Source organism: Acomys russatus, chromosome 7, assembly GCF_903995435.1.
Source record: "Acomys russatus chromosome 7, mAcoRus1.1, whole genome shotgun sequence".
NCBI classification, from domain to species: domain Eukaryota; kingdom Metazoa; phylum Chordata; class Mammalia; order Rodentia; family Muridae; genus Acomys; species Acomys russatus.
In genome coordinates, this window is record NC_067143.1 from 7942168 (window position 1) to 8013092 (window position 70925).

Below are 70925 nucleotides of genomic sequence, written 5' to 3' on the forward strand. Positions count from 1 at the left end.
TCCTCTTTGAGCCCCTCCCCAGGCTTAATCCTACCCTATCCAAATTAGCTGCCTTTACTCTGACTCTGAAGGAAGTCACCTGTCCTTCCTCATATTTGTCATTCAGTTGGTTCTGTATAGTATCATAAGAGTTGATGACACATTCGTACATCCACTCAGCTGCTCACTGTAATTATGGCAGGAATGTTCTAGGTCTCTAGTTCTGGGCGCTGGGAGTTCCAACACACACACAATGTTTCCCATCCTCAGTGGGTGTAGGCTCTGTGGGTGACCTGTGGCGTGCCCAACAGGACTACTGACGATATTAACAATACACTTACAATTTTATGGTCTAAAAGTAATTCTTTGCTCACGGGTAAACCCAGCACTTCATTTCCAGACACTTATTTCATGGTTCATAGGATGTAGAGCCATAATATTTTTAATTCTATTCTGAATTAGCGTCTAAGGATCTAACCCAGTTAGGCTTAGTAATAGGCACATCAAGGAATTATCACAAAGAACTGTGCCTGGGGAAACCCCATTGTTTTCTGGGTGCTGAGGTGGGAGAGAGCTCCCACTGGGTAGAACCAAGAGTGTCCTTGTGTCACAGCGCGTCAATCTGTGCAAGACTTACATGCCAGCTCCTCCATGCAGTCCACCAAAAGGGGCGGGGTGAGCCTTGCCCGGTTTATCTCTACCTCCCCTGTGGAACTCATCTATTTTTTTTAACTTATTTTGTTGCATTTATTAATTTACATTTATTAATTTACTTGTGGAGTGTGTGGTGAGTGAGCTTTTGTGCAGTGTGTGTGTGTGTGTGTGTGTGTGTGTGTGTGTGTGTGTGTGTGTGTGTGTGTGTTCAGTGGAAAACGCTGAGACTTTCCCTTCCCGCCATAATCCTGGGGAACAAACTCAGGTCGTGAGACTTGGTGGCAACCGCCTTTAGCCATTGAGCCATCTCAACTGCTCAGACCTCCCGCTTTCTATGAGGAAGCAGGCCGTGAGGGTAGAAGGGCCTTGTTCAAGAGTACACGACTAAAGAGCAGCAAACATTTCACAGCAGTTAACATCTGTAAAGTTGTCTATGAAACAGTATGCTCTACATCTGCCCAATCACTGCTGAGGAACTAAGCATACTTTTCCTCAATTAACCACCCCAATATTTACATGAAGTTATTCTTGACTGAGGTGAGGGAGAGGTTGCCACAAAGACAGCTAGCTTTGGACGTTGGAATAACAGCCAGAACATGAATCTGCAGAGCCTCCCAGAAGGGGAACCTCAGAAGGTGCCAAGACCTCAGGGTGGGGCTGAGAGAAAAAGCACAGCGAAGGAAAGGCAAGAAGGCGGGGCACGGTCGTCTCTAGAGGCGAGAAAGTCCCGCCCCCATGTGAGAGAGAGTGGGGATTGGCTCCACGTGGCGGATTGGCAGCGCTGGAACGCGCGCAGCTACGGGGGCGGGGCTCGAGCCGGAAGTGGGCGAGAGGCGGCTGAGGCGTGCTAGCCGGCGAGCGGCGGCCGCCACTCTGCGCTGGAGCCGCGGCCGGGCGGGCGCTGGGAGTGATGGAGGGTCCAGGGCTGGGCTCGCAGGTGAGCGCGGTGGGGCAGGGACGGCGGTGGGGACTAGAGCCGCGGCCAGGTGAGGCGGCTCCGCGAGGACGGCGGGGCCTGGGCCTTGGCCACCCTGAGAAAGATGCTGCTTGTCCTCTGCGGCGGCCGCAATGCAAGGGCGGGCGCTCCTGCAGCCTCCATCCGGCGGTAGGGCGTCACGCACGGCGCCAAAGTCGCTGGGGACCTGGAGGGTGTCAGGTGACACACCTGAGGTAGCCAAGCCAACCTTCGACCTTGGCCTGGAGACTAGGAGATGCTGTTGAGTAATTCAGCCCTGGCGCCTAGTCTGCCTGCTTCTCTCCACCCTGTGCTGTCTTAGCTCTTGTTCTCACCCACATCTCTCCTACTCCTTGAAAGCGTGGAGCGTGAGGAGGCAGGAAGAGGGAGCTCCTTGGTACCATCTGCAAAATCCCAAAGGATTCTACTCTTGAGGAGGGCCTGATTAGTCCCAGGGGACAGAGAAGGCTGTAGGGGAAGGTGTACAAGCCAAGAGAACTAAGAATTCGTCCCTTTTGCTTGTGACCTCTGAAGACCAAGAACTGGCATTTAATAGACGCTCTCAATATTTCCAGGCGTCTTCAGTCCTAGCAAATGTTTAGCCTTGGCCACATGCTTTTATGTGCATCTTTCTGTCCCAGCATCAAAGTCCTTAAGCAAAAGAAACCCCCGTTTACAGATGAGAAAACTGAAGCGCTGTGATTCGAGTTGAGCTAGAAGTGAATATTCACACAATTTGAGATAATCACATTGCTTGGCCTCCCAAGAGTGTTCTACACATCTCTGTTTTTCCTCTTCAACTAGTTTACTGTCGGTTTAAGTGGAAAATAACGTACTGAGGTGTTTTTATTGGGGGGTTCTTGCATTTTAAAGGAAATAAAAATTATGTGTAGGGAGACTGGGTTCTTACACAAGGGTGTGGGTTCTTTACATGAAACTATGTCTCATTATTTTTCTCAGGCTCAAAAGTTGGTAAGAGTGGCCATCATTTCTTAATTACTGTCACTCATTAATAAAAGCCTGTAAGAGCTTATGTTTACTCCTCCGTGCTGAAGGGAAAATAACCCTGCTCGGGTTCCATGACATCAGGAGGGAGAGGATGATTTTAGAGGTTGAAGTTGGCAGGGCAAGATAGGTTATTGTTCATAGTAATTGGCTGTTGTTACTTTCTTTGGTTATAATGTGAAGCGCTTTCACCTCTTAGAAATCCCCTCTCTTGTTCCTCACTACTCACTGTGAGCTAGGTAAGAGTAATTATTTCTGATTTTAAAAGTGAGGACTGAGACTCAAGAAAGTGCAGTCACATGCTACCAGAGCAGCTAGGTGGCAAGCCAAGATTCCACTCATTAATCTGGAAGATGTGTTTTCAGCGTCTCCTGGAAGTAAACGCTCCATTCTTCATGAACAAAACAGACAAAAGCATCCCCTTTGTTGAAGTTCATTTTGAGTGCGGATAGCTTTTTGCCAGAATTTTCCTACACAGTATGGTTCTCAGTTACATTTAAGGCTTCATCTTTTACAGTTTGGTTTGCTCAGGGAACTCCCAGCTACACTGGGTTCCAGGTCTTTATACTTACTTGCTCTGTCTGGAATCCTGTGTATTGATTTGGCTTCTTCCTCTGTTTCTATAACGCCCACAGATTACTCTCACCTTGATGTAGCACTTTCAGTCCCCTTATACTTAAGGCTGCAGGCCTTTCCCGTTGTCACTGACAACAGCACTCCTTCGCCCCGTGCCCCGTTTCACATTTCTCCCCAGCATTTAATAGCATGTAATATACCCTTGATCCTGATGCCTCTCTCTTTCCTCTCTGCTGGATATAAGTGCTATGAAAGCGGTGGTTTGTATTGGATGCATTCATAGCTTTGTGTAAAGCATCAAAAATGAGAGTCTGACATTGGTGTTCAACCAACGGTAAACTTAGAAACTTAACTCTGATACTTCTGTTCGTATTGCAATACAGTTTAATGGTTTCTGCCATACCTCCCTACCCGCATTGTATTTGCTAGTCAGGGATATGACTTTCACCAGAGTTTTCCAGATCCAGACTCTTAGAGTCGGCTGTAACTTGCAGAGTACTTACTGTTTTAAGAATAATTTGATTGCGTAGTACTTCTCCTATAGCTTAAAGATGTTCTAGTTATCTGTTGTACTGTAACAGACTACTCAAAAACATAATGAAAAAACAGTCATGGATCTGTGCATGGGAAATCTGAATGTCCTGGTTCAGGTCTGTTTGTCTCCCTCTTCCCTTGCGTCTCCAGCTGGAAAGGCTGGGGCTGCTATTATCTAGGAGTGTCCTTACTTGCAGATCTGGCGGTTAACGCTGCCTCTCAACAGATCCCTCTGTGTGGCATGTGACCTGGTCTTCTACATAGCGTAGTAGCTGGATTCTAAAGTGTGTCTCAAAGACAGGAAGAGGAGGCTGCAAATTTCTACGGCCTGGGTTTGCCAGCGGGCCTAGCATCATTTCTGCAGTGTGTCATTACTGAAGCAGTTCGCGGAGCTTAGAGTCAAGGGGAAGCCGCATAGACCCTCACCTCTTCATCTTGATCTTGAAAATAAGAAAAGTTGGGAACCTATATTATAAAATTCGCCAGCAGTGTACCTTTATGCCTCTTACATCCTGTTCAGTTCCGGCACTTTTCTTCCCTGTGGAGAAGTATTCAGCTAGCTATGTCTTTTTGTTATTCCTTTCTTTCTATTTCTCCCCAACAATTCATGTGTCTTATAAAAACAAATAAACGAACATATTATCCTGGTACCCTGAGTCACTTGTGAACTAGAATCCTAGGTAGACCAGAGAAAATCAAATGGTATCAGAATCATAGACTATTTAGAGCCAGCTTTCTTACAGTTGAATAGATTATAGTCACTGTCATATAGGAAGAATCCTAAAGGGTTCTTACTTTTCTTTTAACTAACTACATGGTTTTGACTGCAAATGGCTCTGTGTTTGATTATTTAACAGACAGATCTGAACAAACCTATCCAAAAGAGCATTGCAGTTCTAGTTCTGGGTGGGATGATGGGATTAAAGCACACCCCTCTCTCCCACTGAATGTGGATGTGAAATCTGGCAGACTACATAACATCTCCTGAAGGACTCTGGAAAAGTAAATGATGAATCAACTGAGGACGACCAGAAATCAAACTCTATGAACCCAGCCAGATAATTTACCATCTTCAGCCCTGGTTTGTCCCTGTTGTAGTGTTGGGCCCTTGAAGAGGGTATCCCTGTTGACGGAGCTCCATGAGCAATCCAGTTCACTCAGGGAACGAGAAAGGGATCTTCTGGCAGCATGGGTATTAGAACTTTCTTCTGTGGCCAGAATAATTGTAATTTCCAGAGTGGTTCCTGGAATTAAGCACAGATCAAAAAAAAAAAAAAAAAAAAAAAAAAAATCCATCGGTGAAATAGCAAGTTGATAAACTGGACATCAAAATTTAAAACACTCTTATGAATGATTCGTCTAAGGAAAGGGAAGCTACAGTGCAGGAGGAAATATCTGCAAGTCACATATCTCCAGTACTAATCTAGATTGTTTAACATTAAGAACTCTTAAAACTTAACAGTAAGAAAACAAAATAGCACAGATATCCCAGCTGTCAGGAAGCAGACACAGGAGCCTCTCCGCAGGCTGGAGGCAGAACTGTAGGTAGTGAGACGCTGTATCGAAAAAAGAGAGAGAGGGAGGCAAAGACTTAAGCAGAAACTTCATAGCACATAGATTATGCAGGAGACAGATGAGCACGTGAAATAATGCTCAGCCTCATTAGCCATTAGCAGTATGCAAATTAAGACCTATGTGAAATATGCTATACATCTGTTGTGCTAACAGTTGGCCAAGTGGTACTGTTTGAAAAGTCTCTTTCTGGTTCCCAGGTTCGCTTGCTTGTTTGCCTGCTTGTTTTTCTCAACCGTGTTATTTTGTGTTCGCTCTTACTACAGTTGGTGAAAGAAGTATTGTAATCTCTATACTTGTGAACTGATTTCTTTTTTCAGTTCTATCAGTTTTTACTTCATGAATCTAAACATTTGAATTCTATCTACATTCAGTATTGTTATATCTTCTTATGTAATCAGCTCTATAATATTACAAAGTCTCTTGTACTCTTCAAAATATTGTAGACATATAAGCACTGCATTCCTTAGGCTTAGTGCTGTGTACCTTGGTGTATATTTTTATGTTTAAATTGGGATTTCCATTGACAGCCTTTTTCTAGCCGTGTACAATTCACTCTGTATATGCATTGTAGAGTACATTGGTTTTTTTTAATTTAGAATATGCAAATAATGTTTGCTTTTAGGAAGCATTGAGAAACTTTAAGTATCTCATATCTTAAGCTTCAGCATTGCCCACACCTCTTCCACCCCCTGCCCCCCCCCACTCCCCACCCCCCCACCCCCACACTCCCCCCCTCCTCCCCACCCCCACACACAATTCACACTTTCTTCCTTGCTGAGCTTACCTCTCTTGAAATCTACTCTCACCTTAAGCCACCTCAGCCTTTCTGGCTTCTCATTTGTAGAGCCCTGAGGCTCTAGCAGGCCTTTTAACATTGCAACCCAGTGTTGCTACAAAGTTGCCTAAAATAATCACCCACAATCTCAATATATTAAGTTTACTGTGTCATTTTGGTCTGCATTCAGCCACATTCATAGGTGTCTTCAGGTGCATGAGGCTAGTGAGCCACAAGTTGGAGGTATCGTAAGTATTTTTCTCAAAGTACCCATAATTCTGAAAGCTTTGGATCCATGATAAGATTCACCCACCTTTTTTACTTCCTTTTTTTAAATTGAATAAAGGTTTCTTGTTTTGTTTTGTTTTTTGTTTTTGTTTTACATAGTATGTTCTGATCATGGTTTTTCTTGCCTCAACTCCTCTCAAATCTTCCCCACCTCCCTACCTGCCCAACTCCATGCCCTTTCATTCTCCTTCTTTTTACCAAAAAACAAAACAAACAAAACAAACAAACAAAAAAAAACCTTTTTTTTTTTTTTTTAAATTCTGATTTAAATAGTTAAATTTAACTGTTGTTCAGAGTTAAAAGTTTATTTCAGGTATTTTGTCCAGTTTTCTAGGCCTTCTTTAAAAGAGCAGGACTGCCAGGGATAATGTCTGATCCTGGCTATTGCATTGTGCACAAAAGTACAAGACCCTACTTTATTCAATAGATGGCTAAGGAGAGATCTTGTACTCAGATGCGTATGTGCTGCTATCTAAACCAAGACAGAAGTTCCATAAAGCAGCTCTGTGGGCAGTTTCAGGACGAAAATGCTAAAACATTTCATTGTAATAACTAATAATCTTCCAAAGAAGCTATTTTGAAGGTGTAAGTACTGCTGGGTCTTAAATCATCTTTAAATTGTAGATAAATACATCTTAGTTTGCTTAAGAGTAATTCGTGGAATTACCCTCTACTTCAGTGTTGCCTTAATCTCTGAGGTTTGAACCTAGGGCCTCATACATGCTCGGTAGGCATTCCATCACTGACATGCAGCCTCCGGGCCACTCTCGGTGCCGTGTCTTAGCAAAATCAAGAATACACTTACTGACATGGAACACTTTATTTCTGCTTGGGGATTTGAACAGTTTAAAGGATTGATTTAATTGGTTATCATACTAAAGAACGGCATAAGGTCTTACCACCGTTGGAGCTGAACTTTAGAGTCTGTTTTTATTTTTTTAAATTTTAGAATATATGCAAACAATACTTTTATGTGTTTAGGAAGTGTGATGTATCCAAAATCTTCAGCTGTTAGGAGTCCCTCTCCCAAAATTAGATCTTTGCTTTGGGGGGCATGAAAGTGACTCAGTGAGCTTCATTTGAACTGAGGATTTTAATCCTTTGAAACCCATTTCCTGATGCTTTGTCCACTTGATAATTTAATGAAGTTGTTAACAGTTGTCACTGTTGCTGACCTCTTGGTACCTGAAATTACTAGGCCTGAGCCCAGACCTGGCTGATGGGATTCCCTCCCTGAACTCTGCTCATTTCGGGGCTGGCTTTCTGTTGCTACATGACAAATGACCACACATATAGTGGCTTAGAGCACCTGTTTATTAGCTCAGTATTTCTGCTTGTCCGAGGTCCAGACACAGCTTCGCTGGATCCTTTGCTCGGGGTCTCTCGAGCTGATGTCATGCCTGAGCTGTGTTCCCTTATAGAGCTTCGAGTTCTTTCTCAAGCTCATGTGGTTAGTAATGCAGTTCAGCTATTTGTGGATGCTTGATAAATGTTCTCATTTTCGTGGTGTCTGTCACCCAGGAGCACTTTCACTTCTTGAAGCCACCCTCGTCCCTTGCCGCCTGGGCTTCTTGCAGTCTCTTTTGTTTCATAGCAGCCTGTTTTTGCAGGAGCCTCTGCTAAGACAGCCTTATTAACCTTGTCATAGAAGTCATTATCCCGCCACCTTTGTCATATTCCTTGTCACTGGCTGTTTCCATCTCCCAGGGGAAAGGAAGATGCAAGAGCTTGATCGTTAGGAAGTGAGAATATTCTGTTAGGGTGTGCCCACCACAGCTCTGAAAACAAGGTCCTGCTAATGTCCCTACAGTGTCAGTAGCCCCCACCCTCTCCTGCTACAACTACCACGGCACATTTGGGCCTTTTCAGATGACCTGTTTTATGACTCTCTGTCTGTCTGTCTGTCTGTCTGTGTGTCTGTGTGTATATATGTATGTGTGTAGATATATAGATAGATTATATAGATATATTGGTTTTTCTGATATCAAGCATCTTTTAAGATATTATCTTCTCTAAGATACTTCTGTAAGAGGTTAAAGCAGTTTAATTTGTTAGCATTTACTATGTTTATTCTTCACATGCTTTGTCAATTGCTCTTACTCTTCAGTGCAGGAATCACAGCCATGGCTCCCACCTTCCAGGGTTTGGTCGACACGGCACCTGTGCACACGAAAACAAAGAACTTGCGAAAGCAAAAGAAGTTCTTCCTCTTGTAGAGGACTCCAGTAACTGTGACATTGTCAGAGCTACACAGTGAGTCTTCTAGATGTTCTGTTTTGTCCTTAGAGCCTGTTCAGTTACGATAATGTGTGCAGCTGCTGGTACTTATGGGCACTTCCTTACTGTATCCTAAGAGCTCTTTATCAGCACCAAGTCTCATTTGCCGTTCCACACCAGAGTAGTACTCAGTGCAGTATACCTTGACTGTTTGTGTATCGTGACAGCTTTTTAGCAAAAACTTATCTCCTTCATCTTTGTAGCCCCAGGCCTTACTAGGTGCCTGGTAAAATGCTACTGAACAAATGAATGATTTGGGACACGATTAAAACCAAAACTCTAATTTGAATTTAAAGTGTACTGCAACCTAATACAGGAGGAGACTGGGAAATACCAGCTCACATTTGTGGATATTAATCGTTAATTATTATGTACTTCCTACAATTTTGTTTGCTGCCACTGGAAGACAGGTAGAAGAATATTCTCTGACGGCCTGTATAGGTGCATTTTTTTTTTTTTTAAGCTATTTCCTTTGGGTTCTTCTATCTACGACCCTTTTCCACCTCAATCCCTTCCAACCGCCCAACACTAGGAAGGCGAGAAAGAAGGTTAGAGGGGAAAGGAGACATAGACCTCTGTAAACTTCTACCTGCCTATCAGGGTCATTGGATTCCTACCGGCAAGTCCAGTCTTCTTTGTCAGAATATCTGGCAAACCAGCAATTAATCTAGCAACAGCAAACACAACAGCAGGGACCAGCAGCATCAGGGGCAGCATCATGGGGAGTAGCAGCTGCCACAGGCCCTTTCAGGGCTCTCCCATTTATACCATCTCAAGAGTTCCCAGAATTAAACTATCTGCACCTGCAGCTGGCACAAATCACGCCCCTGCCAGAGCACGAGACACATAGTGAGCTGCTGTGGACAATCTGAAGCAGCCCCATATCCCACACCTGGGATTAAAACAAAAATAAATTCACATAACATAACTGGGTTTTTAAAGAAACCAAAATTCTCACTATATACCTGACACATTAGTGGGGCTGTTCCTTGTGCTGAATATAGAAATGAATTTTAGAAATGTCTGCCTACAGTGACCATTACGTGGATGCCTATACTCTCAGTTATTGCCAGCATCTCCATCTTCATGGAGCCTGCTCATATCAGGGGCCAGCCCACCTCTGAGTTTTGAACATACTTTTGAAACATGTTGTTTATCAGACAGAAATACGTAGGAATTTATATTTTAGTGATCCAGTGTAAACATTATAATGTCTATTTAATATAAACCACACTCATCTATTCACCATAAAAAATCTAGTATTATTAGACTATCTTGGTGTCATTTCTGTTAAAACCCCATTTGCCCTTAACAGTAGCTAATGTGTATGTTCATTATTCGTATGTTGACAATCGCCTGAGTGTTCTGATTACCAATTTAAATAAAGTAAGCTTAAAGGCCCCAGGTCTACTATTTTGGATGAATATTATTTGATAGTTTGTATTGCTATGAAGATGAGAGTATTCTTAATGGGACCATTGGCTTTGATCAGCATAGGAACATTGAAATGTCTATGTGACCAGGAAAGCTCTGTTGTGCCCAGTGCTGGACATCAGGTGCATTCATAAGGAAGCTGAGTAAGAACTCATCGTCGAAGTTCCCTTAGGCCTTGGACCTTCTCAAGTGAATGTGGAGCTATCTTTAGAGCAGTGGGTCTCAACCTTCCTAATGCTACAACCCTTTAGCACAGGTCCTCATGTTGTGACCCCCACCCATAAAACTACTTTTGCTCCTTCATAACTGTTAATTTTGGTACTGTTATGAAGATATTTTAGAATAGATACTTGATATTTTGATGTAATGTAAATATCTGATTTTATGACTGTAAAAAGAATCATTTGACACTCTCCCAAAGGGGTCACAACCCACAGGTTGAGAACTGCTGCTTTAGGTAAATATTTGGGAAGGAGAAAGCAACAGAGAGACAAATGTTCAACACAGCCGATAATGTGCTCTCTGCTGTCTCTCAAATAGAAGGAACATGCTTATCCACTAAAGCATGTCCAAGGTGACTGTTAAAAGATGGACTATGCGACTGTGGCACTGTGCCGTCATCAGAAGCTTCCACATACTGTTTTCACTTAGGAGTGTCATGCATGTGCCTCTGCTCTTTCAAATACGACAAAGGCACATGCACATTTTTATCAAGCAGAAACATTTTCATACAACAATATAGAAATGTGAGAACATTCTGCCAGTTGATTTGAATTTTGACCTCTGAGTTGAAGTTTTCGGGTTCTTCTAAACAGAAATGAGTTTCAGAGAAAGTGTTAAAAATATATGTTGTGATTTTGGTTAAAAAGAAACGTTGCTAATGAGTGATTTTTAAAATCATGAAAGCATTGCAAAAAAAAATACCTCCACGGATTCAATATCTCCTAGACTCACCCTCTCCCGTTTCTCTTGTCTCCCTCCCATTTTAGGGTCTTATCTCTATTCACTGCTACCACCCCTGTGTTGGTCTCTGACGTCCATCTCACGCTGGCATAAGCTACTCCCGTTTGCCCTTAGTGTAATCGTTTTTAAAACTCAAATTCCCAGCACTTTTCCTTTTCAAGGCACTTTCTTGGTTCCCCGCTCAACTGTAGATGAAGTCAGTCTCCTCTACCTGGTGTGCTCTTGCCTCCTGCCCTCCCTCTTTACTGCATTGTGCCCGCCACTGCTAAGTTGCTGCTGTTTCTCTGAATGTCTATGTAATATTTCACATCTCACTTTTTGTCCATGCTGTTCCTCCCGTCCAGAATGCCCTCCCTTCTTACAGCACGTGTGTCATGTTTTAGTTTCTCCAGGAAGGACTCATCATCCCTCCCTGCCTGCGTCTACCTCCTGGCCATTTCTTGTTGAGTGTATCCCATTCTGAGTTTGCTTTCTGTGTCTCGCCTGCGTTGTGAGGTGGCTGCTTTAGGTGGGGTTCGCTTCAGAGATAAGATTGTAGTTAGGAGCCACACCATATGTTCTTGGACAAACAAAATTATTGAAGGAGGGCAGGTGTGAATGTTAAGGACGTCTACTTCAGCGCCACCTGGACTAATCCACCCATTAGTACACTGAGCTTACGCTTGGTCCCTTGGTTCACAAATTAGAGATAGGCCTTGCTAAGAACTCTCCAGTGTGGAGCTCAGCAACCACAGTTTCAACAAAACCTTGGATTCAAAATGCTTTCAAGAAACAGTGCACCTGTACTTGTACTGTACGTTCATGGAATCTGAAAGCTTTGTCATGATTGCCTATACAATATGGTGTGACACTTGTTTACATGGCATCTATACTGTACAAGTAACCTATAATTGATTTAAAGTATGTGGGAATATCTGTATAATTACTATATACGACACTTTATTATGTAAGGGATTTGAACAGATACAGGTGTTGGCACCTACAGGGATACTGCAACCAACCCTCCAAGGACATCAAAGGACAGCTGCTTTGTATTTCCCTATTGACTAAAAAGCTGTTTGTATTAAAGCAAATTTTATTTTTAAAAGGTCACGGTAAAAGGAAGAAACTTTGACGTACAAAGTTATTGTAATGGTATTAACTGTGTTTTTCTTTTCCTTATTTAAGATACGGAATTTTTGAACGATGTAAAGAGCTGGTAGAAGCAGGATATGACGTCAGACAGCCAGATAGAGAAAACGTGTCTCTTCTTCACTGGGCTGCCATTAACAACAGGCTGGAGCTCGTAAAGTAAGGCAGAGTGTGTGTGTGTGTGTGTGTGTGTGTGTGTGTGTGTGTGTGTGTGTGTGTGAGTGCGAACTGGTCTTTATGGTTCTAGAACTCTCTTTCATTTTGTCTTCGTGAGAGTTGGGCCACCTACAGTCTTATATTGTAAATGAATACCTGGAATTTGCCAGACATCAGTTAGCATAGAGTTGAAGGGACCAGTCACAAAGGGAAACCGTCATAAAGCTAGAAGCTAGCAAGTGGAAGAAAGTGTGTTTTGAAAAGAATAACATTGCACACTTTCTCAGCATAGACGTTGCATTTAATTCTAGAAGAAGCATTGAAGTACTTTGAGTTATAACATCAGGAGGAATAGATAGGCAGAGAATTAGACTTTGAAAAAAGTTGAACGTGGAATAGTTTGAAATGAGCATGTAATGGTTTATACAGTCCTTCATAAAGAAAGCCCTGCTGCCCATCCACTGTCGTTTGGTATAACAATTTCTACTTCAGAGTATAAAATGCTAGTGGGTAGTGAAGATTTGCGAGTATATGTTTCATATCAGAGCACTATATGTATTAAATCCTTGAAGCTTAAAAAAGTAGAAATTCCTAGTTTAAAATCTTCTAACACATCATACTGACAGGCAGACTCGTGGTATATTCTTTAGAGAATGTGATACGTGAAGCACATCTTTGAGTTAAGGAAATAAACTTCTCTAAACCAGAGAGGGGGTGGAAATGTTCTCATTTTATAGGTTCATTGTATATAGTACCTCATAACTTATGCCCCCAAAATAGAATGTTCATTATTTCTAATTTATTTCTAAAGTTATTTTAAGTTCATTTTTTATTACTTGAAGAATTCATTCCCACACACTGCTTCTAATTTTGAACTGCTAAAAATGATACGTCCTCTCCTTTCTCTTTCTACTTTGAAGCTATTTAAGGGTGTTATAGTCATTGGGATATTCAGGAAAGCTACCATATGTTGGGTTTGTGGGTGATACGGGAATGCTAATTATAGCAGAAATAATTATGTATATACTATTATTTTCCAGATATGTGAGTGATGCTGTCATACATCCATAGTTTGAGGCTTCTATAGATTTGGGTCCTTCAGGAGAGTTGCTGTAATTTCTATTTTATAGTATAGTGCAAAAAAAAAAAAAAAAAAAAAGTTGGGCTGGCTTGGTTGCCTAGCAGACCCAAAGCCCTGGGTTGGATCCCAGTGCTACATACCTGTAATCCCAGCACTCAGGAAGTGGAGACAGGAAGATCAAAAGAGGGTTCAAGGTCATCTTTGGCTACCTCCAGAGTTTGAAGTCAGCCTGGGATGCATGAGACCTTGTCCTGTGGGGGAGTGGGGAGAGTGGGAGACAAGGGATACAGAAAAAAGCCTTCTCTTTCTCAATATGAGCCTGAAATTTCATCATTTCATGTCTTATTTTCATTGCTTTTTAACAGGTTTTATATTTCCAAAGGTGCTGTGATAGATCAGTTGGGTGGTGACTTAAATTCAACTCCTCTTCACTGGGCTATCCGGTAAGATGTCTTCCAAAGCTGAAGCTGTGCCTGATGTGGCTAGAGGCGTGGCCTCAGCTACGGGCAAGGGAATGGGTTGCTTTCCTTTCGCCACCCCATCTCCCGCCCCCCCCACCCCCAAAAAAGTAAGGTTGTTTTGGTGTTTGGCACTGTGCTCCATTATGGTTATCAGACTCAGATGTCTTGGACTTTTTGTTTTGAAACTGGAATAAACACCTATTCGGTTTGTATAAGTGAAAGCAATAATGCAACTGTAAACGTGATCTTCAACCTTAGCTGCTGCCCATTTGGAAACTCAGTATAATGCCGTAAGGAGATTGATATTTTTCTCAAAATAAAAGGAAAGCGTATCTCCGTCTGTTAAGAAGATCAAGTGGGTACATTCCTTTGAAGTTGATGCAGGATAATCTTGAGTAGGCTGGCGTACCGTGGCACAGATGACGTCAGCCTCTCCTTTGACATCAGTGTGCACTGACCCTCTGACGCTGAGGGAGCAAATCTGTCTGCCTGACCCATGCTGCTTGGTGAGGTTGTGACTAACGTGAACCGTTAGTTGTTGCTGAAAGGCAGAGAGCGGAAGTTTTCTCCATAGGCGAGAGTTTTGAACCTAAGGATCACTCTTCAACTTCAAGTTACTAATGTTGGTACTTTCCATGAAAATGAGTGACGTTTGGATATCATATATATGGTTCTTAGTATTTTCACTGTGTGTCCATAGTCTTAACATTGTACTATAATATTTCTAGCTCATGATTATGCTTTAGTTTCAAAAACCTCAGTGAAGCCTGTGGGTGTTTAAAGTCATCGTTGTTAGCATTAGTCGTTTGCGTTTACTGTCTGCACATGCTATAGCAGCATAAGGCTCACTTTAGATTGCAAGGTCATCAAGTTTATTCTTTGCCCCAACATGGTCATATAATTCTGGGTTGGAGTATTTAAGTCAAGGACATTTGGGACTGGTTAGATGGTACAGTGGTTAAGAGCACGTGCTGCTCTTGCAGAAGACCAGAAGTCTGTCCTAGAACCCACTGTGGGGTGGTTCACAACTGCCTGCAGCTCCAGGAACTCGGATACCCTCTTCTGGCCTCCTCTGGCATGCACATATATTTATACAAATACACACCTGTACATAAATAAAAATAACCTTTTTTTTTCTTTTAGAATAAAAGACATTTGTACTATGGCCTGTATTTAAAATACCTTCCTGTTAAAAAAAAAAAAAACAAAACAAAAAACCCCACACATTCTCTTGTATATATGTGCCCCCCCATTCCCAAACTCCCTCTTGTCCTTTTCCTGTGTATTTTCTGCATGAATTCTACTTCCACAGACTATATAACACACTGAGGAATCCTCTGTTTTCAGACAAGGGCATTTGCCTATGGTCATATTACTGCTCCAGCATGGTGCAGACCCCACTCTGATTGATGGAGAAGGATTCAGCAGCATTCATCTGGCAGTCCTGTTTCAGCACATGCCCATCATAGCGTATCTCATCTCAAAGGGACAGGTATGTTTGAAGTGTGCCTGATATTCCAGGTAGTGTAGTCTCAAGATACTGGGACGCTTCTTGGCCCTAGTCTACCCTGAGTTTTAAACTAGAGGTCAATGGCTATCCAGATACTAAGAATTAACCTTAGTAAGCCAACCTAGCTGTTGAGCTCTGGTGGTTTTTGGCTTCATTAGAGGGAGAAAAACAGGTTATTTTAGCTCAGCATCACTTAATGTTTCTGAAACATGTAAACCTGTAATAGTTTTTCTTACGAAACCAGCAATTTTCAGGAATATGATCTGAAAGCCTGTATTTTTCTTCTGCTTGAGTGTAGAAATGGTAGTCAGATCACTGTTAAACAATCGTTTGCTTCCATTATTTGGGCTCAAATGGAAGGCCAATTTGAATGTGTGCGTCTCATTTATTGTTCTCTGAGTAATTCCATGAAAATGATGTCCTTCAGAGCACAGGTTAAATTATAGGCCTTCAGCAGTGTGAGGTTTGCAGTCAGCTGTGCTTGCTGGCATGTGCTCTCTGACAGCTAGGTGATTTGTGTGTTAGCAGTCTTTTCTGGAGTGGGTGTGGAAACGTGTTTGCCCAGTCGCCATTGGATCGGTTATTCTCCCTCTGTAAGCACTTTCTCTCAGACAGCCCAGTAAAGTAGAACAACTGTAACCGCCTGGGCTTCATTTTGGAAGATGTATGAGAAAGGAGACCTTTGCTGCTTCCCAAGTTAGTCAGTAATTTAAACTGTGACTTCAGAGCACTGTCGTACCTTGTTTTGTGAAAGGACCAGATCCTTTCCAGGGTATGATTTCCATTGTCCTTCTCTTCCAGAAAATAGAAAAGAGTCTTAATTTTTTTCTTGTTTAACTATTTGAAGGAAGTGCAAAAAAAAGAAGTGACCTTGAAGATAGGTAATGCACTATTATTGGATTAATGGTAGCATGAAACCATGTGCCAAGATTAATCTAGTTGGCGTCAAGATCTGACATTTTCGGTGGTGATTGTCAGTTCTCCTCCTTTTTCCTTTCACATCATAAACTTACATTTTATATCATATATTCAGATTCACCTTTTAAACTACTTTGTATCAATCTAGTGGATTTTTTCCCTGTAAAAGCAAAACACTTTTCTTTAACATAAATAATATTTGAACCATTTTTTGTAGAGAGCGGTGAAGCTGAATGTGTTAAAAAGCGTACTGATCTACTAAGAAATGCAACTTTGTATATTATGCTCACACTTTTGCTAACTGATTCCTTTCTGCCTAGAGTGTGAATATGACAGATGTCAATGGACAGACACCTCTCATGCTGTCAGCTTACAAAGTGATTGGGTGAGTGTCACTGGATCCCTTGAGTGTGCTTCTTGATTCCTATGAGATTTCTGTAAATGTAATCTCCAGCATCTTGGTCTGTGAGATGCTAGTGCATGCTGAAGATTTTCCACATGGCCATGAGCAGTTATACTTAGAATACACCATTGAAGCACGTTTCTTCTCTTGGTGGCTTTGATGCAAAAGTCTGAAAGTTTACAGAGATGGTATTCCTTAATATATGCTTATTAGATGACTGGTTCTCACAGTCACAAGTCTCTATGATAAACCCACTTTTCTAACAGTGGATTTGAGATTCTCCACTATTGTTGACCGCTCTGAAGACACCGATAGAGCTGGTGTGTGACAAGGGTCTATTACAGGATACAATAGATACATATTCATAAGTGTGTGTACTTGATGCCCGCCATGTGCCACCTGTCATTGTTCCTGTGCACACATGCGTGTTACAGTTTTCTCTTTATCAGTTTGTTTCCAGCATTGTACAGAATCCCCAGGTTGGCTTCTCCCTGACACACCTCTTGTTGGTGTCGGGTTTGTTGTAGAGCCATTTTCTGGTTCTCTTTTTATGTAGCAGTGGTTCTGCAGGCAGAATTTTGTTAGAGCTTAATAGAGTGGTTAAAATCAATATTGTTCTTATTGGGTAGATCTCTTGAAGGAAGGGAAAGTATTGATGCTAAAGAAAAAATATTTCGGCCAGGCAGTGGTGGTGCACTCCTTTAATCCCAGCACTTGGGAGGCAGAGGCAGGTGGATGGCTGTGAGTTCGAGGCCAGCCTGGTCTACAGAGTGAGTCCAGGATGGTCAAGGCTACACAGAGAAACCCTGTCTCAAAAACAAAAATCAAAACAAAACAAAAAATGTGTGTGTGTGTGTGTGTGTGTGTGTGTGTGTGTATGTGTGTGTGTGTGTGTGTGTATGTGTGTGTGTATGTGTGTGTATGTGTGTGTGTGTATGTGTATGTGTGTGTATGTGTGTGTGTGTGTGTGTGTATGTGTGTGTGTGTGTGTATGTGTGTGTGTATGTGTGTGTGTGTGTGTGTGTGTGTGTGTGTGTGTGTGTGTGTGTGTATCTTTAGGCTATATGTATGATGTGTATGAAGCATACAGACTTCAATTTAGATTTGCTGCTTGTCCTAGGACTAGCAGATACCCTAAACTGTCCACCCACACCCGCCTCAAAAAGGAAGCAAGATATTTCTGGTCCCAAGTATTTTGGGAAAAGAATATCCAGCCTGTTTTACCTAGTAGTTGATGGAAAGAGTGTGAGGATAGCTTTCCATTTATTTGTTTATAGCATTTAATATTGGCCAAGGTTAAACGGATAACTCTTAAAAATATTAATCACTAAACAGAGCAACATGAACAGAGCATTCCTTATCACCTGTGTTGCTGTCTAAAGTATGGCCCTGATACAGCAGGCTGCCATTAAGGGCTGTCTTTCTTGTTTGTAACTAGAACAGAACCCTGAAGAGAAATCCCTGAGTTCTTCAGAATGCTTACTGGTTAACTGATGCACAGGCCTTAAAATTTCTCTGATTTGTATTTTTGCCTCAAATCTTCATCTCTACTAATGCCTTGTGGTATTTTTACTGTTTTGAGACAGGCCAGAACCAACTGGATTTCTCTTAAAGTTTAATCCCTCTCTCAATGTTGTTGATAAAACACATCAGAACACTCCGCTTCACTGGGCAGTTGCAGCAGGAAACGTTAGTGCAGTTGATAAGCTTCTGGAAGCTGGTTCTAGCCTAGACAACCGAAATGCTAAGGTATGACCTGGTACTCTCCTCCCCAGTGTATTATATCCTCAATTAAAAAATGGGTACTTAATGTACTGGTAGATACTCATTTGCGTTTTAAATGTCACAAGACAAATATTAACAATAATAGCTATTCTTAGAATAGATGTGTCAAGTCTGTGATTCTGGTGAAAAGTGTTTTAAAACCTGTAATATATAAAAAATGTATATATATATATATATTTGTTGTTGTTTTGTTTTTTAGGGAGAAACACCCCTTGATATGGCTTTACAAAATAAAAACCAGCTCATTATTCACATGCTAAAAACAGAAGCCAAGATGAGAGCCAACAAAAAGTTCCGGCTTTGGAGATGGCTACACAAATGCGAGGTATTCTGTGTGACAGAAGCTGTTGTCAGCTTTTGTCCTTAGGGCAGCAGAAAAGACAGTGGACGTGCTAATGGTATCTTTCCCGTGCATCCCATACAGCATTTCACTGGCTGTTCAACATTAATTCTCAGATAGATGGCACCCACACTATGTGTTACCTGGTGGGTATTTACTAAATATTTAAGGAATGAATTGAAAAGCAAAATGGGTTTGCTTCTTAGGGCACCACCTACTTGAGCCCAGGTCAGCGTCCGGTAGACATCTGCAATGTGAGGTACCAAAACTGGCTTTCTGTCCCGCCCACCTGTGACCAAGCCTCCCGATCTTCTTGGGTAATGACGTCTCTCCTGTCTGTCATGGTGTGTGCTGTCAGTCACACCCTGTATCTATGTTGATATCCTTCTAGCTGGTCCTACAGTCAGTTTGTCTCTGGAATCTGAACTCATCACTAATGCCATGTTAGTCCAGTCCCATTAGTCTTCATGCAGATTTATTTTCCTATTGAAAATAAGTTTTTTTTAAAAAAAAACTTAGCAATTCCTCTCTATAATGTTCTGAACTTAAACTGAGCTAAACAGTTAAAAAAAAAAAAAAAGGTTTAGGAACTTCAACTTTTCTCCCTTAAATGGCTAAGAAAGCCAAGCCATAGTTGTGACTATAATTCACATTGATAAAATGGGTATTGGATTGAATAATGGTTCTGTTCTCAAATATAATAGTGTCTTTTCAATTAATATTAGTAACTATTCTCTCAGAATAATTCTGATTATCAGATGTAAGATTTTTACATAGAAAGTCACTATGAGTGCTATGCTTAGTTTTCAGTTGGGGTGAAGGAGGGACAGGTTATTCCCCCAACTTGTTAGGAGTAGGAATGCCAGGAGTCTTGCCTGGAACTTCTTTTCTACCTATTCATCTCCTAAATGGCATCTGCATCTTGACATCCCCAAAACTTGTCAAACCTCTCTCTTCAACGTAGCTGGATTGCCAAACTAAATCACTGTTCCTCTCAGCCATCCATTGTCAGTAGACGTTGCAGTGTAGCCCATCAGGAAGTGTCCGGCAGGCGCCTGCAGATCAGTGTGCCAGAACTCCTGTTCTCGTCCTCCCCACCTTCACCCATCTTCCACAGCTCAGGAGGGAGCACGCCAAATTTCTACTCCGTCCGTCTGACCCTGTGTTCACATTGCTATACTTCTGGTTGGTCCTTCCTGCCTTTCATTTATATGTAGAATTCATTCCTCTCACCTCATCACCAATGCCGTATTAATCCGTCAGATGAGTCCTTCAAAATGTAAGTGAGGTTCACCTCAGGTTCCCAAATACCTTCCCATTCTTCTAGAGTAAAAGCTAAGTCCTGAGAGCTGCCTGCTGTCTTACTTAGGGTTTCTATTGCTGTAATAAAACACCATGATCAAGGCAATTTGGGGTGGGGGGGGGGGTTTGTTCACTTAGCTTACACTTTCACAGTCCTTCATCAGAAGAAGACCAGGCAGGAACTCAGGGCAGGAAACCGGAGGGAGGCACTGTGTAGGAGTGCTGTTTATTTCGCGTGTTACCCCTCACCTGAGCCTGCTTTCTTACGGCATACAGGACCACCTGCCCAGCTTTGGCACCACACACAGGGGCCTGGGTCCTCCCATATCACGTAGCAGTCCTGGAAATGCTCCACAGGCTGGCTGCCCACATGCCAGTCTAATGAGGGAATTTTCTGATTTAGGTTCCCAAATAACCTAGCTTGTGTCAAGTTGACGTAGAACTAGTTATCACACCTGCTAATAAGCTCCACACGTTCCGGCTTTTTAGTGTACTTCCCTGCTGGAAGTTCATTGAGTTCTTTGTCTCCCATATTAGAGCAGCCTTGAACACAGGGTGCCCCAGTGAATAAGTAGTGTGGCTCGTGTAGAAAATTGATTATGTCCAAGATTTACATTTGTGATGCCTGCATTTAATTATTATTCTTCCTGAAATTATTTTGTGATCATATTATAGAATCTAAGTTTATCTTTTATGTCAGTAAGTTAGAACTGGAAACATTTTGAAGTCTTGATGCCATTTAAAATTAGCTACTCCCAGGTATGGATAAAAATGGAAGAAAGTAAGACAAAGTGATCTTTTCCTGTTTGCTCAAAAACCCAGCTTACTTTCTGGAGCCTTGCACTCATGGTGCTGAGGTGCTGGAATGTGGGGCCCAGTTCTATAATGATGGCCTGTCTGCTCAGGCTTCCGTCTTTGTCAGTGTAAGCTGAGTCACTAGCACCCTGAAGGACGGTTTAGTTTGGAGCACTGAGTACCATGGCCACCCCTTCCTTTCCTGCTTCTCTAAAACCTCTTTCCAGGTTTCCAGCCTCGCTTTCCAGTCAGCCTTTCTGGGTTGTGTTGGGGAATCAGCTTTGTTCTTAACCTTGACTGTTTGTGTTGGCTGAGATGCTCCTCCTTGCTGCCTCCACGTTCTTGGGGAAGCTGCTCTTTTCCTGCTTTCCACCTATGTGCAGATAACTCTCAGGACTTGCAAAATGGTAGGCCTGTTGTGCAGACTGCCTCCTGCTACCCCCTGGGTATCTACAGCCATCCAAAGCCTCGTGCTTCAAGTCAGGCTCACCCCTTTCAGAACTGTTTCTCTGGCATTCTTAGTGAGGGATCATACCAGGTTGGGCTCGGGATGCAGTTACTGTAGCCCTTAAGCTTAGTCTTAATTATATTGATTTTGGTAGTCCCTACAGTTGTACTATTCTTGGTGAGTACTAATTTTAAAATTATTTTTGAAAATTTGAATTTTTATTATCACTTTCCTTTTAGGAATGCTGTTTTTGAGGGGAAAAGCAAACTGTCATTAAGTAAAATGTACAAGATTGTCTCTAAGGTGTATAAACCAATCATATTTTAAATGTGACAGCCATTTGAAGAAAAATCATTTGTTATTTCTGTTGTTCTGTATTTACAAAGTACTTCTTGTACTGAACTAATTATAATTATCATTAGGAGGTGTAATCCATAAGGTTCTAAGACTCTAATCTCTCACTAGCTGTTCCTGCTGCTGATACTCTCTGTGATCACCCTGTGGGCTGTTGGATACATCCTGGACTTCAATTCAGATTCTTGGCTGTTCAAAGGATGTCTTCTAGTAGCATTGTTTTTTCTGACATCTTTGTTTCCAAGGTGTGTATGTTAGTCTTCGTAAGGCCGGTTATTGCATTTCCAATGTAACTGTCTATTTCTGTTCTCGATCAGCTGGAATCTCAGATTGATGTTGAACTATAAAGATTACTGCGCCATGTGACAATGTCCCCAGGGTGGTAGGAAGAAAGGGATCTGAGCTGAAAGCAAATTGTTCAGCCCATATGATTGAGCTGACAATTGGCGGAAAATAAATACTGTGGGTCACACATTATATCATTCAATTTGACAAGGATTTACAAAAAGTTCTGTAACCACTTTATGTCTTGAAACGTATTACCCATTTTTCACTATTTTTTTCCTCTTTTAACTCTAAATTCATTTTACACTAGTTATTTTTCTGCTTGGCGGTTTTTAGTTACAGCAACCTGATTATAATGGGAGAGGTAATGAAGCAGTAAACACATCGTATTTCTCTTTAAAAACAACACACAGAGAACTGATGAGTTATGGCGCCTGGATCCAGGTTAAGCCACTCTCCTTCTCTGTGCCTCGGTTCCTCTCTCTCTAAGTGAGGATGATTGTGATAATGCCCACTTCGTGGCTAAAGCATGTAAATGTTTATCTGGTATCTGGCACACGATCTGTACTTGTAGTCAGCCATGTCACATCCCGGTCTCTTCCCCACCTTAGTGACAAGGCATCAGTTCTTCACGTGAGTGTGGGCGTTATCCTTGAGTTCCTTGAGTCCCTGATTCTCCCCTTGCCTTCACTTTCAGCGTTCAGCCCCTTATAAGTACTTCCTGCCAAGCCTCCTAGCTGGCCTCCTGCCTGCAGCCCTGTAGTGTGCCCCAACCTAATAGTCAAGGCAGATCCATTTCTGCCTCCATTTCTTGTTAAAATCTCCTTAAAGCTTGTTGTTATGGCTCAGAATAAAAACCAGGTTCCCTCCCTGCTCCCTCGTCCCCTCTCCATCACTACACTTTGCTCCACCTTTCTCCTTCTGGAACAAACCTTGTTTCCTCCCGAACCTTGCTGGTTCCCTGGCCTCAAGTGTTTGGCACTGGATCATTTGGTAACTGGAGAGTCACCCACTCTCACGCCTGGGTTCAGACACCAACCACCCTTTGTGAGGCCATCCTGATGCAGGTCAGGCCACTTTACATTACACTTGTCTCTGCCACTGACCACTCCCATTCACTGAGGGAGGCAGTGTAATGACAATGATCCTTAGGGAACATCTGAGGTGGTGAGGTGGTAGTGTGTGTCCCAGAGTCCTTTTGCTGCCACTGCTCTCTGGAATAAGCATGCACTACTTTTTATCATAAAAAAAGCAGTAAGAGAGGTGTCTTTATTTAGTCACCCAAAGACTAGAATAGTTACATGGAGACAAATTAGAATTTAAATGTGGAATACAAGTTCAAATTTCTGAAAAGCAACAACGTACCTAAAATTGTCTAATTAAGAAAACATGACTTAAAAATACTCATTTTTCACTGGATATTTGAATACATATAAAGGCAAGCTAGCAGGAATCAATCATTAGGTTTTTCTGGGTTTTTTGTTGTTGTTTGGTTGGTTTTTGGGTTTTTTTGTTTTGGGGGGGTTAGTTTTTGGTTTTTCGAGACAGGGTTTCTCTGTGTAGCCTTGGCTGTCCTGGACTCGCTTTGTAGACCAGGCTGGCCTCAAACTCACAGTGATCCACCTGCCTCTGCCTCCCAAGTGCTGGGATTAAAAGCATGCGCCACCACGCCCAACTGTTTTTCTGGGTTTTTTAAGATACCATAAGGGATAGCAAGAAATTTGTACTCACCTACAACAGGAACATTTTGTTTACTTATTTGTGTGTTTTTATTTAAATCCAAATTATAAAAAAATTAATTGCATTAAAAGCTATGGTTTGATAACTACATGAGGTCTTCAGTTGCCACTATTGGCATGTGAATACATTTCAGATCCAAGTCAAATGCATGTGACAGGTTGGTCCCCTGCCGTACTTTTCTTGCCTTCCTCTAGAGTTTCTGTTTTATGGAGGCAAGCAGCTGCACACTTGTGTTGTTATGTGGCTCCAGGGCGGTTGTTTCTTGATCTATAGACTGCTGTGTGACACCCGTCAGAGATAACAAGCCCTTGCAGATCTGGCAGTTCATTGCGCCATTTAATTAGAGCAGGTGTGCTCTTTTTCCTTGTAAAATCTTAGTTCAGACATGGAGGTTGCAACTGACTCCATTTTTACCTATTGTAGCAGCATGTCCCTGGTGCCAGAGCTTGAGAGCCTTGGTTCTTCCCAGATACACTTTTACCTTAATTATGGCTTTGGTCCTTACGGCATTCTTTTTCTTTTTAACTAGACAACATTTCAAATGTTTCTATCATAGCTACTAGTTGCCAGTCCTTGCTTCTTTCCCACCGCCACTCCTTTTTTTTAACCTACCACTAGCCATTTCTGATAGAAATTTTAAGGTATATTGAGTTTTGTATGGAAGACACTTTTACTTTTTACTTTTGAAACTACAGTACTGACCTTTTGAACAAGTTACACAAGAGCATCAAGCCGCCGGCTACAGCAGTGAGATCATTAGTGCTATGGTGGCTACTGTTGTGTTAGCTGTTGTGGATTTTCATGTTGTGACTACTCCTCAAGGTGGCCCAGAGTCAAAGTGCTAGAGGTTTTATACACTAGCTATTTCATAAACTTAGAGCTACTTTCTGGAAAAGAGCTTGCTTACACATGAAGGTGAAATTCCAAGTATTTACGTTTTTGTACTTTGGTGTATTTAAAAATTATATGAAAAAAATACAACAACATGTATCACAATAGAAGTATAAAAATAGTCACTGAAAATGTGTTATTGCTATGAATGAAATCGTGAGTAGCTTAGAAGAACTGGAATGTGTACTTTTGGAAAGTTCTTGTATCGTTTTCTCATGTAAAAGAGGGAAGCTGCTGCTGTGACTGTCATTGTTGTGGGAAATTGGAACTGAATTAGCAGGAACCACGCCATTACCTCTCTTCACTAACACAAGTACCTCTCTTCTCCAGGTTTTTGGTCGGCTATAAGAACCTTGTGTACTTACCAACGGTCTTTCTACTAAGTTCCATTTTTTGGATATTTATGACTTGGTTCATCTTATTCTTTCCTGATATCCTTTAAGCTTAAATGAAACACATTTTCATTTTACTTTCAAAAATTAGTAATGCCATTGTTAGCAGCTTGGGTATTGGAAAAAAACTAGGTATGTTGATTCTGGCTGAATGCTCAGTGTTGAATATCCTTTCTTCTGTTAACCCTGCTTGGTGCTCTGCACACATTAATCTCCAGTACCCTTCCTTACAGTAGACTAGAATGCACTGCGGCTTTACCTGGGCTCATAAGATCATGCTGGTGTTTTGAGAGATTTCAAGGTTAGGCAGTTCTTTTAACTTGGCCGGCAGTTACAGTTGATGGGGACGTCTTCTGAGTGTGGGGAGAGCCTGGGGAAGTATGGTCAGCAGTCCAGAGCTATCAGCTCAGGCAGGGATTCTCAGCAACGTGCTTTGAGTAGATGTGAAACAGACTTCAGAGAACTACTCCTAATGGATGCTTTACCGTGCTTTGTCCTTGTCCCTCCTAGAAATTCAACTCATGACCACTTTAATCTTCAGTGGCCCACTTTATTCTTTTACGACCTACTCATGACTGGCAGTCTGTGGCTTAAAATGGCAAAAACATCTTATACATAGCGAGTATGTTTGTTACAGGAGGACAGGAACCTGGTCTAAGTCGGATGCAGCAGCGTCTAGTCCTCTGGTCCTCTTGAGATTGGCCAGATTCCGAGGCCTAGGAGTTGAAGAGGGGATACTGGTTCCATCAGATCCGTTTGTAAGGCCACTTAACACGCCCAGTCTCCCAACTCTTTGCACTGTAACACTGCTTTGCTTATGTGACGGGGAAGAGGAAGTGTGATGGGAAGAAGTGTGCCTTTTAGCTCTGCTAATGGTATTTCTGAAAAGGAAAAAGAGAGTGCTGCACAAGGAAGTGCACAAGGGAACCATAAGAATTTTCCCCATAGGAATAACTAGGATGGACGGGTGAGCTTTTACCACTTAAGGACAGCACAGTTGCTACCAGATCATTTACACATGACCCAGTGCTCATAGATGCTAGGACAGTGGGCATTATACTGGAAAGGGATGACTGATACTTTTGTGTCAGTGAACAATTTTTGAAATTGTGGGTTTTGATGAATTTTTTTAAGTATAAGCAATTTCAATTATTCCATATTTTGCACATCAGATGACTTTCATTTAGCAGAATCAAAAATTAACAAGACAAAATAATCCTATCTTAGTTTATTAACCTCATTTGCAGAAATTCTCACTTGACGGTAACTAGAAACTGCTTGATAGATGGTATATTATGTTAGAGGAATTGATTTTCTTAGCTAGATGGCATCTAAAATGTCAGGCCGAACACTATGGCATACGTCACTCACAATGCTGAATGTGGAGGCACCAACTTGAACTTGCTGCTGTGACAGCAAGTAAGCCAGTAGGTGCCATACCTCACTCAGGGTTAGTGTTCTCCAGGCTGAGTGTCCCATGCTGCTGGAACTGCCCTGCGAACTAGCTACTGTTTCCCTTGTAGAGACATAGCCCAAGTGTTTCGCCTTGTCGTGCTTAGGCTGCCCACTAGGACTGGCCCAGGGCTTCTGTCTCACAGCCTGTGACCTGTTACGCGAAGAGGGTCGAGAGCACTGTGAAAGCATATTATCTTTCTTATCAGGCACCATGGTTCTAAAGCTCATGGCCTTTTTCTTGTCTTGGTAGTTTCTGATGAAGTCTCACCTTGTAGTCCTGCTGCCCTGGAATTCTCTGTGTTGACTAGGCTGGCCTTATCTCGCTGAGATAGGTCTCCTGAGTGTTGGGATTATAGGCATGCACTACTGCACCCAGTGGAAAGGCTGGCTTTTCTCCCTGTCAGGGAATTGAACCCAGCTCTCCCAAAAGGTAGGCAGGAATAATCACTAAGAAGGGAGACCTTTTCTTTTCGTTAATGTACCATTGGACAAGTTACTTGACTTTACCAAGTCTGTTTTTCTGTCAGCTGGGGACAATAGTACCCCCTCTTGGGGGTGCCTGCAAGGATTGCTCTTGCGGTGGCTACAAGAATTACTATACTATTATGTCTAAAGGGCTCAACATAGTCCCCACTGCATAACTGGTATTTATAAATAATACTTTGTGTCAGTGATCATTTTCTTTAGATTCTTTTATGTTTTCAGTAAGTAATGTATTTGGATTTTATGAGAGGGACTGGATAAAAGGAAAGAGAGCTTATTAATGATTCAAGCTACAATTAAGACTTGGGAAAGAAGTGATGAACCGCTGAATGCTTCCTTTATGATCCTGCCTATACTTAAGTCTAAGCGCTGGGTACATGTAAAGCCCCTATGGTTTCAGAGTTGGCTGTGGATATGACTTGGTTTTTAGATCAAGTAGCAGAGAATCGGGAGCTTGCAGTGCTGATACACACCTGTGACTCCCGGGCTTGGGAGATGAGGTGGGAGAATGCAAAGCTTGAGACTAGCCTGGGCTACACAGTGAGTTCAGGTCCAGCACAACCCCACAACCCCCTGGGTTTGATACTTAGCACCAGATGGGGAAAAGAGAGGAAAGACTTGGGAGCTTTGAATGGAGGTTTGGTGTGGCTAGTGACTGAGGTGTCAAGAAAGCTATGCCGCTCTGATGTAGTAGAAGAAGGACTTGGGTGTCCAGGCAGAGGACAACAGCCTGTCACTATGTACCCAAAGCGTGTGGCTGTTGACGCTTGTTTTTAAACTCTATTTTACTTGGGGTGTTGACACCTCTACCTCCCTTCCACCAAGCCCTTAACCCTGAATATGAGAAAGGTTAGTGGGGAGAGCGGGCAGACTCCTCTACTTCTCCTGGCTGTTTAGGGTCATCTGGGTTCTTTGGGGAATACCAGTTTCCATCTACAGCAAACACAGCAAGCAGTCTCCTCCAAGCCGCTGCATTGAAATGCTGTCTCTGGTCTATCTAAACTGTTAACACACCACAGGCCACCGCCAACTGCCACACCACACCTTTCTCCAGCTCTTCTTTATCTTCCTGGAGTCCTAGGCCACGCCCCTCTTCATGCCTTAGGAGGCAGGGCCATTACCAACTGGCAAAGACCACGGCCCCAGCACAAGACAATTATTATCAGCTGTGGACAAACTAAAATCCCACGGTGGGATTAAAACAAAAACATATTTACGTAACATAACTGAGTTTACAAAGAAACCAAAACGTCCATTATATGTTGCCCTCTTGAATTCTATTTTTTTGGAGAAAGTGGTAGATAATACAAGCAAAGGAGCTTGACTTGTCTCATAAACCCACAGTATGGGATGAAGCCTGGAAAGCTCCTTAAATCCAGTCTAGTTCTATAGGTGTGACATGAGCTCTGAGGTTGAATTTAACTGCCTACCTGCCTATCTTCCAAGCCTCAGCCCTCCAAGTGTTGGCATTCAGCTCAGATTTCCGCTTTTCCGACAAGCTGGTATTGCCAGTCAGTGGCGCCTGCTTTGAATAGTAAGGCTTGCACCTGTTTTATGGCCTCCTTCTCTGCCCTGCAGTGAATGCAGAGCAGCTTGGCAACACCTTGTGAGCCAACAGTTACTGTGTCAGACCAATCGTGTTTACACTGGGCAAGGTCAGGCTCACTGCTGTCCCAGTGACTTATTACTGCATATTCATTTCTTCTCTGGAACAAAATGGTACTTTGCATTTTTAAAAAGCACCCCTTTAAACACATTTTAAAGCAGTTTTTAGTCCTTGCAGTCTTTTTCAGCATCAGCTTACTCATATTATCTCTGTTTCTCAGTGAGTAATGAGTACCCATTCGGCAAGGAGAGCAATCTTTAATCAGAACAGTTACAGGACAGGGTACCAAACTCCGGCAAGAAGCTCATGCAGGCACTTACCTACTTTACAGGGAGAGTGCATTGAAATCTCTGGCCCAGGGCTTGCATTTCCTTGAATGGCCTTGTGAAAATGGTCAGAGAATGTCTTTCTGGGTGACCCGAGGAAAGCCACAGCTACGTGGTGAGAAGTTAGATTTGGGGCTTAGATATCTTCCAGTCTTCGGGATGGTTGCTGCCTACATTAGTATTTAAAGTGGGCTTCGACAAAGAAGAAGCATTAGATACTGACTGACTAGGAGCAGACTTCTGTAGGATTAGAAAATGGAGCAGGACAATTTTGAGTGGTGTGTATGTAGGGAGGTTGGCGTGCAGAATGCAGGAAAGAGAGGTTCATGGGGACAGTGATAACATTTGCTTACATCACACATGATGCTTTTCCTTAGCGAGACTTCAACATGCATCAGGAAGCCCTTTCTATTTTGCCTTTATTTTCAGCATCATAGCCTTTCTCTATTTTTTCTACAAGACTTGGGCAACTGATCCAGGCTTCACTAAGGCTTCTGAGGAAGAGAGGAAAGTGGTGAGTCTTCTTTTGTTTTGTTTTTTTCTGAGAGTCCCAGACCTTGGTGCAGCTGCATCTGCATTGTCTACCATTTAATTGATACAATGTAAATGTGAGCTGATTAGATGATCAAAGTGAGATTTCTACAACGTTACAAAGATGTTTTTAGAAACATCTATTTTCTGTAAAAGTGATACCCCATTAAACTTTGTTTTTGGTTTGTTTTTTTGTTTGTTTGTTTATTGGTTGGTTGGTTGGTTGGTTGGTTGGGTTTTTTTGTTTGTTTGCTTGCTTGTCTTTTGGTTTTTTAAGACAAGGTTTCTCTGTGTAGCCTTGGCTGTCCTAGACTCGCTTTGTAGACCAGGCTGGCCTTGAACTCACAGCGATCCACCTGCCTCTGCCTCCTGAGTGCTGGGATTAAAGGCACGTGCCACCACACCTGGCCCCATTAAACTTTTTTAGACTTGATTTTCATTGTTCAAGCTCCCCCTTCCTTACAGTTCTAGTCTTGAATGCCTGCCTGCATGAAGGAGTGATGATGCCGAGCTTAGTGAGCTCCTCCTCCCTGGCAGCTGAGGAGATGCCCCTTTCCTTTCCTGCAGTGTGAAGTTGCCAGAGGCATGGTCTCTTTGCAACTGCTCCTGGGGTTTAGTGTTAGGGAGAATCTTGTCTCGTACTACCTAAGGCCTGTCCTGAAAGACCCAGGCCTTGTGCTTGCAGCCATCAGTTTGGGTGACGAGTGATATACATATGTGCATGTGTGTGTGCTTCTTTGTCCTAGCAAGTTGAAACTGGGAGGTACATGCCACTTGTGAGAAGCTGGTAAGGGGTACGGGAGTCTAATTTTTATGCAGTCAGGGTTCTTGGCCAGTGCCTGAAAGAACACCTTGAAAAGTCACACCATTTCAAGACTAGAATGACTGGGTGGGGGTGCTCCAGATAGCTGTCCTGGGTGCTTCCGAAGCTGGAGGCGGAGTGAACAACCATGTGTAGCATTGCCCACACAGATGCGCCCTAAGGGCAGATGCTTTCTCTTTCAGAATATCGTCACCCTTGCGGAGACTGGCAGTCTGGACTTCAGAACATTCTGCACATCGTGTCTTGTGAGTCTCTTCTGTCAATGCTTTGTTTTCCACAGTAAGGGCATATTCTTAGTACCATTGCTTATGTAAACACTTGTCAGATTTACATGGCGTGCATGTGCACCTTTCTTCTTACCTGATGTTAATTTTGTATTTCTGTCAGGCCAGTTTTCCTCCCTGAGCATATAAAAGACTAGTTCTAGTCTCATGAAGTTCCTTATGCTTGGTCTCCTTGTAAATTATCCATAGTGCTATCTGTTTGCCTTTCCTGTCATGACATATAGGTTAGAATTTACTGTCAGTCAGAGGCACCTTATCATCTCACAATGACGTACTGAAACCTTCTTTTGCAGTTGAGTTCAGTCTTAGAAGAAGGGGAGTAAATGGTTGGAAGGACCTGCTAAAGAGCTGAGATTTCCATTTTCTTACTCCAGTGCTCATACGGAGTGTGCACTGCCTTGAGTCTTCCTTACCGGTGTGAACAGTCTCTGTTCTCTCTTAGTGAAGGCTTGTTCCTATCATCACGTTTAGGAAAAAGCGTTAAGAAGGCCTCTCAGAGCTTCTGTGTGAGCGAGTCATCTACTTAGGATTATTTGTGCCAGTCTTCTATGATGTCAGATTAAAGTTTTGTTCATGATCTGTTGTTACCAAAGACGGTTTTGGCTTAGACCTCTCTTCATTGCCCTCAGATAAGGAAGCCTTTAAGGTCCCTCCATTGCCATGTGTGCAACTCTTGTGTGGCTCGATTTGATCAACACTGCTTTTGGACCGGACGCTGTATAGGTGAGAGACTTAACTTTTCACTTACCTCTGTGGTGAAGATAAGCGTTTGTTTAGTTATGTGTGTGACTTAGAAAGAAATGGAAGTCCATCCAGAGTCTCCACTTTGTAGCTCCTCTTCAGGAATCTTTACAGTAAAGACTTTCAGGGAATGGTTAACAGATTATAAATGACAGTTATTGTCACCTGTGTAGTATTTTAGAGTTTATGAAATATTTCTATATGTGGTGTCTGATTCAATTATCAGAACACACCTGTGAGGTTGCTATTTGTTCTCTGCATTTCAGAGCAGAGGAGGGGTAAAACATTTTGGTAGGATTAATTTTCCACTCCAAATGTCACAGTCTTTCCTTCCGTGTGACTTACCTTTCTTACCTTCTCCACCTGCCTCCTTTAGTGCTTGGGTAGGACACAGAACCAAAACTAACAGGAGGACCTGTGGCTGACTTCAGGAGGGATTGGCTTTTATCCCCTCAGGAACCTGAGGCTGCGGGCCCCGCAGGTTCCTGTGACTCAGTCTGATATTCTCTTCTCTCCCTGGGAAAGGTGGCTGGATGATGCTGGGGCACCATCCTGTCCTAAAGATTAGATGCTTGGTGTTATGCGAGCCGGATCACATGACATCAGGGAAGGCGTTAGGAGGGACCAGTCTACCACCAGGGTTTATCAAATTATGTTTGACAATGTTTCCCCAACTGCATAGTCCTGTTTGGTCACTACAGGTCTATGAAGTGAGAGGTCTTATCTCCGCTCGCTATTATAAGTTGAGACTGGGATGAAAGAACTCCAGTGGCTTTGGGTAGAGTTACACAGCTAGTAGTCATGAACAAGGGTCACTTGTCACAGTGTGTGTTGATGCTACTAAATATGCCTGCTTCCTTAGAAAATGAGACTCATGTGTGGTGGGAACTGAAGAGCACTTACGTTGTTGGCACCAAATGCTTCCACCTACACCCTCAAGCAGCGAACACATTGTAAGAACAGCTCAGTTACCTGGCACCCCTCACCCCTTCTTCCTACAGCCTTTTTTCAGGCTATGGTTCCCCACCCCCACCCCAACCCCGCTGGTTCTAGTCTCCACCAAGGTTGATAGGTACTCACCACTCCTCGCATTTGCTATTTCTGTTCCCTTTCACGTTAGTCTCTGGTGTCTGTAGATTGTACTTACCCGAACATAGTCCATGGGAAGGAGACCAGATATGATCCCACCTGCTACTTCCCACCAGCAGTGTAGGCCAGCCCAAAGCCGTTTTTGCCTGGTTAACTTTGCTTTATGCAAAATGTCTTCACTATTGGTTAACATGGACATCTGTCATAACAGAGCTGTCCGGTTTAGTAGTATTCAAAGGGAAAGCAAGATTTGTTTCTGTTTTACTTAGGGTTTTCACAGAACAGTGAAAAGTGACCTGGTAGTCCTTAGGAAAAGAAAATATTGAGGATGTCTTCTCTCTTTCTGACTCAGGATTTGGCAACCATCACCATTACATCTTCTTCCTGCTTTCCCTTTCCATGGTATGTGACTGGATCATATATGGATCTTTTGTCTGTAAGTATAAATGTTTCCTACAAGCTTGTGTGCCCATACCTAGTTCTTTTCCTTGCAAGTCCTTGTCTGTCACACTCTGGCCAGTGTGTAAACCAGACCCCCAGTGAAAGAATGAAGTGGAGCCCTTTAGAATGCTTCACACTGGAAGGCTTCAAGAAGTGTACGAAGAGCTAACTGGTACTTGGGAAGAGTAGAGTACCTGGGTAAAGTTGAGTGGTCAGAGCAGAAATTCATTATGTGGAGTGTAGATTTGTCCTCCCGTGAAGAGAGACCAACTGCCTGAGTGCAAAGCCGGAGTGGTGAGTAAATAAGACAGAAGGAGAGGCGGTGGGAGGTTGAACGCCAGTGGTCACAGTAAATTAAAGAGCAAAGCTGTGAGAGTGCAGGCCATTTGAGAAGAGGGACACTGTCACAGTGGAGAAGTGGGAAGAGAATACTGGCTCGCTTACTCTGTAGTCCAGGAGCAGAAAATAACCTTCAGTGGCTTTTTTAAAGGTCCTGGTGTGTAGTGCGGGGCTGTTCTGAGGTGACTGATGTGGTAGGACAGTATTCAAACTGAAGCCTAAAGGGTGTTGGTGAGCTCTTAAGAATGTGTGACAAAAGAAAAAAGAAGAAGAATTGTACTGCTAGCAGTTCTTTATCTATGTATTTATTTGAAGCTCAGACTTTGACTATTTGTTGTTTATGTATTTTGAAGACTGGGGGAGGAATCTTTTCATATCTGGTCTCCCTTTGTTTTGTGGCCCCTAAAGTTCTATAGCTTATTGCTTCGAGTTAAAGTCTTCAGAAACACAGTGTTTTCTTCTTGACTCCACATCCCAAACCGTAGTTCTTGTCGTCTCCAGCTGTCTCCTCTTTCCATCATCCCACTTCCTTGTTTAAATGTAAGGAGTTTCTTTGGGAGTGGAGTGGGACTTGTTTTTGTTGTCTTTTGTTTCTTCGTTTGTTTCTCTATTTTTTGTTTGTGTGGGGGGATGAGGATACAGCTTACAAGAATCAGTTCTCTCTTTTCACCCTGTGTACTTCAGGGATCTTACTCGGGGCGTCAGGCTTGGTGGCGGTGGCCTTCAGCAACTAAGCTGGTCACTAATAGTAAGACAGCTCTCTGTTTGCCTTTCACTTTCCTCTCTACAAGCAGCCAGAGTTACAGGCTCTATTGTGTTTGGGGGTAGCTAGTGCCTGGATGCACTGTGTTGCCTTGTGCCCTGATAGAGGCATAGTGCAGGCTTCAGCCACTGTCAGACCCTGTCCCTCCTGACACGTTGGGTGTCTGCTCTCCGGGGAGTAATTTATAAAACATAACCATAGCCGGGCGTGGTGGTGCACACCTTTAATCCCAGCACTCTGGAGGCAGAGGCAGGAGGATCTCTGTGAGTTCAAGGCCAGTATGGTCTACAAAGTGAGTCCAGGACAGCCAAGGCTACACAGAGAGACCCTGTCTCGAAAAACCAAAAAATAAAAAAATAAAAAATAAAGCATAACTGTGACTGGCTCACACAGGTCTAGTACAGTCAGAAGGGAACTCAGTTCTTGTCCAAATCCACAGCAGCACCGAGCATTTTAAACCATCTTAGATTGTGGCATATTAACAAAGCTCTTAACGGAGCTTCTCTGACAGCTGCCTTCCTAGTCTTGCCCATGAGGCCTGTTCTTGGGAGCCCTCTCAGTTGGCCCATGGACCAGCTTGTCTCTTGGACTTGATTCTAGCAGAAAGGAGCCAAACTTTGCACCACCCTTGTCTCTCCTTACTAAAAATAGTTGCGTTATTTGGTGTGGAGGTCCAGCACAAGACCATGTTGATAAGGACAACAGTGATTTTCCATCACATCAGTTGTTACAAGTTGGATTTTTATAATACGTATTTATTTTTTTTCCCTTGTTTTCTTTTTCTGACTTGGACGAGTTTTCGTCCAATATTTTGTTTGTGAGACGTTACATTGACTTACAATTCTGTAGACCAGCTGAGCATACTTTGTCATTGGTGAAAGTATTGTTTCATTTATCTTTTTTTTCCCAGACAGTAAACATAAGTTTGTGCTCCGTTTCTCTTAGCAAGACCCCATTGCCACCCTTACCTCCTTTGTTTGCCATTCATGTTGTTATCACTAGACTTGTGCTATGGACCTCCTCATATGACCCACTGGCAGCTGTTTCTCCATCTCACACAGTGTCTGGCCTTCATATTTTGTGAGGTCTATTTTAAGAGTAGAAAAAGCTGAACCAGAAAGTCAGCATCCTACAAGTTACAGAGAGAGAGGTATTATGTCATATGAGGAAGGGTGTGTAAGTGTCAGCACTACCTGAAGACCAGAATGGCTGGCGTGGAAGAAGAGCTCCCTTTCCTGAAAGGGACTGAATTCGGACAGAAGGGAAGTGGGGAAGAATTGAGAGGAGTAACGGGAGGGGAAACCATAACCTGGGAATATTATGTGAGGGAAAAAAATCTCTTTTCAATAAAGGGAGGGAAATAGAGTTCCTGGTCATTAACCAGTGACTCCATGAGAAGGCTGCATTAGCACCGATTAAATTGTTACCTTGCATAAGATAATGTGGATAGCTCCGTGCAGCCATGTCTTTGACACTAAGTCTGAAGTCAGTGTGAGTGCTTCACTATAGGTGATGCTGGTATCAAAAAAAAGAAAGACAGAAGAAAAGCCAGGAAGAAGCAGTAGAAGTCTACAAGCTAAAAGGAGCTGGACGTTCCCTCCACTCAGCAGCTGTTTCTTCCACCTGCTGTGGAAATTATATCCTTTCTTTTTCTTTTTTCCGTCAAGTGCATAGGATGCCTTGTCCTTTGCTATCCTAATGAGAAGCTCTGAAATGTATCATTTGCTTTAATGTGCTGCCTTGATTGTTCCTCTGCTTTTAGGATGCTTTAGGCACATATTCATGAAAGATGGTTAGGAATGAAATAGGAAAAATAGATGTTGAAGACTGAAACAGACAGTCTTGGGCTTCTTTTCTTCCTGCCCCAGGAGATGCTCATGCTGCTTTGGGGAGATGTCTGAAACTGCTTGCAGGTTGTCAGAGGGCTTTGTGCAAATCTACAGAATTCGCACATCAGAAGTAATCCACCCTTATGCTGCCCCGGTGCCTGTGAGCCTCACGACCTTGAAGTTCTGTTTCCTTGTTTCTGCTGCTTCCTGTTTTCTCCTTGCTGCTGCTCTCAGCTTATGGTTAGGGGTCAGTGTCAGGGACACCCTTCTAACTGGCATGTAGATTCCCTGGAGGAGAAAGTGGGCAGTGACTGAATCGTTTCTTATGCCATCTGTCTCATTGGGCCCTTTACCCTGGCCTTTCTTCCTAAGATGATTATGAATCGGGCTAACGGCAGAGGCACACCAGGCCTGGCTCCCTACCATAGCTTGTGTCCTGAAGGTATTTGGACGCTTGTACTATGTGTGGTGCCCACAGCAGTCCCTGGCCATCAGAGCCGTCAGTGTTTATATGCAATCCTGTATTCAATCCATAAGGTCCCTTAGCAAGTGAAGAAGATGGCTTACCTGTCACTATCCCCAGGTGTTAAACCCTTAACAAATTCTGGCCAGTGTATTATATTCTGATCATGCTGTTCTTAGTGAAGATTTTTCTAGGCCTTTTTATTTGTATTCCTTTCACTGTTGGCTGCTGGCGCAGTGCCATCAAAGCCTCTTTAGCACTCAGGCCCCGTTCTCATGTCTGTGGCTGAGCTGGCATTTAGAAAGTAAACTCCTGAGTTGGAGTTCTGCTTTTGCTTTTGTTTTGCTTTACTTTTGATGCTTGTGTCTTGGACCCAGGACCACACACGCGCTAAGTATGCTCCATCCCAAGCTCTCTCCTCATCGCTAAAGGTGAATTCTGATTTATGCTGTTGTCTATCGTTTCTCCCTGAATAGAGCTACGTAAGTTTTATCTTCTTAGAGGATAACTGATTTTTGCCATTGTTGATAATGCTTTTCCCCTTTATGGATTTACAGATTGGTCCAATCACTGTGCCACAACATTCAAGGAAGATGGATTGTGGACCTACCTCAATCAAGTAGTGGCCTGTTCTCCCTGGGTTTTGTATATCTTCATGCTAGCAGCTTTCCACTTCTCATGGTCAACATTTCTATTAATAAATCAACTCTTTCAGGTATTTCTCATTATGGCTCTGAATGAAATTTTCAGTGACTCATAGTTGGGTAGAAAGACTTGACTTTAAAATCGGAAGACCAGCGTCCGGTTCCACCTTCAGCGCTCTCTACAAGTCTAGCATGTCCTCTCCCACTCTTCAGCTTTACTATCCCTGTCTGTAAGATGAGGATAATAATGTCCGTCTGTTTTCACAGGCAGCTTAAAGCTTTTTTTTTTTTTTTTTTTTTTTTTTTTTTGGTTTTTTCGAGACAAGGTTTCTCTGTGTAGCCTTGGCCATCCTGGACTCACTTTGTAGACCAGGCTGGCCTCGAACTCACAGCGATCCGCCTGCCTCTGCCTCCCGAGTGCTGGGATTAAAGGCGTGCGCCACCACGCCCGGCTTCAGCTTAAAGCTTAGAATAATAAATTGTTTGCTGAAGGTGTACCCACTCAGGAGTGCTCTAACCTGGTGTTTTTTTTGTTTTGTTTTGTTTTGTTTTGTTTTGTTTTTTTGGTTATTTTTAAATAATGATACAGAATAGTGAATTGAGTTGCTCAGAGGCCCAGCAAGTGGCAAAACCAGAACTGGAGACTTAGTTCTTCTAACAGTCCCATTCAGGGTTCTTTTCATTTTATATTTAAGCTATATAGTGTGTGAAAACATGACATAAACTGTAAAGTGTTCTACAGATGCAAAGCAGTTATCTTCCTTCAGTTCTTCCAACTCTGTTGTCCCTTATACAATGCTGTATATGAAAATATAGATGCAAGGAGGAGGGTGATGAACGACGGACCACTAACTAGTGGGAGGGGTGGCCATGTATTAAGAATGTTCACACGCCAAGGTAGTAACAGCTTCAGTTTTCTGCAGAGCTTCCTACCCTGCCCTGTGTCCTGTTGCAATGGCCTGCCTGTGTGGAATGGGCCACAGTGACCACTCTTAGCCAGTTCTTAAGACTGTGGTTCAGAGCCGGGCATGGTGGCACATGCCTTTAATCCCAACACTCAGGGAGGTAGAGGCCAGATCGCTGTGAGTTCAAGACTAGCCTGCTCTACAAAGCTACAGAGTCCACGACAGCTAAGGCTACACAGAGAAACCTGTCTCAATAAACAACAACAACAAAGACTGGGGTTCAGAATCTACTCACCAAAAGCAGAGTAGATTCGGTTTGAAGGGGGAGATAATGATGGAAGTAAGAAGACAAGAGAAGGAAGGCAGGAACATGCTGAGGAAGGGAGTCAGCACTGAGGAAAGTGAGCATTGCTTTTTATCCTCCAGACGTCAGTAGCTCAGACAGCAAGAGTCAGTATTCTCAGGGAATACTACATGTAAGCATGTTTCCAAAGCATCTGCACATCATGAACACTTGAGACAAGGAACATACCAGAGTAGTAGCTCTATTTTACAGGAGAGGAAATGACATCTAGCAAAGGCAGAGTGCATTGCTTCTGGCCCAGTGATGAGGTGTTGTATGCAGTTCAGACATCCTTAATAGCTAAGGTGTGTATGGAGTCCTAACACCTGTAATGCAAGCTCCCAAGAGGTTAAAACATGAGAATTAGAAGTTCAAGGCCAGTTTGGGCTGCATAGCAAAGCCTGTTCTCCAAAACAAGCAGATGATAGCATTAATATTTAAAGAAAGACTGGTATATTTGTCTGTATTAAGTAAGAAAGAAAGGGATTAAAGGTTTCAGATAATATTCACAAACAAGAATTGTACAATTGTTTGTTTAAGGAACAAAACAATCCAGTTTTTTAAAAACTGATTTCCAGGATGCTCTGATTTAAGATAGTTCTAACTGCATTACATCAAACTGAGTAAGCAGGTTGCTGGTTGGGAGCAGAAGCTGTGTCCTCACTGACCTGGCCCTCCCAACTCTACCTCTCAGCTCTGAGGCCTGGGACCACTTACCTCCCCTGCCTGATCCTCAGCATGCGTCTTAGATGTGTTATCTCAGAACCTTAACATCGTATGATGAAGGTGGTGTAATAACTCCATTTTACAGATTGGAAATGGAAACTTGGGGTGTTTTCAGTGTAGATTAGCTAGCCCTGTAAACTGCTGTAATCCATACTGACCTAAGAGTTTCCTCGTCACCTTAGCCCTTACTCTTCAAGTTTATGGGTTTGGATGCTCTTCCCTTTGGTGTATTAACCTTTCTTTTCATCTTCTAAACAAAAATCTCAGAACTTAACTGTGATAATTGCACTGATACTACCTTGCCCTGTTTCATTTGTTGTACAATTAAGTGTTCCTGTGTTGAAATCTAAATAAGGCCACAAGACATGGCTGGAATCAATGAGAAGTTATTTTATCATTCTGAGCCAGTGTGTACTGCTTTCTTGAGTGTTGATAATCTTCAGACAATGAGCCTAACTATTGTATTTATCCGGCTAAATTCAGTTTAAAGTTGTGAATCTTTGTTTTCAACCTGCTCTTTGGCTAGAAGTCTGGGGGATTGTTGTCTTTGTAGAATACCAAATGTTTGCCACCCTCCTATAATGCACTTTTAAAGAGGAGTAGAGCTATGCTGTAGTAACTCTTGATTTACCTCCACCTTTTTCAGATTGCATTTCTGGGCCTAACCTCCCATGAGAGAATCAGCCTGTTAAAGCAGAGCAGGCACATGAAGCAAACCTTGTCCCTCAGGAAGACACCATACAAGTAAGTGAGTTCTGGTCTGGTCACTGAGTCCTTGGAAGATCCCAGCTACTGATTTCCTGACCCCGTTCCATTCTCCAACCCACTGTCTGGTGGAGCTGAGCCTGTTGTTCTTGGAAGCCTCAGTGCTGGGTTTTAAGTGATAAGGTCAGATGCCCATTGAGGTCAGGAATTCAGTCTACTGGATTCAGTGTAAATATAAGTTACTTTGAAGTCTTGCCGAGATGGGGACTCTCCAGTTGAACCAAGTGATCACAAGGTTGTGTGTTGCTGGCATGGAGTGAGCATGAGATAGTTGAACATGTGCCTGACTAGCCAGCTGCAGTATTCTCTGTTAAAAGCATTAGGTGGTACACTTTGCCTAAATTTCAGCGGGTTTCTAGCCCCAGTAATTCTTTTATTTCCTTTTGTAACATGCCCACCTGTATTAGGGAGAAGCTAGTTTCACATTTCTAATATGTCTCCCTAGAAAACCTGTCCCCAAGCTGAAAATTAGAGTGCTTTGTGATGTGAAAGACAAGTCTTTGAAGCTTATCTCCCTGTCACCTACATCGGTGTCTTGGAAGCTGGGCATATGACAGAGGTGACCTAGAGCCCTCGAGGGGTTTGAGCACTCACGACGTATCATGAGCAGCCTGTTTCAAAGCCTGTTCTTGGTGTCAGGCTGTTAGACAAGAGAAGCAGAGATTGGTTTGAGATCACAGTGTGGATTTATGGAGGAGAGAAGAGATGGCGACAGCCAGGACTGGGGAGTGGTAAAAAGCTGGTGATGATCACTTCAAACTGCCAGTCATCAGTCCATATCATGATGGCTTAGCTAGAGGAATTAAAATTTACTTTATTGATGTTCGAAGGCAGGCCAGAGGTGGTGGTGCACACCTTTGATCCCCAACACTCAGGATGCAGAGGTAGATGGATCTCCTGAGCTTGAGGCCAGTCTGATCTACCTAGAGAGCTCCAGGCCAGCCAGAGTCTTACTATATAACACCCTGCCTCAAAAAGGAGGGAGGGGTCCCTTAGAGTGCAGAAGACTTGTGATAAAGGTAGAAGAGCCGTCAGGCAGGGTCTTACAGCGAAGGGAGGAAGAGCAGTCGGAGGCCTAGAAAGACACCATGGAGCAAGCAGCAGAGGAGCTGTGGTGAACCATCTTCTCTTCTTCTTTCCTTGACAGCCTCGGATTCACACAGAACCTGGCAGATTTCTTTCAGTGTGGCTGCTTTGGCTTAGTGAAGCCCTGCATGATAGATTGGACATCCCAGTACACCATGGTTTTCCACCCGGCAAAGGAGAAAGGTCTCCGCTCCGTATGAAGAAAAGCAGCAGCACCACAGAACACACTCTGACTTGGTTTTGTTTATGTGGTGCTCTCAGATCTGAAGTGAAGTGAGACATTGAGCTCGTGCGCAGTCAACAGCTCTGTGGGAGCACAGTCCTCGGCAAGAGGGCCTTCTCTTAGACCTCAAACAAGGGCCCGTTACTGAGCAATCCGGCAGACATCTTTAAAAACCTTTCGTATTTCCCCAAGAACATGAGTTACTTTTTAAAAAACATAATAGTCACTGATTATGGATAGAGTATTTTCAAATACTGTATTGGCTTTTTAAAAATAGTACTCTTTAAACTTGTAATTTTTGATAAGTTATTTGTTGTATCTATAAATATGTAAAGAGTATTTAAATAGATGTACCTGTTTTGCTTTCACACTTAATTAAAAAACATTTTTTTATACTTGAGACTTAGTTTCTGATGCTTAACATCCTTAGAATCTTGAGAAGATAGGTTTACAGAAAAAGTGGAGGTTAATTCATGATTAGGAATGAGTTGTAATTACTGTGGAGGCTAGTAAGCAGTGTTTTACTTAATTTCCTTCTCTGAATTTGAATACATGAAGTCTTAAATACTCATCTCGACCTTTACCCAGGACCATTAAAATATTACTTGGTTAGTGATTGTAACTGCTGCTTTCCCTTGTTCTAGATGGAATGCGGATTCTGCCTAACTCTGTTTAGTTTGCACAGCTCTCTCGGTTACCTTTCTCACTGAATCCTTCCTTGAGTTCTTATCATGAGGTGAAATCTAAATTTCTCCTTACGGCCTGTACAGACCTGAATAATGCCGTTTTGTTATCGCAGTGTCTCTCTGGGCCACTGTTCAGTTCTTCAAGGATCCTTGCTCCTTCCTACAGGACGGAACTAAATGCAAAAGAAGTGAGTATCTTCTCCAGGGTCACGTGCGTGTTTAGTGTGGTTGCCCTTTAGAGTGTCAGTCACCTAAGTATATTGCCTAGTACGGTGGTCATCAAGAAACATTTGAGTTAATATGTTGAGTGAAGTAAGGTGTTTCAAGTAAGTCATGATACGATCAGTCACATTTGAAGACTCAGATTCTCAGATGGTGGAACGGACTTTCCCAAGTATTCTCTCTCTTTCTCACCAGCCCCTACTGTCTTAGGGTTTTATTGCTGTGAAGAGACACCATGGTCATGGCATTTAATTGGGGCTGGCCTTCAGTTTGGAGGTTTAGCCTATTCTCATGGCTGGAAGCATGGCAGCACACAGGCACACGAGGTGCTGGAGAGGTAGCCGAGAGTTCTACATCTGGATCCACAGGAGGTAAGAGGAGAGGGAGCCACTGCGCCTGGCTTGAGCTTCTGAGACCTCAAAGTCCACACCCAGTGACACACTTCCTCTAACAAGGCCACACCTCTTACGAGTGCCACTCCCTATGCACCTATGGAAACTAGGTTCATTTGAGCCACCACACCTAGCAAAGAAGTTTTCCCAGGTTGTCCACAGACAATTTAGGGGACTAGGAAAGAGGCCAAGACCCAAATTGAAGTTCTCTGCCTGAGACCTTCAGAACCACCATATTCCAGGTCTGTACAGATGGAAAGTGTGTTTCCTGTATCTCTAGGTTATTCCACAGTGATTTATTAAGCTAACATAACCATGAGATTTTTAAAAGACAAGAGAAAAAGCTAATATGAATGAAACTACAGTAGCAAACATTAAAAACCATTCAGAGGAATGCAAATAGGACATTAGGATTTGAAAGCCAAGGAGAGCCTCGGTGGATACTGTTAAAGGGTTGTGTGTGGTGCTATTTACAAAGGCAGGGTGGGCACCAAGCAGCAGTCAGAAAGTGGATAACTTGGGTTGTAATAAGTATGGTGCATTGGTAAAGGGAATTAATGTGATAATAACTATCTCTTCAATGGCTTTAACTATCCTCAGTACTGGTGTCTAAACACAACATAAGGCTCGTTTCTTGTGTCACCATCTAGCTCTCAGCAGTGTCCTTCCATTCAGAGACCCACCATTCCTGAGTTTCCATACTTAATGTACTGTCTGTGTCTACAGGTGTGGAGAGAGCATGAGCACTCCTCCAAGAAACCTTGGCAGACAGGACCCCATTCGCTGAACCCCGTTATCCGTCCCAGACAGTAACAAAGGAGTCTGGGAAATGTAGCAGGCTTGGGTACACAGGAAGTAGAGAGCTGCAGTGCCCACCATGAGGTTCTTCTTAAGTTTCTTCATTGCATGTCTTTCACTTCTAGCTCATTCTATGTTTTGTCTGGCTTCTGTTCTCTTCCACTGCATTCAACAAACGCTTATGGAGTGCCTTTGATTTGTTCAGTGTTATAAATGAATAACAAGGATGCAAGTGGAAACTCAAAATTCGGTGCAAGGAGATTGAATACCGGCTCTGCAAGTACAGAGGTGGGTGCACTTGCTTAGGTACTTAGAAAAAGTACTTTGTAAAGCATTTGGCTTGGGCTGTGATGGATGAGCGTTTACCAAATTAAGGAGTTAGGTTAAGGAATAAAGATGGGGGGGCGGGGTTGGAGGTTCCATTTTCCAGGAATTTCTACCTGAAAGAAGAGCATCAGCAAGGAATGGTGGGAAGAGGGTACTGGCATTTTACCTCTGAGTGTAGCTGGAGCTTGTGCGGAGGCTAAGCTGGAGGGCCAGACCGAGGCTAGCTTGTTATGGTCTTCTACTGGGTGGAATTGCCTCACCGGAGTTTACATGTTAAGTCCTCATGTCTCATCCCTCAGAATATGACTACATTTGAAGACTGTTTAAAGAAGTAATTAGGTTTAGAGCAGTTCGTATGGATAGGCCTTGATTCACTCTGGTGTCCTAAAAGTTAAAAGCCGTCTGTAGGGGCATAGGCACACTGGGTTGTAAGACTGTGGGAAAACACCAGGTTGCCTGGATAGGCTCAGGAATGAGACTAAAAGAGGCCAACTATGTTGGCCATGGACTCTCAGCTTTCAAAATAGGTGAGTTTTTCGTTTGGTTGAACCACCCGGTCTGTTGTACCTTCTTACAGCAGCCCTCGTGAACTAATAAACAGACCAGAAGGGAGTAGAGAAATATGTGTTCTAGAAGTACCCTTGAGTCAGAAGCAAAGGGGCTTGAGGAGTGGGGCGAGAGGATAAGAGACAGGGCAAAGCTAATGGGTGACAGAGTTTAGCTTCTGTCTCCAGGGTATGTATACGTGGTGGGGCTGGTATCTGGAATGCAGCAGAGAAAGAAGAGGTTATGTTGTCCTGTGGTTATGGCTGACTCTGGGGCAAGCCTGGAGTCTATGACAAGCCAAAGTACTGTATTGCTCTTAAAATCCACACAGGACATTGTCCAAGGCAGCACATAAACTAAATGACTGCTTGGTGGTGGTGGTTTTGTTGTTGTTGTTTTGGTTTTGGGATTTTGTTTTGTTTTTTGAGACAGGGTCTCCTATGTAGCGCTGGTTGTCCTGGAACTCTCTCTGTACACCAGGCTGGCCTCAAACTCAAAGATGTGCTGCCTCTACTTCCCAAGGGCTAGGATTAAAGCTGTGTGCCACCACCACCCTGAAATGATTGCTTGTTTTTAAAAAAATAGCCTTTCTTGGAACTTGGAGCATAGAGAAACTGATGGTCTTGCCTAGTGTTCATAGCTTTTATCACGAGATTTTTATTTTTATATTTGATTTTTCCAAGCAGTTAAAGGAATTACAAAGGGGTGGGGAAAACAGTATGGTTGCTTAAAGAAGATACAAACTTTCAAGCCACCAAAGAGGCAGAGAAAGGCCTGTCTAATTGGCTGTGTTTCATTATTGAGGGCAGCAACTTGAAGTAAAAGAAGTTTTTAAGAAAATTACTAAGCTCCAAGGAATTGTGGAATAAGAGAAAATTATCCTCCTGGCCAAGCTTTGTTGTTATTTCTCAGTTTCCACAATTTTGCACATCCCATGGCAGGGCAAAAGGATCAGCCTTTTAGTCATCGTATTAGTTTTGATTTTCCTCATATGATCTGCTTTAATATTCTGTCTTTTCTCAGACCTCCTGTTTTCTCTGCCCTTGGTTATGAAGAAGATGCTCCTGTACCAGACTCTCTCTCTCTCTCTCTCTCTCTCTCTCTCTCTCTCTCTCTCTCTCCCCTCCCTCCCTCCCTCCTTCCCTTCCCCCTTCTCCCCTTCCCCTCTGCAAAGAAGGCAGATAGACAGCACCACTAAAATATTTATTGCTTCTACCACCCCAAGAATAGTAAATAATGAAGTGTCTGTTGCAGATTACATTTCCAGTGTTTTCTTCCAAAGTTCTCTTGTTACTTTGGTGCAGCCTGTGACTGCTCCTGAATACAAATGCTGTCCAGCTACAAAAGAGGCCGTTTGGGGCAAACTCTGTAATGTTCTTGGGGTTACTGGGCACTGCCGTTGGCTGGCAGGGTTGTGAGGAAGCACGCCTTTTCACTCTTTCTTTTCCGCTTGCTGGGTAAGGCCTCCGAACCCAATGCCTGTGGGGCCAAAATTTTTGGCATAGCAAACTGTGAACCAGAAGATGAGAGAGAATGTATGGATTAGCATTGCTATTCTAGATCCTGCCTGAACACCATCCTTTTTAACTTTTAGTGAAACAAAGCGGTCCTTAAATTTGCTGAGAATCTTTGTTTATATGTCTTTGCACCTCACCGTGTTACATGACACTTTCTTGTAAGGTAGTCCACATAAGTCAGCTGGAATCTCTGGCCCTGCCGTGCCCACCAGGCACTCAGAAGTGCTTGCACTTCCTGTGATATACTGTAATGTCCTTCCTAGGAGGTTGCTCTCCCCTGTTCCTGGAATGCCCCTTTCCAAGACTGCATCACTCCTGGAGCCCAGAGGACTGACTGTCTTTAGAATCACCCCCAGTGGTTGCTTTCCTCTGTGGAAGGCCTATATCTCTGCTGCCTGTCAGACGAAGCGAATTCCATGGGGAAGGTTTTGGCAATCTGTGGTCTTTGCGTCTGTTTGAGACACTGGTACATCCCTGTCTGGAGCTGCTATCTATTTGTTTCATCCTGCCAAGTGTGGAGATTACAGGTCTGTGCTACCACACCCGGTACCTAGTCTCAATTAGCAATTGCTCTTGACTACCCCACCTCTCACATACTCCCCGTCTCTCTCTCTCCACCGCAAGCATTTGAAGCTTCTTGAACACCACCATTAGGTGATGAAGTTGCTGCTCTGAGCCGCAGAATAGAGATGGCTGCAGGGCTCAGGACATATTGCTCCCTAGTGTGCTCTTTCTTTTTTTGGCAGGGTGCAAGGTGTGTAGCTGGGGTTCACCATATCTACACAGGACCATGGAATTTTGGAAGCAGCTAAGAGGCAGAGCTGCAAAGATCAGGACAAAAGACAGTTCTGTCCGTTTGGTTGCTAAGTGACTTGCAATATCAGAAGCAGATGTCAGGAAGAGAAAGGGAGGCATCCAGATGAGGCCGGGATGATCTTCCCCTCAGCCAGACACCAGCATCTGCCTACCACAACAAGAGAGATGTTTGGCTTTTCAGGACTAATCCTGTTTGTCTAGGCCTAAGGCAGGACTCTGTTCTTCCTCATCTCCCTTCTGGGTACCTGTAGTTCCAAACCCCTGAGCAACTGCAAACTTCCAGTGGGGAAGGCCAGAGCTGGGGGTCAGTGGCTATACCATCTCCCTTAGGCAGTATTGCTCCCTTCCAAGAGCCCAAACTGCCAAGCTGAGTAGCCTTACTCCAAGCAGACATAGGTAGGCCTCTAAGCATGGCACAGTACCCCCCCCCCCAAGGCCTTTGGGAAAGCAGGCTTCAAGAAAGTTTGGGCAACCGCTTACCTTTGCAATACAGCTCCCCGTCCTTGTCAGTGACGTTTGTGGACTCCAGGCTCTTCCCACAGATGGCGCAGCGGAAGCAGGTCTTGTGCCAAGGCTGGGAGTCACAAGACAGTTATTTATCAGGGAGGCAAGTGTCACATTGTAGTTCCACTGACCAACAGCACACAAAGCAGTGCCCTTGCTGTCCTTTCTCTTATGTAAACGGGTCCTCAACTAATAATGCCAGGGGTTCCAGGAAAATGCGATGCAATGCCTTTAGGCAGCAGTTCTTAGAACTAGTACATTCCTTCTTACTGTGACAAACTGCACTAGTTGTAGTTCTCAAAGGGCACTAGGTAACAGTCACAAAATTGGGAAATGGTGGGCATGTGTGGTTTCCAGACAAGTTGTGGGAGCTAAGGAGGATGAAGGGGTTAGGTCTCCCCCACAGTCCCCACTCTCACATCTCCCCCGAATCCTGTGGAGTTGAGGATCTGCTATTCGGCTCGCCCGGACATGCTCACCTTGCCACCTCCCATAACCTTCTCAGCAGCATATACCGACTTCCCGCATCGTGGGCACTTCTCTGATTCTCCAAACTTGGCAGAGAACTTGGAAGGGTTGCAGGTGGTGGCTGCGCGTGCCGGCTTTGGGGACCTGGTAGACACATAAACGAAGACTTCCCTTGGCACACAGTATGAAAGTTCACATGACACTCCTCACTCCACTGTGCCCCTTTCATCTGGAAAACGGGGGCAATCGTGGGGCCTGTCTCCGTTGCTGAGAGGGTTAAGTATGACGGTTGTGTTAAAGCACTGAGCACAGGCCCTGTTGGTGTGGATTGGCAAACGTGTGTTGGCTCTAACGGTTTTCCGCCTTTGCCTTCACACTTCAGTGAGTGTTCTGTGCACACTCATGCAGCGTCGTTGTGCTGTTACTGGTCTGTTGTTTTTTTTTGTTTGTTTTGTTTTTTTTTTTCCCCTACAGATTTTTTGGAGCTATCATGAGGCCAGCTGATTATCTGAGTGGTGAAAACTGTAGGACGAGACTGATACACACCTTATTATTACAAATTGCCCCTTGTCATTCACCCCAAAGTCACCCGTCCCCTTGAGAGCAGTATCAGAAATAGAGGCAAAGACTTGGCTCCTTGCATTCTTAGTCTTCGATGTTCCCTTGTGCTTGGCATCTCCTGAGCCTTCCCAGTGTCTGAAGTGGACATGGACATGGGAAAAGAGGGGGCACCAGACAGTGGTAAGACAAGGCGCCTCCTGCTGGTAGAGCTAGGAAACAAACCCAGGGCTCCAGAGGCTTTAAATAACGCAAGGTCAAGCAGCAGCGTGCAGTTGGCATCACCTCCCTGTCTTTAACAGGTCTCCAGCTGGCATGGAGAGTGATGAGAAGGAATAAAGAAAAGGCCCCTAGTAAACATGTGAGCACACATCCCTCGACTTTTCCAGCCAGGCTCTGTGCTGGATGACTCTCTTCTTAAGGGACCAAAATGGTAAACTGCTCTCCGAGGGACTCTCAGTTCAGCTGGTCTTTCTGGCCAGTCACCGCAGGGCTGAGCACAGACAGATACCAGCTGGCCAGACAGCAGCTGTGGACCAGCCGCCATCAGACTGTTTTCCATTCTGGCTCATGGTCAGTGGTGAGCAACATTGAAACCGGGGGAGCAGGCTGAGCTGGCAGTGGCTATTGTGATTTCCTACACCCTTAGGATTGTGTTTGTGAACATCAGTACCGTATAGGCGTCGGGCAGCCGAGGAGACCCACAAAACCACATTAATTGATTATTTCCTTCAGAGGCTCATCCCCAGACCCTTCCCTTTGCGCTGCAGACGTTACTCATTTTACACCCTAAGAAAGAAATCTTTAATGACAAAGCACACAGAGGACAGCCATTGCTTTCCATTGCCAAATCACACATCCGTGTGATTTACACAGAAGCTCTCAAAGGGTAAGAAAAGGTCAAATAATGGAACATCTGTACATTCTTGGTTTTCTCTTGACATGCAAACGGAGGACCATCATGTAAAAGTAATTGCCCTTTAGAAAGGCGGATAATTTAAGGGAAGTCTTCAGAGAGACAACACATTGTTAGCACTTGGTCAGAGTGAATATTTCTATTGTTGGCAAGTCAACAATAGAGTCCATTCTCCACTTCCAGAAAATGTTGCTATGGGAACAGACTGAACTGTCTTGATAATTGGAGACTAGCAGAGAAGGAAGAAGCATGGCAGGAACTTACTGTTGGAACTGCAGGCCAAGGTGCTCGCCCGTGTCCGTGCTGAGGCAGCCAGCGCCTTGTCCAAACCCGATCCCCTTGGGGCCGTACCTGCGCCCATAGCAGACCTTACAGTAGATCTCCGACTCGTGAGCTGCCACAGTGGTGCTGTCCAGAGCCTTCCTGCAGGCCACTGCAGAAGAAAGGAGGTTAGGCTTGACTTCTCGCCATCTCTCTCATCTGCACCTGATGCTGTGTGTTCAGAGCCCCAGGCCAAGAACACGGCTGTGATTTGTGGCACACACAGAGCATCTGGTCCCAAGAGCCTCCTGGTTTTGCAGATGAGGGAAGGGGCTCAGAGAAGCGAAGTGTCACGTTTGGCGTACTACCCAGCTAGAAGAGGTAGAAGTCAGCACTGCAACCAAGTATGTAGTCTTGGACCTGATAGCAACAGCGTTCCTAAGCAACTAATAAATCGTGCTGAATGGCATCACAGGAGTTGGGGGTTGGAGGCCAAGGTGTGTGATTGTTTGTGGGGTTTTGTTTGTTTGTTTGTTTTGGGGCTTTACGGGGGTTGGGTTTTTTTGGTTGGGTGGTTGGTTGGTTTTTGTTTTTGGCGGGGTTTTTTGTTTTTTGTTTGTGTTTTGTTTGGTCTTTGGAGACAGGGTTTCTTTGTGTAGTAGCCTCGGCTACCCTAGAACTGACTCAGTAGATCAAACTGGCTTTCAGCTCACAGAGATCCGCCTGACTCTGCCTCTGCCTCCCGAGTGCTGGGATTAAAGACATGCACCACCACTGCCCTTCGTCAGAGTTTTTGAAGAGCATATTGATATTGTGTCCAGTTCTGGACTCGGGATGGGGCAAAAGGGACACAAGTGGCTCACTGGTCCTTTTAGTCTCCCATTGGCTCAGGCTGCCTCGCTGTTGTATACTACTTAACTTACCTCGTGGCATCTGTCCCCAAATGTAAGGTAACTAAATCAAAAGACAAAGTGTACAGAAAGTCTTGTTTTTCAAACTTGAAAAGACTTTATGCATGCATTCGTGTGTGTGTGTGTGTGTGTCTGTGTTTGTGTGTGTGTCTGTGTATCTGTGTCTGTGTGTGCTTGAGCATATGGCTTTGGGAATTTAACCCAGGGCACAGGCAATCCTGAGGGTGGTACTTTTAAAGATATAAATTAAACTGTCAAATAATCTTACACTATTTAATAACACAACAACATATTGATTTGGATATGCCGTTTGTTCCTAATCTCCCACAAACTCAGGGATCCCATTCTTTCTTTGCATCCTACCTTGCAACCACTCACTTTTGGGACAGCTGACTGTAGCTAGCTTCCCTGATCAGCTCGTGTTCACTTAGGTCTGTGTCTGAGCCCGTGACAGGAAGCCCACCCTTGTTTGGTCCCTGACCAGGAGGCTACAGCTCCACACACAGAAATGAGTTCAACACACAGAGCTATGACCTACCATAACACTAAGGCAATGGAGAGTGTAAGGAATTTCCACAACTTAACAAAACACTGTAGTGCTTTGCAATAATGACCCTCAAGTGTTTATAGTGATAATCTCTAAATGAGATCATGACCTCAGAAATAATAAAACATGTACATTCAATTTATTTGTTTCTTTAAAAAAAGAAAAGCAGTTGTACCAAATGATCTTTATAATCAATCTGGCATAGATAAGGTTGTTGCAAGTCGATATGCCTTTCTGAAGTGGCATTTTGTTGTTAAAAAAGAAAGTAATTGAAACAGGCATAAAAGAAGAAGCTGAGGTTATGAATGAAGTAGAATGGGCCAGAGGCTAGTGGTTGTGGAGCTTGAAAAATGGGGGTATGGGAGAGAATTTATTCAAGTTTCTATAGGCTAAAAATTCTGTGCTCCTCAGTGGGAGAGGATGTGCCTAATCTTGCAGCAACTTAATGTGCCAAAAAGGGTTGGTAGCTATGGGAGACTCCCCCCATCTCTGAAGAGAAGAAGTGGTGAAAATGGGGGAAGGGTAAATGAGAGAGGGACTGGGAGAGAAGGGGCTGCAATCAGGATGTAAAGTGAATAAATAAATATTTTTTTAATACTTTGCTTTAAAAAAAAAAGTCATTGAGAGAGTGTCCAATAGCATGAGAGACTTGAAAATGCTCTGAATAGGAGAACACATTTTTCTTTGAAGAATAATTTAAGGGAGATGCCTTACACTGGGCGTGAAAGGTAGAAACCCGTGTCTGGCCTTGTTGCCCTCAGTCAGCACCCTCCACAGTTGCTAGCATATCTGCTGATGGCTTATGGGCTGAATTCCAGAGGACTTTAATATCTCCAGACCCCGTGCAAAGGTCCAGTGAGTGACTGGCTGAGTGAATGTACTTGTCATCAGATATCAGTGACTTCCTTTGCTAGGCAGCAGTGAGTTCCAGAGCTGTGGTTGACCTCAGTTCTCACTCCCAGCTCACCATGACAGCTAGTGACGAATACAGCACAAGTCTTAGCCAATGCTGGCTTCCAAAGAGCTTTTTAGTGTGTGTCTGTGTGTGTGTGTGTGTGTGTGTGTGTGTGTGTGTGTGTGTGTGTGTGTGTGTTAGCATGTGAGAGGAAGGCAGAGGATAACTTGTAGGAAGGAATTATTTCTCTCCCATATGAGTCCCAGGAACTGAACTCAGGTCATCAGGTTTGGCTGCAAACACCTTTACCCACTGAGCCATCCTGCCAGCCCCTGAAAAACATTTGTACACAGTAGTAGACAACTGTGCTGTCCATTAGCATGGCAACCAGCCATGGTTGATATGCTGATATGCTCACAAAATCATACCCAACTTCAAGCAGTACAAATGCTAAAGGAATGTAAAATATCTCATGAGTAATGAGACTTATATAATGGGTTTAGGTCATGCATATTGTGCTCAATGAGATAGTTCAAAACTGATTTTACCTAGTCTCTTATTGGTATGCTTGTAAGGTAATGAGTGCTATGGAATGTTACATACATGGTTTACATTATGGGTACTAGGTTTACAGGATGAGTACTGTGGAATATACATTTTTTTTGATAGACTGATATGGAGGGCTCAGTCAGTGCTAGAACTTATCTAGAAGTCAGAACAACACTGGTGGGATGAACTGAGGTGGAGCTGCCCCTCTGAGCCGTGTTTCCTATCAGCAGAAGCTTGGCTGGCGTCTAGGAAGCCTCTTGGAGATGATGGAGAAAAGTGTGCCTCTTCCCAGAGGCCCTGCCCACACAGCTGAAGCCCACACTGCTCCTCTTCCATCCCACCCATGGCCTAAGCCAAAGGAGATCACTGCCAAGTGCTCAAACCCTTCTCCTGTGGCTCCACTGAGCACAGCCAGCGTCTTCCACTGGGCAGTCAAGACAACCCCCAGAGGGAAGCTTCCATCTACTCCCTGCACAGGCATCAAAGTTAATTAATAAAAGCAAGACAAAGCCAGGAAGGCTACATTTCCAGGTATAGGACCCAAGTTTTCTCCTATAAGGAACCATGGGGGAAACCCCTCTTCATCTTATGGATAGAGAAACTGAGGCCCACTGTGGCTAAACAACTCCCATGTTACATAGCAATTGGAAAAACCTAGACTCAAAGCTTCCTTCTTGTTTAATTCCAGTATTCTTTCCAATTCTATTCACTTTAAAGAACACTGGCCATGTTTAGAAAAACATCAAAGGCTTGCAGAATTCTGGATAGTTCTAGATAGTTGTAAATACACAATGGTGACAATGAGGGAGGGATAAGACGACTTAACAGATAATTCCCCATCACTAAACCCCAAAGCATCAGTAAGTTTGACAACCTAATCACCCAGAACAGTCCTCTTCCTCTTTTTCCTCTATAAATATGTTTGCTGAGGAGGGGAGAGACCATGAAACTTCAGCAGAGAAAATAACGTGTCGCTGTTTGTGACAGATACGGTAGGAGTATGTAATTCTGAGCCCTCACGTTAGTTAGGAGCTGGAGCACTGAAGTTCTGTTTGCTACTGCTAGAGTGGGGCAGAAGGATGAGGATTGATCCAGCTAGCGGATACTGAACAAAGCTAACACGTGAGAATCACGGTAGCCTAGAAGCAGGCGTCGTGAGGGGCCATCCCAAAGCCATGGCCCATTTCTCCCAGAAAAAGGACTAAGTACAAGGAAACTTCAGACTGTGACATCACGGAGCACTGGAGTGGGAGTCTGAAAGTGCCAGGTGTAGCCCCTCGCTCTGCTTGCAGGTGCATGCCACCTGGGATTAGAGATGAGACGTGACCAAAGTCATGTTACAGACCCTTGGGTAGATCACGGTAGCTCAGAGCTCTCTCAGTTTGGGCATTTTGTAAGTCTGTCTGGCAGCTGATAAAGAGTTCCTTCATGAAGCTCTGATACCTAAGCCGGACACTTACAGAAATGGCATGTGCTGCCCAGGGCCTGACCTCAGTCCTTTCTTAGGAAGACCAGTCACAGCTGGCTTCAGTGACAGCTGACCAGGGCCACACAAAGAGCCAGCTCTAGTTTGGCTCCAGACAACCGCTAGTTTCCTTTCTCTGCCAAGCCATACTTTGTAAATGTCACAGAGATGAGGGCCAGGCCCACTTGCCCTGACTTTGAGCTGCTGAAAGCACCTCTAAGTTGGTGTATAGCTGAGAAAGTGCTCAAGGGAGCACTGTGCCTTCTTCAAGTCAAGCCCACAGGCCGTGTTTCTCACAGCTTCCTGGCCATGTTCCTGCATGCTGCCCACACTGTGAGAACCACTGGCAGTCAGTGCTAGGATTAAATGAGAAATCAGAACCCCCACATGACAGCAGTGCCGCCCATGGGGGTCTATCTAACTCACTGCAGTGGAAACAGGTCTTGTGGAAACTCCTCCCATTGCACTGGATTTCTTCTGCGTGGTAAACCGTCTTTTCACAGGCTCCGCATTTTGCGCCTCCACCCCAGTTCGGCATGATGAGGATTCTGGCCGAGGTCAATCTAAAAGGATATAAATCAAATACCCTAGGTTTAGATGGCATTAAGGGTAAACTGACCTAGAAGTACAGTGATCTGGGGATGGCCTGATTCATCAGTCACTCATTCATTCATTCATTCATTCATTCAGCAAATGACTACGTTCTACAAATAGCTCAGACACTGGAGGCTTTGAGAAATCCATTTATTGAGTCAGCTTAGTTAAATATCAGCAACATCTGTCCCTATGTATCTCCTAGGGTTCCTGGAAGGAATAGACAGCTAGACTCAATGTACATAAAATTGTATGCTAATACTACTTTTTGTCATCTAATGTTTGAAAGTTCTCTCGTTGGAAGTGGGCTTTGTTGTTTTTAAATTAATCAATATTATCAGTATGCCTGGCTCGCAATCAATCAAGACAGACACCTGTTATATTTTTGATTAGCCTTAGTTAACCTTGGGCAGGGCAGACATTAATCCTCTAACTACTTTTCATGCTAGGACAGGTATCCCATACCTGCCCCGATCCCATGCCATCTGTTTCTAATAACTTCTACTAAGCTACCTCCCATCCATAATCCCAAATACTTGCTAATGTTCTTCATCTGTGCCGAATCTTCCATCCATGCCAGCCATGTGTTCCTCTTCCATCTAACCCATGGTGGCCTTCTCCTCTCTCTCCTCGGGTCTTTCTCCCTCTTCTCCCAGAATCCTCTCTGTCTCTCTAAGTCTGGGAACCTTAGCCACACCTATCTCATCTGCCCTGCCCAGATGGGATGGCTTCTTATTAATTAGCAACAAAGCACATCAGACCACCCCGCTACAGGGCTTGGCTTCTGAAATTGACCTGCTTTTGTCTAGCGCAACTCTCCCTTACATCTGGGAGGCGCTGCTTTGGAATGCCTCAGAGCAGGCAGCACTGGTGCCGCGAGTGGGGCCTTATGGGGTTAACTTATCCAGCTGGCAAAAATAGAGAATAGGGAAATTCTCTTGTTGAGTGTTGAGCCTCGAGTCTGTTGTTGAGGAACACCATTGCCAGCCACGCAATGTTCATATAGTTTATACAGCCATGTAGTTCTGCCTTATGGTAGCTCAGCAGTCAGGGAAGGCAGACTGCTCTCAGCAACCCTCCACATGCTATGTGCACCTAGAAGGGCTGTAGAGCTTTTCTCTATACCCATCCCACCCCCTACTTTTCTCTGGGGTGTGACAATGTCGTTTAGGGCACCAGATGGTTCAGTGCGTAAGAAGGGACTTAAGACCTCAGGGGGCTCCTGGGAAATGGTACTGTCTTGTCCCCCTGCACCTTTGGGACACATTCTGCCACACAGCCACACCTCTCTTCTCTCAGCTTTTCACTGGAGGGTAATTTCAAGAGATACTAATAAAGGGCAACCCACAATGTTCCCGGGCCAGTAAGTGCGAGGCCAAGTGTTTAGTTTCCTTAAAGCAGAGCTGAATTAAGCTGTTGATAGTCAGTAGCCTTCTGTAGCCCTGTCTTTTGCCCAGGACTTGCCTCAGCATCCTGTGGCTTTTAAGAAGCTTGACACGTCATAGTATCATGGACACTAAGCACTATCAAGCCACTCTAAGAGGCTGTCCTGGCCTTCCCTTTCAGTTCTGGGAAGACAGTTGCCTTCTTATAATGGTTGCGATTAGCACTAAGCCCTCTTGGGTCAGCTCTCCGGGTGGAGTCTCCCAGTCTCAATAACAATGACAGTTTTTGCTAAGAAACAGAAGGTAAACAGAAAACAGACCACTGAACCTGACACTGGACTGAAGAAGGGACTGTCCCTATCTGAGCATCCCTTGAAGTGCCTGTTCCTTCAGAGGTCATCTTAAACAGCCTGTGCTTCCTCTCTGCCTTCTCTGTTTGTTTAGAAAAAAGAAATTAGGAAACAACTTCAAAAGAAGGAAACATTCTGTAGATGTTTCTATTCTGCCATTCAGTGTATTCAGTGGAATGAAAGAGTGAAGTGAGTCAAATCTGCATTTACTCACTCACTCACCCACTCACTGTGTGCTTACTACCTGCCTGTCTGGTACACTGTACTGGATGCTAAGTAGTGGATCGAGGAGAGAACATGGAAGAATGAGTGACTGTGTCCCCGACATTGAGAAGCCCACATTCCAGTGAGGCAAGCAGACAGGAGCCAGAACACCTTGGGCCAGAGTGCTCGGTCAAGAGAACAGCAGTGAGTTGCAGGTCACAGAAGAGACCATATCCAGTGTTTAAGGGTGAGCATGGGTCCAGCAGATACAGGAAGAGGGTTGGGGAACATTTCTGGAAGATTTAAGAGTTAAGCAAGATTCCATAATAATTTCATATCTCCAAAAAGAGCCTAAGAAGTTCTATTGGATTCCATTCAAACTGCAGACTCTTGGGTTAGAATGAATTTTGAAAACTGTATGGCATAGTCATTCTTAGCCAAGGTGGCTACATAAAAAGCAAAGATCTAGGGTTAATTCTTAGCTAACGTCTTTTTCCCGGATCCATTCTTCCCTTATAAAAGATAATACATTTTCTAGAAAAGAGTGGAATCACACAATTTTGTTTATGGTCATTTTGATCTTCAGTTTCAACGCAATACGAGCAGGAGAAATGGAGTATGTCTCACCTGAGAACATGACAGTGACCTTCATGATGTGGAAACTGTCAGTGAAAACAACCTCAGGTCAGATTTCTCATTTCCCATTGTCAGTGATTTCATCAGCATGCCCCCAGAAAGTTTAGCGGGAGACGGAGATGCCGTGTGTGTGTGTGTGTGTGTGCGCGCGCGCGCGTGTGCGCGTGCGTGTGTGTGTGTGTGTGTGAACATATATACATATCCTCAAGCATTTTTCCATGTGTGTATGTGTGAACATACATACATATTCTCATGCATTTTCTGCCTGTGTGTGTGAACATATAAACATATTCTCGTGCATTTTCCGTGTGTGTGTGTGTGTGTGTGAACATATAGTCATATTGACATATTCTCATGCATTTTCCTAGGCTGACTTTTCAAACTGAGGGCAGTATTATCTATAATACCTCCTCACCAGCTAATGGATCTCAACAACCTTGTTAGTGAGAGATCATAGCTCTGTGCCGTCCATATATCAGGATTCAAAACCCAAAGCAGAAATATACAGCGACTCACTTAATAAATGTGCATTCCTTCCTGGAGAAGGGAAAACAGCAATGGAGGCTATGCAAGGGAAGTGCCTTCCATTTCCTCCTCCAGGGCTCACAGGTCAGAAGGTAGCAGTCTTGGAACATGTCCTGAATCAGAATGCATGGGTTCTGATTGTCACTTATCACTTGAACTTGCAGAAAATAAATGTTAACGTCCTCTTGTGCACAGGACCCTTGTGAAGGTCATGGACAGATGGTGGGGATTTAAAGCAGTATTGAGCTATACTGAGGCAAATGTGATTATTTTCTTTACTGCAGGCAACTCAAAGACCACCCCTGTGCTAATCAAGTCGTTGCAATTGGAAAGTACATTTAGGTCCTGGCTGACAAATGGCCTTTTTGGCTTCGGCGTTGCTTTGGAATAGCTACTTTTCAACACCCAGAGCTGGGCTTAGGGTGAGTTATTTACCTTGGCACAGTGCCAAGAGATGGGCCCATTTGTTTATCAGCGTTGCTTGGAACTGGCAAGGGTCACTGAAGGTGGGACACCAAATATAGGCTTGACTGTCAGTCAGCACTGTTTGTCAGCTAGGTCACCATCAAACCACCTGGCACCGCTTTCTGGGATTATTCCTGGGGTTGCTGTTATCATAGATAAGTCATAGGTCAGGGTCAGAAAGGGAGACAAGAATTTATAAGGATGAGGTGGAAGGTGGGGCCTGCCATACCATCTGGGAACAGACTAGACAGTCTCGGCTACCCTGATTCCGCTCAGAGATGGCCTGGCATGGCCTTCTTACTAACAGGCTATGAACGAGAATTGCCACCACATGGGAATTCTCTGGTGAATCAATGAGATTAGATCCAAATCCACAATCTATTCCTTCTAACCTCTTCAAAGCTGTGTGGTCCAGGAAGACCATTAACCTCTCTGACCTTTAGTATCCTTTCCAAAATGAGGGTTCGTTGGGCCCTGCTCAGAGGATCGCTTCTGTTCAGGCACTGCCACTCTGTAAACTGTGTGGTCCTCGGTTTCAGAATGTAAGTTTTCATTGATTCTGCTACCACTTTAAACTGTCATGTGTCCTCTGAAAATTCTAAAATAAAGCTGAACTGCTCACTGGACTGTCTTCCGAGTTCCCTTCCTTCCTCCCTTCCTCCTTTCCTTTTTCCCTCCCTCCTCCTCTTCCTCCTTCTCCTTCCTCTTTCTTTCTTTCTCTACCCACCCCCTTGCAACCATAAGACTAAAAGATGATGTTTTAGGGCAAAGCAGGGTAGACAAAAATAGCCACATAGTGATTGTGTTAATTCTTCTTAGAGGTCCATTTAAAAATCTTGGAGAGATGCTTAAGCCAAGACTTGGAACCGAGACCCCCAACAGCTAAGAGAGGTGCTGGCTTGCACGCTAATTCTAAAAAGAGGCCTCCTCGAGATGAGCTGAACTGTCCACACTAGCTGAGACAGAGTTCTCCCAGAACCCCTGTCTGGGCTTTGTGATAATTAGAGTTAGTACTATCTCAGCCACAACTACTGAAGCAAATGGTTCTTGAGCACAACCAGGCACCATGGTAACTCATGACCTTCCAGCCAGATGCTTTTCAGGTAAGGAAATGTGAACACTTAGGGAATTTACATCCGTGTCCTAGATCACATGCTTAGCCTGGCTGGAACTCCTCTGACTCCAGAGCTGTTTCCCCATACTAGTATTGGCCACTGTTCGTGTTTACAATAGATTTCATATATTATTGACAACAGCCCAACACAGTAAATTGTATTGTTCCTAAGTTTGGGGGAGGGGTGAGAAAACTATAAAGAAAGATAGATGGATCGAGTTTGGCCAAGATCACAGAGGCTGTAAGTGGGAGGAGCTGCATTTCAAAGGCTGGCTCAGTTGACCTGCATGCAAGTTTCAACTCTGGGAATATCTCTTGCAGAAGACACATGAGTGAGCATTTCCAGTGACCAAGGATCTCATCTGGTGAGAACTGAGATCCCACAGACCCATGCTCTCTTCATGGAGCATAGAAAGCAGTCACTGAAGGAGCCTTGGGGACATCCCAGGAATCAGTGGTGGGGGACATCCCAGGAATCAGTGGTGTTCAAACACAGACAGGGCTCCTCCAGAGCTGGAAGTCTTGCTCACTGTTGACTTCCATCACCCGTAGGCATGGACATTGGCATGGCTGTGATGCAGCAAAGCATCTTCTAGACTCCTTCAAGCCCTGAGACTAATTTAAGGACCTGAATGAACCAGGAGTGATCGAAGCCTCTCTTCAGAAACGCTGCTCAGCAGTTGTCTCTTCTCCAGTGCCATCTCCTCTCTTAGTTCAGCAAGGCAGACAACAGAGTATGAAAAGACCCGGGCTTTGGAAAGACCCGAAGCCATGTTCAGAACGCTAACATTCTGATCTGGGGCACATGGCTTAGACTCCTGAGCACGGTCCCATGCATGTCGAAATGAGCAGGTTTGCCCCAGAAGGGTGAAAGTACAACAGTTAGTGCACTGTGTATATTTTCTCGGTGCACCCAGGGATCCAGTGAATTTTGTTGCCTTTATATTATCATTTATATTATCATGGTGATTCCATGGCATGACTTGCTGTACAGTTTTTAAATCTATTTTTGTAAAGCAAGCAAAGCGCTCTCTCCCTCCCTCCCTCTCCCTCCCTCCCCCTTCCCCCTCCTTACCCCCTCTCTCTCACTCTCTCTCCATTGATCTTCATTTCAGACCACAAATCAATTGTCTCTAGAATCTCAGCTACCCACATGTGTCCAGCACACAGGACAGTTGCTTCCATCTCAGACTGCCTGTAGCATTGGCTGGCTTGGCCTCGGCCTGCTCTGCCTCTCTGAAGCCCTCCATAAGTTTGCCTTGCCAATCATCCTTGAGGCTTTGAAGGGAAGCCTGCCCACACAGAGTCCCTGTGGCTGATGGGAGGCATACCCTGTCTGCTCCCAGAATAGGAGTCAAGGGCAGTGGGTGGCTTCCTCCTGATCTTACGAGCCAAGTGTATACATGAAGTCTCTCCACCACCACCTTTCACAAAACTGTGGAAGCACTCATTGCTTAGAAATAGCCACGAATCTTGGCTCTCAGGCATGGTGGCCATGTGATTAGAAATACAAAATATCTGTCAGAGGCAAGAAGCACTCAGGACAGAGTGAGAGGCTGGATGGGGATGAGAAGCAGTGTGGGAACAGGCTAAGTAGAGAAAGTAGCAGGACCCAACAGGTGAACTCCAAGAGCCAGACCTGGAAAGTGGAGACAGGACCCTGGTAGATACATACCCCCAACTCTTGGGAACCAAGAGAAGAAAAACAAAGTCAACAGAGTCAAAGGTTCAAATTATGGCTCTGAATAGGCCTTAGCTTCCAAGCTTTCAATTTTGGAATCCTCTGTGGCATGGCTGACTTCTGCTCCTGGAAGCCATTCTTGGCTCTGCTCTGACCTGTGTGCTTTAAAGACCCTGTTGTATGTACCCTGATTGCATCCTGGCTCTGCTGCTTTCTGGCCACGTAATCCTGCGTGATTGCTGCAGTCCCCTGAACTTTAGTTTCTTTCCCCCAAAGAATGACATTTCCAGGACTTTCTGGGACTCTAAAGATGCTCACACTTGCTCTGAGAGAAAAGAGAGCACGTTAGCAGCATTAGATGCAGATTGCTGTGCTCCACAGTGTCCTCAGTGGAGCTCTGCACCGGCCCCTTGCTTCAGGGCTCCTAGACAAGCCCTGCATCCCTGGCCACTTCCTTCCCTGGGAGGGACGCTCCATTTTCACCTCGGCAGGTGTCCTATTTCTCTCTGGACATGACACCCAACCCTCTATGCAGTAAGTACTCCCAGAGATCTGGGCAGCATGCTTATGCTTAGAAGGCTGCCTCCTGCAGTTGTATTTCCTGTGTACCATATTCCGAGGCCTGTATCCTTCCTCTTGACAAACATATCAGTCACCTTGTGCTGGTGGTCAGCGTGTTAGCCACTCTGAGCACTGGACTGAGGTCATCATCTTGTACTTGGCTGGCCATCCTCCCTAACTCAGAGAAGGCCCTGCACCCTTGCTGAAAGGCTTCGTCTGTGCATACAGTCATGTTAACTTCATAAAGCGCTTCCCTGAATCGTATTCAGTCCACACAAATTCCCCCGCATTTTCCTGTTCCAAAGCTTGGAAGCTAAGGGCTATTCAGAGCCATGATTTGAACCTTTGACTCTGGTGACTTTGCTTTTCTTCTCATGGCTCCCAAGAGTTAGGGGTGTGCATCTACCAGGGTCCCGTCTCCACTTTCCGGGTCAGGCTCTTGGGGTTCGCCTGTTGGGTCCTGCTACTTGCTCCACTTACCCTGTCCCCACACTGCCTCTCACCCCCATCCAGCCTCTCACTCCGTCCTGAGTGCTTCTTTGCCTCTGACAGATATTTTGTATGTCCAGGCAGGGACCAAGGCGTGGCTCAGCTATACCTCTTTCTAACTGTGAGGCTGCTGACACTAAACCCAAATGAGAGTCCCAGAGCCAATTCAGGAAAAGCTACACTTTCTGGGACATAAAGCAGTTTTACACATCGTAGCTGGTTGAAAGATAAGAGCATTTTATAGTTGGGAGTGATGTGGTAATTTCATACAGATGGGCATAGCATTGCTTCACATAAGATAACCTGCCCCGCCCTCGGTCTTTGTTTTCCTAAAAACCAGCATAGCATAGCGTGTACATTCCCTTAACACTGAGTCTCCAAAGTGCACACAGACTGCCCGCATTCCCCTACCCTTGTTCATGGCTTAGGCCCCCGCCTGCCCCAGCCCTGAGCTAGGAGGCAGTCCATACCGCTTACTAACCGGCAATGTATCACACCACAGTTAAACAAAGCCCCTCCACTGGCCACCCAGCTCCTCCATGGCGGGGGCACCAGCCTGGCTGAGGGCTGGACCAGAGATTAGAGATGGCAGCTTTGATCTGCCCAGTGTTTCCACCCAGGCCATTGCTTAAAACCACTTCTCGCTCTCAGTGCCTGGATATTGAAAGGAAATCCTTGACTGAGATCTGGAGGGAACCCTAGGAGTCACCCTCACCCCAGTCAAGGAATGAATCTTCCCACTATGTAAGCTTTCAATGGATTTTCAGCATCACAGTGTCTTTGCAGGGCGGGGGGTGGGGGGGGGGCGGGAATTTGGATTAATTTTAAATGGCTAAAAGCATGCGTGTGGCTGAACATATTTGGTATGTATCTATTTTAAAGCCACAACCCTGGAACGTCAATCACGCACCCACACCTTGTAAGCAGCAAAGATCTGAGGTGGGAAAGGTTTTCTTTGGTGCTATTGTGTCTATGACACCTGCTTTGGGACTGCGTAGTACTTTAGAAAAACGTCACTATATTCGTATCAAACCCTTGAAGGACTAAGAGACCAAGACCCCAAGGGTAGGTACTTCCTTAGAGCCACCCCTCTGCTTCCTGTGTGGCAGTTCTGAGACCACAGCACGGGTCTGGACAGTGGGGGTGGGGGAGGGAGGTCATTTCACTACAACAGTGACTTTCACCCCAGATTAGTCCCTGCTCGTTGCTCTGTCTGAGAGGTTCCCAAGTTTTTGTTTGGTTTTGTTTTCAGGACGGCAGGAAGTCAAACCGAGACCTTCATACACACTCCCAAACCTCGCAATATTAATCATGCTTTTAGGAAGTTTAAAACAATTGCTAGATGCACGTATGGATCAAGCATATAACTTGACCCTCTTCATATGTAGCCAGAGTGGGTGCTGAGACTCGGATGTAAAATATACCTCCACTCTATAGGATCCCATATAGCGCCATTTGGCCACCTAGTCACTCAGCCACCCGAGCCCAAAGACTTCTTTCAATCCACTTACCTGCCTGTGTGGTCTCTGTCAGCTCAACTGAGTAAGGGGACTCTTGCTCTCTTTAAATATATAGAGGCTGTCACCAGCCTTGGCTTGTTGAAGGAAGGGCAGTGGGGAGGCTGAGGGGAGGGGGTGAATAAGACATGAGTAACACAATTGCCAAAAATAGCCCGTGACCAAAGCTCTTAGTTGTGTTGGGAGCCCTCCTGGAGAACAATATCAGTTGGGTTCTATTTTAATTGCCATTGGCCTTAGGCACCAAGGGATGCATTTGTGAAGTCCGACCAAAGACTTGCACTCAGAAGAAGGGTTTTATATTTAAATCCTTTCTGCAGCACCCCCGCCCCACCCCCGACCCAGCCTGCCTATTCTGGAAATCAGTGCACATGGTAGCTGCAAACGAATCATGAGCCATGCCTGGGAGCCCTGTGGAATTCCGAGACCCAGGTCACCGTACTTGTGAGAGGAACTCAGAGCTAAAAATAAGAGTGATGGGGGTCTGGCGCACACTTAGCTTAATCTCTTCAAGGAGGCTTGCAGGGGAGGTGGGGCTGACATCAGCTCATCATCAGAGGCCTGCTCATCCAGTGAAGGAAAATTTTCTCTCAAGTTTCTGTCACTTTATTCATTAATGGAATATGGCATGGTTTAGGCCAGGGCTTGTGGTAATTTCACAAAGATGGGCATAGCATTGCTTTACATGAAATACACTTGATCTCTGTTGTCATGGAAAACAACATAGCTTGTTCATCTGAGAAATAAGGCAAGATGACTGGCCTGCAAAGTTAAGGGATCTTAAGAATTCTTTGATGATAGCTTTTAAAGTTCTGTGTGTGTGTGTGTGTGTGTGTGTGTGTGTGTGTGTGTGTGTGTGTTTATGTGTGTGTGTTTTCTTTTGGTTTTTTTGTTATGTTTGTTTGGCTTTGGTTTTTCTCTTTAGCTTTGTAATATTTTAATGTTTTAAATTAATTTTTCTCTCTAATGACCATTAGAAATTAGAATGCTGGGCATGATGGCATATGTTTTAAATCCCAGCACTCGGGAGGCAGAGGCAGGCAGATCTCTGTGAGTTCAAGGCCAGTCCAGTCTACAAAGTGAGTCCAAGACAGCCAGGACTACAAGAGAAACCCTGTCTGGAAAAAACAAACAAACAAACAAACAAAAGGAATTAGAATGCTGTCTATTCAAAAAATATCTTCTTTCAACATTGGCTAGAGCAATGGTTCTCAAACTGTGGGTTGTGACCCCCATGACAAGCCTCTGTCTCCAAAGAAATTTTATTACAATTCATAACAGTAGCAAAGTTACAGTTATGAAGTGCCAACAAAAATAAGTTTATGGTTGGGTTCATCACAACATGAGGGACTGTGTTAAAGGACCACAACATTAGGAAGGTTGACAGCCACTGGCCTAGTATGAATTTATATTACACCCAAGTATATTCAGCCACTTTTTCACTCACTAATCTAAAAATAACTCCATTTATAAGTTTTCCAAAGTTTTGTCTCACTGTATAACTCAAAACTTTCCTGTCTTAGCCTCCTGATTTCTGGGATTACAGGTGTGACACACAGCACTTGGATTTATATAATTTTTAGCACATCCACTTTTCTTTTTACCCAGCCTATTCTTGCCTTGTGGCTGGAATATCATCCTGAATCTCTGCAGACATTAATGACACTAATTGAGGACCAGTCTGTTTTCTCGGTTGTTTGTTCTGTCGTGTATTGACTTGAGGGTTCCTTGCAGTGCTGGTATTCGAATGTACTCAGGATTGCTTGTCTGTTTCTAATTCTGAGAATGCCTGTTTGCTTACCTCCTGACAGATAGTATCTCCAATGGGCAGGATCCCCCTTCAGTTGCTGGGTAGGGATGGATCATGCTGAGCAATGTGGTGCTGTGGCATCTAGGGATGAGGTGGGTGTTTCCAACCTCTTTCGAGGTCACTAATTCTCTGGGAATCTCTCCAGGTTTCCTGACACCTTAGCCTTGGGCCACACTGGCCCTGGATCTGTTTCCTTGCTCATTCTGACGGTGATCCTCAGCCTCTCACACACATTTTTGCTGATTTCTGTTTAAAGTGTCCCCGAGCAGCCCGCACTTCAGCGCAGGGCTCTGCCACTGCCCTGTGGGACCCTCTTTTTTCCGGCAACTCACAACATCTACTCTCTTTATCTCTTACCTACTCATGGATGCTCTCTGTTCTCCACTATTATTTATGATTTTCTTCCTACTAAAACTCTTCCTGGAGTCCCAGAATCTGCTGGTAACCTTTAAATCACGTTCTTCAACCAAGTAGCTGGTAGCCACATTTGGCTATTCAGATCAAAATGGCTTAACATTAAATAAGATGTGATAGTTTTAGTCGTTGCAGGTGTCCAGTGGCCATGTGTTCAGTGCCTACACACAGAGGGTATCATACATGGGGAAAGGTCCATCGCTATAGAAAGCTCTGCTGTGTGGAAATTGCAGAAGTGCCCACGTTCGGGGTGCTGCGGCGTTGTTGCGATGTACGGCAGGACGCCTGGACAACAGGAGCTGAAAGTTCACTCAGCAGTGGATGAATGGCAATGCTAAGATCTGAGCCCATTGCTGCAGCCACATCATTCCCCGGGAGCCACCATAAGAGAGTAAGCCATCACGAGACAAGCTATGATGGAGAGCAGGTCAGAGAGAGGATGATACAATGAGCAAGGTAGGACACACACCTTAAACAATACCATTCTGCTGGAAAGCAGAAAGGAAGGAGTACTGTGTTCTAAGGTCTTTATTTAATCCCCACAGTAACTTTGCCAAGAAGTTACTATTATTCCTCCCACTGTATTAGTGCTGTGAACACACAGCTCCTTAAGACAGTCAGTCCTCTAACACACAAGTAGGTCTGACAGCCTTGGGCTGAAAACCCATATCTTCCCCTCCTGGGTGCCCCTGGAGTAGCTAATGCCTAGCAAATCATTGGAACACATGAGTCCCAAAGGGACAAAGGCGTTCAAATGCAGATCTAATGCCAAACCTTTACACAGTGGTCCTTAGGTCAGCTTGCCCATGGTCTGTTCAGCAAACATTTTGAGCACCATACCATATATGCACGGGTGCACTCTTCCACTTACATATCTGTTCTATATTTCTAAGCTATTAACACATTCCTATAATGTGTGTATTATGGGGCACAGGAAAGCTACATACTGAAGAGAGAGGGAAATCTCTAATTCTTCTTTTTCCTATGCTTCATTATCTCACATCTTCCCCCACTTGCTGCTCCCCATTCCTGGCTTTAGAAGTCACTGCTCTGAACTGTGACACACAAAAGAAGGGATAATTTAAATAATAATCTACAGCCTATGAACGAACCTCTGCTTCATCTTCTCAAACCTTCCTGAAAAGAAACATAATTGGACCTTGATATATTCAGTGTCAGCCACATTCTGGAAGTAACTAGGGCTTTTTTTTTTTTTTTTTTTTTTTTTTTTTTTTTTTTCTATTTCTATGCATCAGCGGTCTGACATTCGTCTTTGGTTCTTATTTCTAAAAGAGGATTAACTCTAGCCCTCCCATTCAGAGGTCCATCCTGGTCTTGTGCCCTGTCTGTGGAAGGCACAGAAGTAGACAGGCAGACACCTGAATGTATCCCAATGGTTGGTTCTACCTAAGCTGCGTAAAGATACTGTCATTTTTACTGAAAGGGGCTGAGACTGGAAAAGGCCAACAGCTCAATTTGTTCACATTATCTGGGCATTTTTAATTGGTCACTTCCATGATAACAGTGTTCTTACAGAAACAACACTCCTCAGCTTGAGAGCACTCTGTTGTATTTGGTTTTTCTGGGGTTCGTCTCTGTCTCTCTGTCCTTTTATGTCTGGTTTTTCTCTCTCTGAAGCAGAGGGAGAATATAGGCGCCATTACTCCATTTCTGCAGATGAAGAAGCTGGCTTGAGAAGTTCAGTCACACTGCTGGTAAATGGCAAAGTCATGGTCCTCCATCCCAAAGGCCGTGGCTTGGTGGACATTTTCACCGAGTGGTATTATACAGGTGTCAGTGAGGACTCCAGTGTGATATGCCTGCACAGAGAAAGTACAGAGTCATTTTCATCTTACACTGAGAGATTAGCAAGGCTTTATTTAATAAGCCCTTCAGTGTTAGGAGAGGCTACTCCTATAGTGAAGCCCTTAAGTGGCTACCACAGGCCAGCAACTGGTCAGGGCAAGTCAAGCGAACACCATTCAGTCTGTGACAGTCTGAGGAGATGTACCGGTCACCTCTATGGCAACAAGAGATGTTCAATGTTCAATCCATCCCTTCTTTCTTGTCCTATAACCCGTCTCCTTCCCCTCATTCAGATGTCTTACTTGACTTTTCTAGAAGCCCTCACTGAGCCTCCCCTACCTCCCTCCCATCTGGCACATCTACCAGAGTCCTTTGAGGCAGTTCTGACGGTGGCAGCCTTGAGCTGGACGGCCTCTGCTAGTGCCCCGCTGCTGTGAGATCATGTTCAAAATTTGAACCTGGCATTTGAGTTCCTTCATCTTACTCCAAACCAGCTTTCCAACTTCTCCTCAGGCCTTCCTTTACCCTATCTTTCAGCCCTTCCAGTCTAATCGCCGTTCTCCAAAAATAGCCAGGGTTTTCATGCCTCTCTGCTTTGCTCATGTTCTGTGCTGTGCCTGGAATGTCCTGCACCTTCACGTCCTGCCTGGTGGAATCCTCCTCATCCTTCAGAAAGCAGCTCACATGATGCTTCTTCCCTAGGGCCTTCGCCCCTCCCCTTTCCAGGAGTGATGTTTCTCTTTGAGTCTGTTTTTCAGGATGGGGAACCTTTAGCTCTTTAGCTCTTGAGCTTGTTAAGGGCTGGGAGGATCTTGGTGATCTGTGAGTCCCCGGTTTTGACACCTGGCATGTATTTAGACATTTGTGTTTGAATTTATTGTTATAACCTCAGCTTTCAGGAGGCCAGAGCAGAAGGATCAGGAACTTGAAGCTAGCCTGGGCTATCACATAGAAAGACTTTGTACCTCCCCCAGCAAATAGATGCAATAAATGCATTCATATAACTGAATGATTTGATAATTTTTTGTTTTTTTAAACTAGCTATCACATCAAACTCATCCCAATTTTTAAGCTATTCTCTCTCTCTCTCTCTCTCTCTCTCTCTCTCTCTCTCTCTCTCTCTCTCTGTTTTTTGTTTGGGCTTTTTTTTTTTTTTTTTTTCAAGATAAGGTTTTTCTGTGTAGCCTTGGACTCACTGTAAAGACCAGGCTGGCCTCAAACTCACAAAGATCCACTTGCCTCTGCCTTCCAAGGGCTGGGATTAAAGGTGTGTGCCACCACGCCCAGCTGATTTGATAATTTTTAATTAATTTGTTATTATTTGTCTGTGTGAGATGTATGTAGGGGTGCACATGTGCACATGTGGAGGTCAGAGGACTTTTGTGCCGTCAGTTCTCTCCTTCCACCATTACATAGAACTCAGCTCATAAGATTTGTGCAGCAAACATCTCACCTGCTGAGCCATCCCTGGCCAGATTTTGAGTGAACTGAAGGAGCCAAATTCCCACCATATCTAAGATAAGCAGCGACCGATAATGTAGACATTCAGTCAAAAGACTTGCTTAAGGGTACAGTCACCTCATTTAAAACATTAAAATAGTGGTTAAAACGAGATTTCACAACAGCTGGAGGTCTTTCTTTTATTGGCTTTACTTACGTTTGTGCTGTGCTAATGGTGCAACAACTCTGGATTAGAATGGACAGCGATTTTGTGGATTTTCTCCATGCTGGGAACAGAACCTAGAGCCTTGTACGCATGAGGCCAGTGCTCTACCACTGAGCCACGCCCCTAACCCCTCCGTGATGGGTTTCTATGCTTTGCTACTGTTAGCTGTGCACCTTTCTAGTTTCATCATCCGTGGGGTGTTCACACTAGCAGAGAAGACTTCTAAGTCTATAATTTCACCATCTTTATTTTCCAGTGATGTAACCTAAGACTTTCTCCCCTTTTTGAATGTGAATGACCTTTCTCAAGAGGAGCAGTCAGTCTACATTGTCATTAAAATCACCGGTGTCTTTGGTGACCCTATTAATTAGAAGCGGTACTAGGAAGGGCACAGAGTATTTCATGGCATGGCAGCTCTTCATAGGAGGGAAATAAAAAGCAGGAACCCTCCCAACAAATGACAATTTCTTGTATAGATAGAGCACCCTTTTTTTTTGCTTTAGGATTCTAACAACCCAAGGAAAAGAAAGACCAGAAACAGTTCAGCCAGGTCTTGTGAGGCAGAGGCCGGAGGATTGCCATAAATTCAGTGCCGATCAGCAAGGGGAGTTCCAAGCTAGCCAGGGCTTCCTAGTAAGACTGTGTGTGTGTGTGTGTGTGTGTGTGTGTGTGTGTGTGTGTGTGTGTGTGTGTGTGTGTGTGTCTGTGTGTGTCTGTGTGTGTCTGTGTGTGTCTGTGTGTGTCTGTGTGTGTCTGTGTGTGTATATGTGTGTGTAAAAAAAATATATATATATAATCATATATATTAGGTAATCCATGAGGTCCCAAAAATGGGGAATAGACTACACCTGCTACACCTAACAAGCACCTAAAGATGAAACATGATTATTGGATGTTGAGTTTAAAATTCAATCCTTCTAAAAAGCTGTCCAAAAATGACACAGGCCCAGTTAGAGCCAAAACATTCAGAATGTTGTGTGTTACTGTGTCTCTGGCTCCAAATGGAGACTGTGACAGCCTCTCCATAAAAGAAGATATCTGGTGTTTCCATTTCTCTAAAGCAGTCCTTGTATTTTAGTAAATATTGGGGTTCACAGCAGAACTGTATGAAAATCACAGGGCTTCCATGTCCCCTGCTAGTAATGGATACAAATGCATGCCTTTTCCCCCCATCGCGAGAGAATGAGTCAAGAGGCAGGGGACATACACAAACCCCGTGATTTCAACTCAATTCTGCTGTGAACCTCATTATTATACCATCGTACAGGAAGAGTTTTCTGACTCATTGTGGTCTATTCCTCGCACCCCCCACCCCCACAGAACCACTGGCTTTTTTTTTTTTTTTTTTTTAGACTTATTGATTTAAGTATACAATGTTTCGCCTTCATGCATGCTTGCCCACCAGAAGAGGGAGCCAGATCTCACTGTAAATGGTTGTGAACCACCATGTGGTTGCTGGGAATTGAACTCAGGACCTTTGGAAGGGCAGGCAGTGCTCTTAACCACTGAGCCACCTCTCCAGCCCCGAACTATTGACTTTTGTACTGGTCTCATGCTTTGTCCTTCTCCTGAGCATCTTGTGGTCCACTCCGCAGCATGTTGCCTGTCCATCCTGGCCTCTACTTGGCGCTGCACTTTGAATGCCTCCCTAGGGAAGTCTTCTTAGGCTCTGATAGCTCATTTCTTTGAAATGCTGAATAATGTTCTGGTCTCTGAATGTGCTGCAGACAAGGCATCAATTAAACTACTGCAGGACATCTGTGTTGCTTCTAAGTTTTGACATGTGAAAAAGTTGCTGGAAGCACTTGTCACATTGTGTGTGTGTGTGTGTGTGTGTGTGTGTGTGTGTGTGTGTGTGTATACATAAGCTTTTGTGTCTACATAAGTTTTTGTGTTGACAAAACTCATTTGGGTAAATATAAAAGAGCCCAATTACTGAATCGGATGGTAAGAATACACTGTTTTTTACCTTTGTAAGGAACTGCCAAACTGTCTTCAGAATGGCTGTACAATTTTGCATCCCTACCATCAATAAAAGACTTTGTGGTACCCACACTAACACGTGTTATTGCCAGCACTTTAGTTCTTAGCTGTTCTGACAGCTGTGCAGAGGAGCTCAGCTTATATTCTTTGTAGTTTTCAAGGACATGGGATGCAAGGCCTCTCTTTGTGTGTCCATCTGCTCTCATATCTCTGATGTAGTGTCTCCTTTGGTCTTTTGCCTGTTCTCCTTTGACCGGGTTGTTCATTTTCTTATTGTTGAGCTTTGAGACTCCTTTGTCCATTTTGGATTTACTATGGCTGCGCTGTCTTCTCATTCTCTCGAATGTCTTCCGCAGAACCCTACAAAGATGGTCGCCTTCGGTAGACCTGTCGAAGCAGAATTCCACTTTTACCACTCTAGCAGAAACCTCACCCAGAAATATAACCTCATGACCTGTAAAAATAAGTTGTGTGT

General features: G+C 44.1%; 2 protein-coding genes across 3 annotated transcripts; one reads left to right on the forward strand and one right to left on the reverse strand.

Annotated features, from left to right (window-relative positions):
* Positions 1-1459: 1459 nt before the first annotated feature.
* Positions 1460-40898, forward strand: Zdhhc13 (zinc finger DHHC-type palmitoyltransferase 13). Of its 2 annotated transcripts, XM_051148605.1 has the most exons (17): positions 1460-1570; positions 8449-8594; positions 12183-12305; positions 13749-13826; positions 15192-15336; positions 16593-16657; positions 18262-18424; positions 18660-18785; positions 21811-21944; positions 24946-25046; positions 29267-29391; positions 30414-30476; positions 31145-31238; positions 32698-32781; positions 36738-36895; positions 39445-39542; positions 40711-40898. In XM_051148605.1, the coding sequence occupies exons 1-17, from the start codon at positions 1544-1546 to the stop codon at positions 40847-40849; spliced, it is 1869 nt and encodes a 622-aa protein (XP_051004562.1). In that variant the 5' UTR covers positions 1460-1543; the 3' UTR covers positions 40850-40898. The 2 variants fall into 2 exon arrangements, with proteins under 2 accessions (XP_051004562.1, XP_051004563.1); XM_051148606.1 differs by lacking the exon at positions 24946-25046 and having other exon boundaries at positions 29307-29391.
* A 4127-nt stretch (positions 40899-45025) lies between these two features.
* Csrp3 (cysteine and glycine rich protein 3) lies at positions 45026-62920 on the reverse strand. Its single transcript, XM_051148607.1, has 6 exons — positions 62766-62920; positions 53677-53813; positions 48887-49055; positions 47160-47292; positions 46657-46750; positions 45026-45352 (listed from the first exon to the last, which is right to left on the reverse strand). The coding sequence occupies exons 2-6, from the start codon at positions 53786-53788 to the stop codon at positions 45276-45278; spliced, it is 585 nt and encodes a 194-aa protein (XP_051004564.1). The 5' UTR covers positions 53789-53813; positions 62766-62920; the 3' UTR covers positions 45026-45275.
* Positions 62921-70925: the final 8005 nt, after the last annotated feature.

Coding starts and splice junctions, on each gene's coding strand:
- Csrp3 (XM_051148607.1), bottom strand. CDS start 53,788: ATGCCGAACTGGGGTGGAGGCGCAAAATGCGGAGCCTGTGAAAAGACG. Junction 49,056..53,676: donor CAAGACCTGTTTCCACTGCA/GTGAGTTAGATA, acceptor TTTCTTCTGCAG/TGGCCTGCAGGAAGGCTCTG. Junction 45,353..46,656: donor CGGGGAGCTGTATTGCAAAG/GTAAGCGGTTGC, acceptor TCTGGTTCACAG/TTTGCTATGCCAAAAATTTT.
- Zdhhc13 (XM_051148605.1), top strand. CDS start 1,544: ATGGAGGGTCCAGGGCTGGGCTCGCAG. Junction 16,658..18,261: donor TCAGCTTACAAAGTGATTGG/GTGAGTGTCACT, acceptor GTTTTGAGACAG/GCCAGAACCAACTGGATTTC. Junction 31,239..32,697: donor TTGGACCGGACGCTGTATAG/GTGAGAGACTTA, acceptor TTTCTGACTCAG/GATTTGGCAACCATCACCAT.